This window comes from Oryctolagus cuniculus, chromosome 18 (genome assembly GCF_051225735.1).
Source record: "Oryctolagus cuniculus isolate XC-2025 breed Fujian yellow rabbit chromosome 18, ASM5122573v1, whole genome shotgun sequence".
Taxonomy (NCBI): Eukaryota; Metazoa; Chordata; class Mammalia; order Lagomorpha; family Leporidae; genus Oryctolagus; species Oryctolagus cuniculus.
In genome coordinates, this window is record NC_142884.1 from 31,034,471 (window position 1) to 31,106,559 (window position 72,089).

At 40.8% G+C, this 72,089-nt stretch overlaps 1 long non-coding RNA gene and 1 pseudogene across 2 annotated transcripts; one reads left to right on the forward strand and one right to left on the reverse strand.

Annotated features, from left to right (window-relative positions):
- Positions 1 to 14,256: 14,256 nt before the first annotated feature.
- Positions 14,257 to 14,324, forward strand: LOC138846840 (U6 spliceosomal RNA; annotated as a pseudogene).
- Positions 14,325 to 34,510: 20,186 nt separating this feature from the next.
- Positions 34,511 to 40,402, reverse strand: LOC149120904 (uncharacterized). 2 transcript variants are annotated; one of them, XR_016225467.1, is made up of 5 exons: positions 40,084 to 40,402; positions 39,606 to 39,738; positions 37,858 to 38,050; positions 34,895 to 35,128; positions 34,511 to 34,722 (listed from the first exon to the last, which is right to left on the reverse strand). It is a non-coding gene; the product is annotated as an uncharacterized LOC149120904 (long non-coding RNA). The 2 variants fall into 2 exon arrangements; XR_016225466.1 differs by lacking the exon at positions 37,858 to 38,050 and having other exon boundaries at positions 40,084 to 40,400.
- Between the last annotated feature and the right edge of the window lie 31,687 nt (positions 40,403 to 72,089).

The window sequence follows — 72,089 nt, forward strand, 5'->3', positions numbered from 1 at the left end:
TTTTCCAAAACACAAAAACTCACCGTGGTCTTGTTACCTGTAGATTTCTAAGCTTCAAACGCCTGTTTGTTGTGTTTTTTATTTCATAATGGCTAGTCTGCCCAAACTCTTGTTTGTATTGTGTCAGAATACAAAATTTGGGAAGGAAGAAGGCAAATTCAACTCAAACCCAGAATACATTAAGGAAATTGCCGCTCAAGAAACAAAAAGTCAGCTGAGGCACCGAAAACAATGACAGCCAGCCAGAATTTGAGCAAGCCAACAGCTGTGCCCTGTTTGAAAAAGACCATTCCTCCAGTGCCCTGAACTCCATATTGCAGCATGAAAACCAAAGCTCACATCAGACAATTCATTACAAACCATGATACATGAGAAAAAAGAGAAAAAAGCCAAAGAAATGCAAAAGTCCTTTGTGATATTTGGCTGGATTTACACACAAGGAAACTGGCTGTTTCCAGATTCATCCCCCCTTTCCATAGACTGACTTTGGAATTCTGATTGAATTCACCTCAAAATTGCACTCACACTCAATTTGGAGGGAATTAGAATCTGAACCCTCAGCAGATGGGTTCCATCTTATTTTCCAAAACACAGAAACTCATCTTGGTCGTGTTGCCTGTAGATTTCTAATCCTGAAAGGGCAATTTGCTGTGTTTTTTTTTTCTTTCATAATGGCTACTCTGTCCAAAATTATGCTTGTATTGCATCAGACTACAAAATTTGAATAAGAAGGCAAAACAGACTCAGACCCAGAAAACATTTAGGAAATTGCCGCTCTAGAAACCTAAAATCAGCTAAGGCACCCAAAACAATGACAGCAAGCCAGAATTGGAGAAATCCAAGAGCTGTGCCCTGTTTGAAAAAGAACCTTCCTCTTGGGCCCTGAACTCAATATGCCAGCCTCAAAACCAAAGCTCACATCAGAAAATTGATTACAACCATGATAAATAAGAAAAATGAGAAAAAAGCCAAAGCAATGCAAGAATCCATAATGATATTGGGCTTGATTTAGTCGCAAGGATGCCAGCTGTTCCCAAATTCATCCACCCCTCCAGCTGACTGCCGGTGGAATTCTGACTGAATTAACCTGAAAATCGCAGTGACACTCAGTTTGGAGGCAATTCATATCTGTCACCTCAGCCAAAGTGTTCCATTTGATTTTCCAAAACACAAAAACTCACCTTGGTCGTGTTACCTGTAGATTTACAAGCTTCAAATGCCCATTTGTTGTGTTTTTAATTTCATAATGTCTACTCTGTCCAAACTCTTGTTTGTATTGCGTCAGAATACAAAATTTGGGAAGGAAGAAGGCAAAACCAACTCCGACCCAGAAAACATTTAGGAAATTGCCGCTCAAGAAACCAAAAGTCAGCTGAGACACCCAAAAGAATGACAGCAAGCCAGAATTGCAGCAAGCCAACAGCTGTGCCCTATTTGAAAAAGACCATTCCTCCGGTGCCCTGAACTCCATATTGCAGCCTCAAAACCAAAGCTCACATTGAAAATTCATTACAAACCCTGATAAATATGAAAAATGAGAAAAAAGCCAAAGAAATGCAAGAATCCATAATGATATTGGGCTTGATTTAGTCTCAAGGAAACCGGCTGTTCCCAGATTCATCCACCCCTCCAGCTGACTGCCTGTGGAATTCTGACTGAATTAACCTGAAAATTGCAGTGAAACTCAGTTTGGAGGCAATTCATATCTGTCACCTCAGCCAACGTGTTCCATTTTATTTTCTGAAACACAAAAATTCACCTTGGTCATATTACCTGTAGATTTCTAAGCTTCAAACGCCTATTTGTTGTGTTTTTTATTTCATCACGGCTATTCTGCCCAAATTCTTGTTTGTATTGCATCAGAATATAAAATTTGGGAAGGAAGAAGGCAAAACCAACTCAGACCCAGAAAACATTTAGGAAATTATCGCTCAAGGAACCAAAAGTCAGCTGAGGCACCCAAACCAAGGACAGCAAGCCAGAATTGGAGCATGCCAAGAGCTGTGCCCTGATTGAAAAAGTACCTTCCTCTTGTGCCCTGAACTCAATATGCCATCCTCAAAACCAAAGCTCACATCAGATAATTCATTCCAAACCATGATAAATAAGAAAAATGAGAAAAAAGCCAAAGAAATACAAGAAACCATAATGATATTGGGCTTGATTTAGGCGCAAGGAAACCGGCTGTTCCGGATGCATCCACCCCTCCAGCTGACTGCCTGTGGAATTCTGACTGAATTAACCTAAAAATCGCAGTGAAACTCATTTTGGAGGCAATTAATATCTGTCACCTCAGCCAAAGTGTTCCATTTTATTTTCCAAAACACAAAAACTCACCTTGGTCGTGTTACCTGTAGATTTCTAAGGTTCAAACGCCTATTTCTTGTGTTGTTTATTTCATAATGGCTACTCAGCCCAAACTCTTGTTTGTATGGCGTCAGAATACAAAATTTCGGAAGGAAGAAGGCAAAACCAACTACACCCAGAAAACATTTAGGAAATTGCCGCTCAAGAAACCTAAAATCTGCTGAGGCACCCAAACCAATGACAGCAAGCCAGAATTGGAGCAGGCCAACAGCTTTGCCCTGATTCAAAAAGAACCATCCTCTTGTGCCCTGAACTCAATATGCCAGCCTCAAAACCAAAGCTCACATCAGAAAATTCATTACAAACCAGGATAAATAAGAAAAATGAGAAAAAAAGCCAAAGAAATGCAAGAGTCCTTTGTGATACTTCGCTGGATTTAGACACAAGGAAACTGGCTGTTTCCAGATTCATCCCCCCCTTCCACAGACTGACTTTGGAATTCTGATTGAATTCACCTCAAAATCGCACTCACACTCAATTGGGAGGGAATTAGAATCTATCCCCTCAGCAGAAGAGTTCCATGTCATTTTCCAAAACACAGAAACTCATCTTGGTTGTGTTGCTGGTAGATTTCTAATCCTGATAGTGCAATTTGCTGTGTTTTTTTCTTTCTTTCATAATGGCTACTCTGTCCAAAATCTTGCTTGTATTGCATCAGAATACAAAATTTGGGAATAAGAAGGCAAAACCAACTCAGACCCAGAAAACATTTAGCAAATTGCCAGACAAGAAACCACAAATCGGCTGAGGCACCCAAAACAATGACAGCAAGCCAGAATTGGAGCAGGCCAATAGCTGTGCCCTGATTGAAAAAGAACCTTCTTCTTGTGCCCTGAACTCAATATGCCAGCCTCAAAACCAAAGCTCACATCAGAAAATTCATTACAAACCATGATAAATAAGAAAAATGAGAAAAAAGCCAATGAAATGCAGGAGCTCTTAGTGATATTGGGCTTGATTTATTCCCTTGTTAATGGCTGTTTCAAGATTCATCCACACCTCCCAGCTGAGTGTCTGTGGTTTCTGACTGAATTAACATGAAAGAATGCAAGAATCCATAATGATATAGGGCTTGATTTAGTTGCAAGGAAACTGGCTGTTCCTGGATTCATCCACCCCTCCAGCTGACTGCCTGTCGAATTCTGACTGAAATAACCTGAACATCGTAGTGAAAATCAGTTTGGAGGCAATTAATATCTGTCACCTCAGCCAAAGTGTTCCATTTGATTTTCCAAAACACAAAAACTCACCTTGGTCGTGTTACCTGTAGATTTCTAAGCTTCAAACGCATATTTGTTGTGTTTTTTATTGCATAATGGCTACTCTGTCCAAACTCTTGGTTGTATTGGGGCAGAATACAAAATTTGGGAAGGAAGAAGGCAAAACCAACTCAGACCCAGAAAACATTTAGGAAATTGCCACTGAAGAAACCAATATCAGCTGAGGCACCCATAACAGTTACAGCAAGCCTGAATTGGAGCAAGCCATCAGCTGTGCCCTGATTGAGAAAGACCATTTCTCCGGTGCCCTGAACTCAATATGCCTGCCTCAAAACCAAAGCTCACATCAGAAAATTCATTGCAAACCATGATAAATAAGAAAAAAGAGAAAAAAGCCAAAGAAATGCAAGAATACATAATGATATTGGGCTTGATTTAGTCACAAGGAAACTGTCTGTTCACAGATTCAACCACCCCTCCAGCTGACTGTCTGTGGAGTTCTTACTGAATTTACCTGAAAATCGCAGTGAAACTCAAGAAAATAAAATTTAGCCGAGGCACCGAAAACAATGACAGAAAGCCAGAATTGGAGCAAGCCAACAGCTGTACCCTGTTTCAAAAAGACAATTCCTCCAGTGCCCTGAACTCCATATTGCAGCCTCAAAACCAAAGCTCACAGCAGAAAATTCATTACAAACCATGACAAATAAGGGAAATGTGAAAAAGCCAAAGAAATACAAGAGTCCTTTGTGATATTTCGCTGGATTTAGACACAAGGAAACTGGCTGTTTCCAGATACATACCCTGCTTCCACAGACTGACTTTGGAATTCTGATTGAATTCACCTCAACATCGCACTCACACTCAATTGGGAGGGAATTAGAATCTGTCCCCTCAGCAGAAGAGTTCCAAGTCATTTTCCAAAACACAGAAACTCATCTTGGTCGTGTTGCCTATAGATTTCTAATCCTGAAAGGTCAATTTGCTGTGCTTTTTTTTTTTTCTTTCATAATGTCTACTCTGTCCAAAATCTTGCTTGTATTGCATCAGAATACAAAATTTGGGAATAAGAAGGCAAAACCAACTCAGAACAAGAAAACATTTAGGAAATTGCCACACAAGAAACCACAAATTGGCTGAGGCACTCAAAACAATGACAGCAAGCCAGAATTGGAGCAAGCCAACAGCTGTGCCCTGATTGAAAAAGAACCTTCCTCTTGTGCCCTGAACTCAATATGCCAGCCTCAAAACCAAAGCTCACATGAGAAAATTCATTACAAACCATGATAAATAAGAAAAAAGAGAAAAAAGCCAAAGAAATGCAAGAATCCATAATGATATAGGGCTTGATTCAGTGGCAAGGAAATGGGCTGTTCCCGGATTCATCCACCCCTCCAGCTGATGCCTTTGGAATTCTGACTGAATTAACCTGAAAATTGTAGTGAATTCAGTTTGGAGGCAATTAATATCTGTCACGTCAGCCAAAGTGTTCCATTTTATTTTCCAAAACACAAAAACTCACCTTGGTCATGTTACCTGCAGATTTATAAGCTTCAAACGCTTATTTGTTGTGTTTTTTATTTCATAATGGCTACTCTGTCCAAAATCTTGCTTGTATTGCGTCAGAATACAAAATTTGGGAAGGAAGAAGGCAAAACCAACTCAGACCCAGAGAACATTTAGGAAATTTCCACTCAAGAAACCACAAATTGGCTGAGGCACCCAAAACAATGACAGCAAGCCAAAATTAGAGCAAGCCAACAGCTGTGCCCTGATTGAAAAGAACCTTCCTCTTGTGCCCTGAATTCAATATGCCAGCCTCAAAACCAAAGCTCACATCAGAAAATTCATTACAAACCATGATAAATAAGAAAAATCAGAAAAAGCTAAAGAAATGCAGGAGTTCTTAGTGATATTGGGCTTGATTTATTCCCTTGTTAATGGCTGTTTCCAGATTCATCCACACCTCCCAGGTGAGTGTCTGTGGTGTCTGACTGAATTAACCTGAAAATCGCAGTGAAACTCAAGAAACCAAATTTCAGCTGAGGCACCCAAAACTATGACAGCAAGCCAGAATTGGAGCAAGACAACAGCTGTGCCCTGTTTGAAAAAGACCCTCCTCCGGTGCCCTGAACTGCATATTGCAGCCACAAAACCAAACCTAACATCATAAAATTCATTACAAACCATGATAAATAAGGGAAATTTGAAAAAGCCAAAGAAATGCAAAAGTCCTTTGTGATATTTCGCTGGATTTAGACACAAGGAAACTGGCTGTTACCAGATTCATCCCCCCCTTCCACAGACTGACTTTGGAATTCTGTTTGAATTCACCTCAAAATCACACTCACACTCAATTTGGAGGGAATTAGAATCTGTCCCCTCAGCAGAAGAGTTCCATGTCATTTTCCAAAACACAGAAACTCATCTTGGTCGTGTTGCCTATAGATTTCTAATCCTGAAAGGGCAATTTGCTGTGTTTTTTTTTTTTTTTCTTTCATAATGTCTACTCTGTCCAAAATCTTGCTTGTATTTCATCAGAATACAAAATTTGGCAATAAGAAGGCAAAACCGACTCAGACCCAGAAAACATTTGGGAAATTGCCACTCAAGAAACCAAAAGTCAGCTGAGGCACCCAAAACAATGAAAGCAAGCCAGAATTGGAGCAAGCCAACAGCTGTGCTCTGATTGAAAAAGACCATTCTGTTGGTGCCCTGAACTCCATATTGCAGCCTCAAAACCAAAGCTCACATCAGAAAATTCATTAAAAACCATGATAAATAAGAAATATGAGAAAAAAGCCAAAGAAATGCAAGAATCCATAATGATATTGGGCTTGATTTAGTTGCAAGGAAACCGGCTGTTCCCAGATTCATCCACCCCTCCAGCTGACTGCCTGTGGAATTCTGACTGAATTAACCTGAAAATCATAGTGAAACTCGGTTTGGAGGCAATTAATATCTGTCACCTCAGCCATAGTGTTCCATTTTATTTTCCAAAACACAAAAACTCACCTTGGTCGTGTTACCTGTAGATTTCTAAGCTTCAAACACTTATGTGTTGTGTTTTTTATTTCATAATGGCTACTCTGTCCAAACTCTTCTTTGCATTGCATCAGAATACAAAATTTGGGAAGGAAGAAGGCAAAGCCAACTCAGACCCAGAAAACATTTGGGAAATTGCCACTCAAGAAACCACAAATCGGCTGAGGCACTCAAAACAATGACAGCAAGCCAGAATTGGAGCAAGCCAACAGCTGTGCCCTGATTGAAAAAGAACCTTCCTCTTGTGCCCTGAACTCAATGTTGCAGCCTCAAAACCAAAGCTCACATCAGATAATTCATTACAAACCATGATAAATAAGAAAAAAGAGAAAAAAGCCAAAGAAATGCAAGAATTCATAATGATATTGGGCTTGATTTAGTTGCAAGGAAACCGGCTGTTCCCAGATTCATTCACCCCTCCAGCTGACTGCCTGTGGAATTCTGACTGAATTAACCTGAAAATCGCAGTGAAACTCAAGAAACCAAATTTCAGCTGAGGCACCCAAAACTATGACAGCAATCCAGAATTGGAGCAAGACAACAGCTGTGCCCTGTTTGAAAAAGACCCTCCTCCGGTGCCCTGAACTGCATATTGCAGCCACAGAACCAAACCTAACATCATAAAATTCATTACAAACCATGATAAATAAGGGAAATTTGAAAAAGCCAAAGAAATGCAAGAGTCCTTTGTGATATTTCGCTGGATTTAGACACAAGGAAACTGGCTGTTACCAGATTCATCCCCCCCTTCCACAGACTGACTTTGGAATTCTGTTTGAATTCACCTCAAAATCACACTCACACTCAATTTGGAGGGAATTAGAATCTGTCCCCTCAGCAGAAGCGTTCCATGTCATTTTCCAAAAAACAGAAACTCATTTTGGTCTTGTTGCCTATAGATTTCTAATCCTGAAAGGGTAATTTGCTGTGTTTTTTTTTTTTTCTTTCATAATGGCTACTCTGTCCAAAATCTTGCTTGTATTTCATCAGAATACAAAATTTGGGAATAAGAAGGCAAAACTGACTCAGACCCAGAAAACATTTAGGAAATTGCCACTCAAGAAACCAAAAGTCAGCTGAGGCACCCAAAACAATGACAAAAGCCAGAATTGGAGCACGCCAACAGCTGTGCCGTGTTTGAAAAAGACTATTCCTCCGGTGCCCTGAACTCCATATTGCAGCCTCAAAACCAAAGCTCACATCAGAAAATTCATTACAAACCATGAAAAAAAGAAAAATGAGAAAAAAGCCAAAGAAATGCAAGAGTCCTTTGTGATATTTGGCTGGATTTAGACACAAGGAAACCAGCTGTTTCCGGATTCATCCACCCCTCCTAGCTGACTGGCTGTGGAATTCTGATTGAATTCACCTGAAAATCGCACTCACTCTGGATTTCGAGGAAATTAATATCTGCCCCTCTGTGGAAGGGTTCTATGTCATTTTCCAAAAACTCTTCTTGGTCATGTTGCCTATGATTTCTAAGCATCAAAGCCCAATATGTTTTGTTTTTCAATTTCATAATGGATCCTCGTTCTAAACCCTTGTTTGTATTGCATCAGAATACACAATTTGAAAAGGAAAAAGGCAAAACCAACTCAGACCAACAAAACATTTAGGAAATTGTCGCTCATAGCGAAAAATTGGCTGAGGCACCCAAAGCAATGACAGAAAGCCAGAATTGGAGAGAGCCAACAGCTGTGCCCTAATTGAAAAAGACCTTTCCTCTGGTTCCCTGAACTCCTTAAGCCAGCCTCAAAACCACAACCCACATCAGAAAATTTATTACACACCATGATAAATAAGAAAATGTGAAAAATGCAAAAAAGAAAAAGAAATGCAAGAGTCCTTTGTGATATGGCGCTTGTTTTAGTACAAGGAAACCAGCTGTTTCCGGATTCATCCACCCCTCCCAGCTGACTGACTGTGGAATTCTGATTGTATTCACCTGAAAAGAGAGAACATTTATAAGTATATTGTGACTGTGGAACCTGTCATTTACCAATCACATGTTAGACTGAATCATAGACCAAATATAGGGAAGAAATTCTATGCATGTAAACCTTGTGGGAAGTCATTCAGTATTAAATTCTGCCATACCCTCCATCACAGCACTCATATTGTGGAAAACCCTCATGTGTGTAATGATTGTGTGGAAACCACTCACCAGAAGTCAGATCTCATTAGACATCAGAGAATTCACACAGGGTTGAAATCTTACAAATCTAATGACTGTGGGAAGTTCTTTGGCCAGAAGAAACACCTCATAAATCATCAGAGAATTCACACAGGTGAGAAACCTTATGAATGTAATGACTGTGGAAAATCCTTTGGCCAGAAGGCAAACCTCATAAATCATCAGAGAATTCACACAGGTGAGAAACCTTATGAATGCAATGACTGTGGAAAATCCTTTGGCCAGAAGGCAAACCTCATAAATCATCAGAGAATTCACAGAGGGGAGAAACCTTATGAATGCAATCATTGTGGAAAAGCCTTTGCTGAGAAATCAAAGCTCACAAAGCATCAGACAATTTGTACTGGGGGAAACCTTATGATTGCAATGACTGTGGAAAAACCTTTGCTGAGAAGTCAAACCTCAGAAAGTATCAGAGCCTTCACACCATGGAGAAAGCTTATAAATGAAATGACTGTGGAAAAGCCTTTGGTCCCATCCTTGCATACCAAGGATAAATCCCACTTGGTCTGGGTGGATGATCTTTCTGATGCATTGTTGGATTCAATTGGCCAGAATTCTGTTGCAGATCTTTGCATGTATGTTCATCAGGGAAGTTGGTCTATAATTACTTTCTTTGTTGCACTTTTTTCAGGTTTAGGAATGAAGGTGATGTTGGCTTCATAGACAGAATTTGGGAGAATCGCCTCTCTCTCAATTGTTTTGAATAACTTGAGAAGAATTGCAGTTAGTGCTTTAAATGTCTGTTAGAATTCAGCAGTGAAGCCTTCCAGTTTTGGGGTTTTCTTGGTAGTGAGGGTCTTTATTACTGGTATCATTTCCATCTGGTTATGTGTGTGTTTAGGTTTTCTATATCTTTGTTGCTCAATTTAGGTAGGTTTTATGGATGGAAGGATGGTGGAAAGCCTCTTTGCTGTACTTCATAACTCATAAGATATCAGAGTATCCACACAGGGAATTTTCTACTTGACCTTTTTGTGCAAGTTATATCTCATGAAATATTAGAGAATTCACCAAGGGGAGAAATGCATGAATATAATACATGTGAATAGCCTTTGTGGTGCAAATCAGACCTCATCAAACATAAAAGAATTCTCATGGGGAGCAATTTTATGAATGTAATGACTCAGAGCCTTTTACCATAATTCAGCCCTCATTGTACATCATCAAATTCATATAGGGAAAAACTCCTTTGAAAGTAAAATCCCTTTAATTATAAGCCATACCTCATATGACAACAGGGAATTCACATGGGAGAGAAACCTTATGGGTGTAATGAGTGTTGGAAAGCTCTGCCCAAATCTCTCCTTATATCAGAATGCACAACATATATATCTAATGAATGAAATAAATGTGAGAAAGTCATTTCACATAGGTAATGCCTCATAATCCATCATGGAATTTGAACAAGGGAGAGACCTTAACAATATAATGAATGTGGAAGAGCTTTTCTCCAAAATTCATGTAAGTATTGTGACAAAACCTTTTGCTGGAAAGCACATCCTATCCAACAGAGACTCATGTAAAGGAGAAAGCTTATAAATATTATTAGAGTCAGAAGTCAATGGTACATCAGAGAATTGACACAGGTGGTTTCTTAGGCGTATACTGATTGTGCAAAAACATTTTCTTTATTTCAGGCTTGTATAGATACAGAATTCACAAAAGGTGATAGTCTTTGCATGCTGTAAATACGATAAAACCTTTAGCCAGAAATTAGACATCAACAGACTTCAGAGAATTCATAAGGAACAAAAGTCTATGCAATGAATTTGGAAAAAGTATTTCTGCTATAAATCAGTCTTCAATTCCCACGAATAGACTCACAAATGAGAAAACATGCATGCATAGAAAAGTTTTGTACCATAAATTATCTCTAGATGGTAAACTAATAACTCACACAAAAGAAAAATCATGAATGTAATGGAATTGGGAATCGCTTTGCTATAAGGCAGAGTTCCAGAAAGCTTAGCAAGATTACAGAAAAGTCTCTGAAAATGTAACATGTCTGAAAGATTTGTTGGCGTCACAAACTGGAGGATAGCTCAAGTGCATGTGTTTTTGTGCCTGGCATCCAAATTGATATCTCTTTTTCTTTGATTAATTCCTTGTTTATTTATTTAGCAGATTTAGAGACAAAGGATTCCTGTCCATTGATTTACTACTATATGCCCACAATTGCCATGGTAAGGTATATGGCAAAAACTGAGTGCTGGGGGCTGTGAATCTGATTCATCACTGATAACATTCAAGACATTGGTTCCTGGTTCTTATGCTGCTATGCATGGAAATGTTTCTCTAATTTCATTTTCAAATAGTTCATTGTTAATATAAAGAAATGCTTCTAATTTTTAAAATTTCATTGAAATAATTTGTGATTAATGTGTACTAGTCATGCATTATTAGAGGGTGTAGTGCAATATTTGCACACATTTATGCAGTAAAAACTGATCAAGCTAAGCAACTACAGTTTTATTAAGTTTTTAAAGATTTATTTATTTGAAAGACAGAGTTACAGAGAGAAGTAGCAGCAGAGAGAGAGAGAGGTCTTCCTCTGCTGGTTCACTCCCCAGATGGCCACAATGGCCGGAGCTCTGCCAATCTGATGCCAGGAACCAGGAGCTTCTTCCAGATCTCCCACTTGGGTGAAGGGACCCAAGGACTTGGGCCATCTTCTACTGCTTTCCCAGGCCATAGCAGAGAGTTGGATCAGAAGAGGAGCAGCCAGGACTAGAACTGGTACCCACAGGGGATGCTGGTGCTTCAGGCCAGGGCGTTAGCCCACTGTGCCACAATGCTGGCCCCCAAGCAACTACAGTTTCTAATTCTTCTCCATGATTTGAGACTACCAGCTCCTCTCCTTCAGTTCTTTACACAGAACCTAATATGGTTGAATGTAGTCATCTCATTATATTATGGAACACCAGAAGTTCTTTCTGCCTCTTAGATTTTTGATACCTATTATCCAATCCCCCTCTATCCCTAGCTGCTTCCCTTCTCAGCCTCTAGGAATCACAGTTCTGTGTTCAGATCCATTATTTTCTTTCACTTCCACATGTGACAAGGACCAGGTGTCATTTGTGTTCCTGCTTCTGGCAGGAACACAATTAATTTAATTTAATAATTCAATTAATTTAATAATATTTTGTTCTTTTTTTGTATATAAAAGAGGTTGCCCTGTCCATTTTTTTTCATTGATGGACAGCTAGATTGGTTGCAAATCCTGGCTGCAGTGAACTGTGTTATAGTGGCTGTGTTATGGGAAAATTGCTGTATCTTTGATATGCTCTCCTCCTTTCCTTCTAATAAAATTTCCTTATTCTATATAGCCAAGAGCAAGATAACTCTCAAATGGTAGGTCAATTTTTATCTTAGTTTAATTTTTGTTATTTATTTGAAAGAGTTACAATAGAGGTAGAGACACAGAGAGGTCCTCCATTAGCTGGTTCGCTCTACAGATGACTACAAAGGCCAGAGTTATGCCATTCTGAAACCTGGAGACAGGAGCTTCCTCTGGGTCTCCCACATGGGTGCATGGGCCCAAGGACTTGGGCCATCTTCTACTGCTATCCCAGGAGATAGCAGAGAGCTGGATTGGAAGAACAGCAGCTGGAACTAGAACTGGCACCCAAATGGGATGCTGGCCCTTCAGGCCAGGGCTTTAACTCACTGCACAACAGCGCCGGCCCCAATTTTTATCCTTTTTAAGGAATGACCATACTGTTCTGCATAACATCTGTACTAACTTGTGTTTTCACCCACCATATATGATGGTTTTCTTTTCCCATGTGCTCTCTAGCATTTGTTATTTTTTATCAGTTTGGCATAAAAATGATATAGTATTGTTCATGTTTTTGTGTATTTTGAAATCAGTTAATTTGTTTATTAAATCTTTATTATTTGAAAGGTGGATTTAGAGAGAGAGGGAAAGACATAGATAGCTTTCATCTGCTGGCTCACACCCCAGAGAGTTTCAACAGTTGAGCCTGGGGCATGCTGGAGTCAGGAGCTTCATCCAAGTCTCCCACATGATTGGCAAGGACCTGAGTCCTTCGTCCATCTTCTGCTGGTTTCCCAGGTGTTTAGCAGTGAGCTAAATTGGAAGTGGATATTCCTAAACTCAAAGTGGAACTCAGATGTTATGCTGGCCTCACAGATTGCAGCTTTCCCCACTTGGCCACAATGCCAGCCCCTCTATCAATTTAATTCCTCAAAAATAGCTCAGTAATGTTGGCATCTATCTCATTTTGTTTTTTCTCTGTTATTATTCAACTTATTGATGTCTTATTTTTGTTCACATTATTCCTCTCAATTGCTCTACCTGAGGTGAGTAGGGCTGCTGTGTTGCTTAAATGATGTGTATGCTTTAGATTACTCATTTAATGAGTGCATGTCATTCACATAGCACTTCACTGAAGTTCTACTATGTCCCAAATCCTCTTCTAGGCACAGAATTTAGACCACTTTTCTGTTAGGCCCAGATCTTGCCTTTAACATACTACGTGGAATTTAGTAGCTCATGAAATCTGCAGACTGCATAAATGAATGAATATTTTGAGGGCTGTGCTTTTGTGGAGGAACTTCATAGGAGACCGAAGGAATAAAATAAATCAAAAGTATCCACAGTATATAGAATGTATACTATTTTACAAGTCACAGAGAAGAGGAAGAAGAAGGAAAGTAGTAAGACTAGAAAGTCTGTGGCAAGACTAACAGGCGCTGGTCAAGAACTTAATAAGCACATTAGGAAAGCAGTAAGGTTTCTTTTTTTTTTTGAGGAAAAGTTTTTATTTCTAGTGATGAAATTGGCTACAGAACATTATGAAAGTTTAAAAATACAAAGAGAAATTGTCTATAATTAATAGATTCAAAATTTGACAATCAGTGAATATCATTATTAGTCATTACCAACAACAGTTATTGATTTGAAAGGCAGAGTGACAGGAAGAGGGAACCACTGTTTCACTCCCCAGACACTTGCAATAGCCAAAGCTTGACCAAGCCAAAACCAGGAACTGGGAATTCATTCTGGATGTCCCATTTGGGTGCAGGGACCCAAGCACTTCTGCCATCCTCCGTCTCCTCCCAGGGTGCACACTAGCAGAAACTTGCCTCAAAGCAGAGAAGCTACCACTCAAGCCAGGCATTTGTATATGGGATGTGGGTGTGTGGTGGTGATAGCAAGCCCTCATAGATAAAAAAAAAAAAAAAAAAAAACAAACAAAAAAAAAGTTATTTCTATGCCAAGGAAATTACTCTGTAGTCTTTCTCTTATAAACTACGTATTGCTGAACCTAGATAATTTTTCCTTTATTTAACAATGACATGAAAATGTCAGTTGAGTTGGCTTTCCTGAAGACCTTGTTTCTTGAATATTAGTGGCTAGCTGAGATAAATTCTTTTCATCTCTTTCTCGCTTCGGCAGCACATGTGCTCGCTTCGGCAGCACATATACTAAAATTCGAATGATACAGAGAAGATTAGCATGCCCCTGCGCAGTAAGGTTTCTTTACCTCCCTGTAGACTCTGCTCTCCAGAGGTGAACAGGGTCCTCTAAACCCACTTGCTGCACACACAAACACCTGAGTGTTGTATTCTCCCACAGGTGTTGGAGACTGATATGGTGTTCTGATTTATATTTACATAATGGCTAGTGACATCGGGCATATTCACATGTTTTGACCATGTACATTTCTTCTGAGAAATGTCTATTCAGATCCTTGCCTGTTTCTTCACTGTATTTTTTGGAGTTTTTCCAATTCATGTAAATGTTCTGGAAATCTGTAAACATTCAGAGTTTTAATTTTTCCTGCCATCTGTTCATTGTATCTACACTCTGATATTTACTTTGTTGTGAAGAAGTATCTTAGTTGGATATACTCAAATGTCTCTGTTTTTATTTTTGTGACTATTGCTATTGGAATCTTACCCAAAAGCTATTGTGTGTTGACAATATTTAGAGTTTCCCTATGTTTACTTGGGTTTGGGTCTTATGATTACATTTTAATTCACTGTGAGTTCACTTTCACATAGTGTAAGAGATGTTGGAGTCTCTTTTCAGGCTTCTACATATGGATAATCAAGTTCCTCTGCACCACTTGTGAAAGAGATTCTTCTTTCTCCAGTTCATTTTAGTTCCTTTGTTAAATATGAGTTGCTGGTAGAAATTTGGGTTTATTTCTATGATACCAAGTCTTTTCCATTGAACTATGTGTCTGTTATTATATCAGTGCTAACACTTCTTCTTCTTTTTTTTTTTTTGCAGTTTATTTATTTGAAAGGCAGAGTTACAGAGAGGTAGAGGCAGAGAGAGAGAGGTCTTCCATCCACTGGTTTACTCCCCAAATGGCCACAATGGCCGGAGCTGTCTTGATCTGAATCAAAGTGTCAGGAGCTTCTTCCAGGTCTCTATGCAGGTGCAGGGGCCCAAAGACTTTGGCCATTTTCTACTTTTTTCTCAGGCTATACCAGAGAGGGGTATAAGAAGTGGAGCAGCTGGGAAACATACTGGCACCCATATGAGATGCCGGCACTGCAGACGGTGACTTTATCTGCTTTGTCATAGTGCTGACCCCTGTAATATGTCTTAAAATATGGTGTGATGTCTCCAGCTTTTTTTTTGCTTTATAATATTGCTTTAGATGTTAAGCATCTCTCATGTTTCTATGTGAATTTTAGCATCATTTTTTCTAGCTCTGAGAACATCGTTGGTATGTTGATTGGGATTGCATTGAATTTGCAAATTGCTTTTGGTAGTATGGATATTTTGGTATTATTCTTCCCATTCACAAACATAAGTTTTCTGTGAGACTGTCAAAAAGCCTTGACAAAAATTGGACTTTATTACACAAAAATTCATCACTTTTTGGGATCATTTAAATCCATAATTTTGCACTAATATTTGATAAATAATTAAAGACTTTGAGCATTTTAGTAGGAGAAATTAAAATATTTATCAATTTCTTCAAATATTGTTTAGATGTGATATTCAAATATTGTTTAGAGCCATTGTCTGTATTCCCTCTAAATTAGGATCTTTTTGCTTTTTGCCTGTTAAACTTGTCCCTTGATTCAACAACCATTTTTAATGTAATGTAAACTGAAAATGTCATTTCATAAGCTAAAAAAAATGACAAAGAAGGAAAAAGAAGGGAGGGAGGTTGAGTATATAATTATGTTCTCCGAATTTTTTCTATAAAACATATTGAATCATTTAAAAGCTAATTAAAATTAAACTCAAAATTGGACCATTATGACCATTATTTAAAACAAGTGATTAAAAACTGTAGATGTCTTCAATTTTGATTATCATTCTTCTTTAGAATATCTGAAAGAAATCCGGTTTCTCACTTTAAAATATACCAGTGTGTTAGAATTCAGTATTAAATGACTTTGTTTAAAAGTGTTATTTAATCTATTGCTTTAAGTAGTAATACTATGGCCATTGTAAAACAAAATCCTTATCATTTTTCATAAAACAGAAAGGGCCTTTAAAACATCATCACTAAAAATATTAAGAGACCTAAAATATAACATTCTTAAAACCCAAGTGATACCATTCAAAATTTTCAAATATGCAGGGATAGTTCGTGTCAAGTAACTAAATAATTGTTAAGTGTATATGTGGAATAGCTTCTATAAATTCTTTTGGCAAGGGCTGGCACTGTGCCATAGTGGGTGAGGCTGCCACCTGCAGTGCTGGTATTCCATAGGGGCATCAGTTCAAGACCTGGCTGCTCCACTTCCTATCCAGCTCTCTGCTATGGCCTGGGAAAGCATTATAAAATGGTGCAAGTCCTTGGGCCCCTGCACCTGCATAGGAGACCAGGAAGAGGCTCCTGGCTCCTGCCTTCCAGTCAGCACAGCTCCAGCCATGGAGGCCAACTGTGGAGTGAACCAGTGAATGGAAGACCACTCTCTCTGCCTGTCCTTCTCTCTCTGTGTAATTCTGACTTTCAAATAATATAAATAAATCTTTAAAAAATTCTTTTGGCAAATAGATGAAGCTACTTGTTGTACATTTCAAATAAATAGCAAACATACTAGAAAAATATATTGAATAAAATTTAAGCAACTCATAGCTATACACAGAAATTTCTCACCATAACAACATAGCAACCACTAAATTTCCAAATTCAATTTTCCACAACTTAGAATCTTTAACTCCAGAAGGAGTACAAAATTGACAGAACAGTGGCCTATGTATCAGGATACCTAATGCTAATACAGAATTATCCCTGACACAACTTACCTATGTGACCTTGAACAGTTCACTTTACTTCTCTGGGCTTGGCATTTACCATCCTCATGTGATAAAGGAGGCTTGGATAAGATCAGTTGTACTCTATCTTGAGACTTCAATGATCTCTCAGTTTCCAAACAGGCACCTTAAGGGAAAGTAAACCTTTAGATCAAAGCTTACATTTTTAAATATAAATATATTTTAAACTGTTTCTACAACTAGTACAAAACAACACATTCAAATGTGTACCATGCCACTTTTCAATATTTGGGAATAATTAATGCGTCATTTTAGAGCATTGTCTTGAGGCCAGTGCTGTGGTGTAGCTAGTAAAGCCACTGCATGCAGTGGGGGCATCCCATATGGAGGCCGGTTCAAGTCCAGGCTGCTCCACTTTCCATTCAGCTGTCTGCTATAGCCTGGGAGAGCAGTAGGAAGTTGGCCCAAGTCCTTGGGCCCCTGAATCTGCATGGGAGACCCTGAAGAGGTCCTGGCTCCTGGTTTCAGATTGGCATATCTCTGACCTTTTAGGCCATCTGGGGAGTGAACCAGCAGATGGAGGACCTCTCTCTCTCTCTCTCTTCCTCTTGTTCAATATCTGTGTAACTCTGACTTCCAAATAAATAAATAAATAAATAAATAAATAAATAAATCTTTTAAAAAATCAAAAGAATATTGTCTGGCACACAGTGAACCACTAAGTACAAGATATTATTAGTAATATTAGATTGAAATATTGAAATAAACTAGGCAATAAGCCTTAAGATGCAAATTAATACCAAGAAATATAATCTCAAATTTCTGTGTTTAACAAGGTAGTCTTTTTTCACTACTAACTTTATACTGAATAAGATATTTTGATATTTTGTTAAGAGTAAATTTATCGGGGGCCAGCGCCGTGGCTCACTTGGTTAATTCTCCACCTGTGGTGCTGGTATCCCTTATGGGCAAAGTGTTCTAGTCCTGGTTGCTCCTCTTTCAGTCCAGCTTTCTGCTATGGCCCAGGAAGGCAGTGGAGGATGGCCCAAGTGCTTGGGCCCTGCACCCGGATGGGAGACCAGGAGAAAGCACCTGACTCCTGGCTTAGGATGGGCACAGCTCCAACTGTGGCGGCCATTTGGGGACTGAACCAATGGAAGGAAGACCTTTCTGATTTCTCACTGTATATAACTCTACCTGTCAAATAAAAAAATTATTAGTTTTTCATAAAAACTGCAGTATTGAAAAAGTTCTAAAATCCCTCTAATTCTAAATGTCTGTGACTGCTAACTCATTAGCACATATTGCATTCTTTACATCTGGGTAATCATGACAATTCACTTTTAAATGATTAACAGATCTGCTGTTATATATAAATACATGCTTTTCCGAAAATCATACAATAAGCAGGCTACATACTTTACTTCAAGTAAAACTGCCATATCCAGTCCTACAATTGTAAATAAGACAGTTTCAATTGTTCAGCATTATCAATTATAAATTCCAATCGTGTAGCAATACTCATAAGAATTTAGGGGGCCGATGCTGTGGAGTAGCAAGTAGAGCTGTTGCTTGCAGTGCTGACATTCCAATTGGGTGCCAGTTCAAGTCCTGGCTACTCAAATTACTATCCATCTTTTTAGGCAAGTAAGACTTACTCTCCAGCAGTAGAGGATGGCCCAGGCCCTTGGGCTCCTGCACCTGCATAGGAGACCAAAAAGAAGCTGCTGGCTCCTGGCTTTGGATTGGCAGAGCTCCAGCCATTGTGGCCAAATGGGGAGTGAACCAGCAGTTGGAAGACTGCTCTCTCTCTCTCTCTCCTTCTCTGTGTAACTCTGACTTTCAAGTAAAATAAATGAATCTTTTTTTTTAAAAAGGAAGAAATAAAAAGGAAGATGAAGATTACAAAATTGTTTAATTTATTTTATTTTATTTTATTTTATTTTTTTAAAAACTTTTGTTTAATGAATATAAATTTCCAAAGTACGACTTATGGATTACAATGGCTTCCCCCCATATTTTTTTCATAAATATAAATTTCCAAAGTACAGCTTTTGGATTACAGTGGCTTCCCCTCCCCCAAAACATCCCTCCCACCCATAATCCTCCTATTTCCTGCTTCCTCTCCCATCCCAGAAGATTACAAAATTGTATGAAGGACATTTGTACAGTAAACAAATATACTGATTTCCAATGCAATATTTGAATACTTGAAGCAGGAACGCTAAGTACTTCTTTGCCAAAATAACATGTTTTGTCCAGTGTAAAACCCATTTGCCATCCCAATACACAAAGGGATTTGGGGCAATAAGGAAAAAAGAAGTCCACACATGCAGAAATTTTAAGCAAAACAAAATAGAGAATGTATTTAGTTTCATGTAAATCACATGAGAATTAATAGTATTCTACCAATTTGCAACAAATATTTTTAACTTTAATGAATGAATGAACTTTCAGTTACATAGCAGAAAGCTTCTACCCTCTCCCATAAAACTGAAAAAGAAACTTTTTAAAAGTAAAAACTGATGAAAGAATTCTGCAATACATGTTAATGTTAAGTAGCCCAGCAGAGTTTATTTAGAAATACAAACACACACACAGAAAATAAATACATTAAAATATTACTGAATAGTCCAGTAATAGTTCAGGATCCAATATGTGTGCAAAAGATTCTGGATTTCCCAGTCACTTTGTATAGGAAATGGTGTGCTTTGCTATGTAGCATGTAACTTTAGATTCCTGAACACCTCCACTTTGCTTCTTACCCTGAGTCCCAGCAAATACAGGAACACAGCTGTTGAATCATTCATTTTCTGGATTTGGGAATATCAAAGAATTAATGAGTATAGAAAGTTGTACAGCAAAGACCAAGAATATCCAAGGGAGGTCAGGAAAATCAATTGAACAAGTCAAAATACTATGAATGTATACTGAATGCTCTGTTTTTAATATGTCTTACTTACCTAAAAAGACATGAGGGCTATTGCTCTCTCTCTTAATACAACTAAGGAGAAGATATCACCAATGCTCGAGAAAAATGAATACACAGCAGAGCTAATACAAAATCCCAAAAATCCAAAATAGAAAAACTGGATATGCACTCTTTACACACACCCTGAAGTGGCAATGAAGTAGAACAAATCTAAAATTAGAAAAAATTCTTTTTTTAAAGATTTATTTATTTATTTGAAAGTCAGAGTTGCACAGAGAGAGGCAGAGAAGAGAGAGGGGTCTTCCATCCACTGGTTCACTCCCCAGTTGGCTGCAATGGCCAGAGCTGTGCCGATCCAAAGCCAGGAGCAAGGAGCTTCTTCCAGGTCTCCCACATGGGTACAGGGGCCCAGGACTTGGGCCATCTTCTACTGCTTTCCCAGGCTATAGCAGAGATCTGGATCCATATGAGCTGCCAGCACTACAAGTGGTGGCTCTACCCACTATGCCACACCGCTGGCCCCAAAAATTCTTGTCAAATTAAGAACATTTAACCTTTGTTTTAGAATGAATTATTAAAATATCTAAACTGGGGGAATACATAATTTCTTTCTTTAGAAATCAGAAGAGAAAAAGAACACTTCAAGGCTACTGTGACACCACACAGAAGGAATGGAGATTCATGACCTCAATTAGCCTAGGGACAGAATAAAAGGGAGGGAAATAGGAACAACAGAATTAAGATGAATCAGCTTTGACAGCTGAGAGAATCTGAATGTAAAGAAAAGGCATCCAGTTAACTGAAACAATAGAGATAAGTCTGAGAGGAAAAAACATTGTTAAGTCATATTAATGGGGCCAGAGCTGTGACTTAGTAAAGTAAAAAAAAAAAATCTAAAATTTGTTTTTAAATTATATAATTAAAAAAGATAAAAAAAAGATGTTCAATCTTAAGTCTCTACAGCATAAGATATACATCAATTTTCCCAGGTTCTATTTGCATTAATTAACAAAGTTTCATGGGTATAATCACTAGAGTGGCTCCAATAAGTCTTTTTATAAAAATTATTTTTTATTTTGACAGGCAGAGTGGATAGTGAGAGAGACAGAGAGAAAGGTCTTCCTTTTTCTGTTGGTTTACCCCCTAGTGACCGCTGCAGCCAGTGTGCTGCGGCTGGCACATGGCGCTGATCCAAAGCAGGAGCCAAGTGCTTCCTCCTGGTCTCCCATGCAGGTACGGGGCCCAAGCACTTTGGCCATCCTCCATTGCACTCCTGGGCCATAGTAGAGAGCTGGACTGGAAGAGGAGCAACTGGGACAGAATCTGGCTCTCCCAGCAGGACTAGAACTTGGTGTGCATGCACCGCAGGTGGAGGATTAGCTTATTGAGCCATGGCACCTGTCTCCAATAAGTCTTAACCTGGGATGCAACTAAATTTAACAAGGATACTCAATAGGAATTTTAGAAGAATTCCAAAATATGTATCAGAATAAAAATAAATACTTTACTTGGTACATCTCATTTTAACTATACTATTGTCTAAATTTCCAATTGTTAGATGTATTAAAAAAAATCCCAGAAGCAACAGAGTTGGTCCGACATGATGAGGAATAAAATAATGATTTTCAGTTACAACTTGCCTAGAGAAAATGAGAATTCGCAGATCCCAGATTAAAATAACCAAGAAGGCCCAATAAAAGAAAACTCAATGTCTTCATACACTAACATTTATTACCTCAGATTTATTTAACAAAAAGGTGATTATTCCAGCTACATCCCATTAGGTAGCCCAATTTTACCTGCTAAATCCATTAAAAGAAAAAGCACCTCATGATATGTTACTAAAATCATATTGCTATATGCCATCCACCATGTCCACTGTACCTTATACCTAATGTTAACAGATCTGATGAAAATCAGTAGATAAATGATGTGTCTTAACCAAGTGTGGGAAATGTCTTTTGTTCAACGTTTTTCCAAAAACCCCTCAGTATCAGTTTGCCTTCACCTTGAAAAGACACTTCTGAGGTTTACTAATCAGTCCAGCTTCTTCGGGCCTCCCTCCAATGAAAGGGGCTAAAATCCATCAAAATAAACTCTAGGCACTGTCCTTGTGCTCCCAGTGACTTTTTTACTCTAGGGGCTCACAAACCTTCTAAATTCTTTAGATCACCTGTGCTGTCCATTAGTTCTCAAAGACTGATGCAAGTAATTTCCCCTCTTGGAACCTTGTTATTGACTGTGCTGTATGAGAAATGAAGTCTCCTACACACCTTGTGCTTACGATTCTCCAAACCATGTTGTCTGCTAGGACTTTGGCCATGAATATAGGACAGCAATACCTGAACATGATTACTGAGATCTCCTTAATAAAGGATAGACTGGGGCCAGCACTGTGGTGCAGTGGTGTAATCCTTTACCTGCAGTGCTGGTACCCCATATGAGCACCAGTTCTGGTCCCCATTTCTCCTTTTCCCATCCAGCTCTCTGCAATAGCCTGGGAAAGCAGTAGAAGCTGTTCCAAGTGCTTTGGTCCCTGCCAAAATGTGGGAAACCTGGAAGCTCCTAGCTCAGATTGGCCCAGCTGCAGACATTGCAGTCATTAGGGGAGTAAATGAGCATATGGAAGACCTTTCTCTCTGTCTCTTCCTCTCACTGTCTGTAAGTACACCTGTCAAATATGTAAATAAATTCTTTATATATATATTTACATTTATTTATATATATTTATGTATATAAATATATTCATATATAAATATATTATGCTTTATCATATAATATATTATATAATATATAATAATTATAAACAGATAATATTATATAATTTATTATAAGTATTATATATATATTATATATATATATATTATTGAGATGACTTCAATAGCCAGAGTGTGGCCAGGTTGAAGCCAGGAGCTTCTCCTCTGATGTGTGTGGCAGCAACCCAGGCACTTGGACCATCTTTCATTGCTTTTTCAATCCATTGGTATGGAGCTGGATCAGAAATAATTATATATTTATATATAAATAAATTCATATATAATATTTATATATAATTATATTTTATATATTTATGATAATTATATGTAATTCTATATTATGTATAGAAATATATAATATATATTATAATATATAAATATATATATGATGGATCAAAATGCGGCATTCTCCATTTGGCAGAAAGGACAGGCTCCAATATCTACTGTCTATGTCAGTATGTCAGTATAATGCAGGAGGTAACCCCTCTACCAAATAAGAAAAGCTATTTCAGTTCAGCTGGACATCATTCTGCTGACTGTTGACCTTATTACTGTTAGTCTGGATGCTTTCATTGGTTGCAATCCAGAGACCCAATTTTCCCATAGATATAAACATCAGCAAACATGAAAATTTGGTAAGAAAGGCTTAAACTGAGAGTTATGATTAATAACTATTTTAACAAAATTTCTCAGAACCCATCTAATCCAAACCTAGGACAATTGGGAGCTGTTGTACTTGGCCCACCCATAATTGAAATGGATTCTAAATCCTTCAACTGCAAGGAGAGTATCATAGACATTAATGCTCCAAACGGATCCAGTTCCCTGCTAATGTGTCTGGAAAAGCAGCACAGGGTGACTCAAATATTGGGGCTCCTGCACCCATGTGAGAGACCTGGAAGAAGCCCCTGGCTCCTGATATCAGTCTGTCCTAGCCACAGTCACTGCAGCCATTTGAGGAGTGAACATCTCTCCCACTCTCTCTTTCTAGTGCTGCCTTTCAAATTCATAAATAGACCTTTAAGAAAGTCGATCACTTCAATAAATTTGTCATTACTCAGTCATGATGACTTTTACTACCTTCAGTTCTTTTTCAAAAGATTTATTTATTGGAAAGGCAGAAAGAGGAGCTGGTGGTTGTGGTGCAGTGGACAAAGCTGCTGTCTGTTACATTGGCATCCTGTATGTGCACCAGTTCAAGTACCAGCTATTCCATTTCTGATCCAGCTCCTTACCAATGGACTGAAAAAGCAGGGAAAGTTGGCCCAAGTGCTGGGATGCTGCCATGCACATCGGAGGAAAAGCTCCTGGCTTCAACCTGGCCACACTCTGGCTATTAAAGTCATCTCAAAAATGAATTAGGTGGTGGAAGATTTCTGTCTCTCCCTCTCTCTGTAACTCTTTCAAATAAGTAATTAAATATTTTAATATGATAAAAAAAGGCAGAGAGACACAGAGACAAAGAAAGAAGGAAAGAGAAGCAGAGAGATATCCCATCTGCTGGTTCACTTTCTATATGGCTACAACTGTGCAAGACCATGTTTCAAGTCCCCATTGAGGTTACAGTTCTCCAAATTAGATGACAAGAAGGAAAGAATTGGAGCTATTATCCATTTCTTCCCAGGGATATTAACATGAAACTGATTTGGAAGTGTAGTACCCAAAACTCAGATTAGCACTGCAATATACGATGTGGGCATCTGTTGTGATGGTTAACAAATTGGAAAACCTAGAGTAAAAATCAACAGATTCCTGGACATACACAATATGCCAAAATTGAATCATGAAGACACATAGAAAAGCTAAACAAATCAAAAACCAAGACAGAGATTGGATGAGTAATAAAGACCCTCCCAAGAAAGAAAAGTCCAGGATCAGACAGCCTCACTATTGAATTCTACAAGTCTTTTAAAGAACTAATGCTTCTCAAATATTCAACACAATTGAAAGAGAGACAATCCTCTCAAACTCCTTCTATTAATCTGACAATGACTCATTCTGTCATTTATTTATACATAATGTTGAGAAAATCAGAAGTATTTGTTGAAACTTCTGCTAAAATGCACTAGATTTATAATTTTTAAATACATCTTTCCTAGATGTAATGCAGTCCTGTGCTACTTTAGAGTATCAGAAATTTAAAATGTTGGACTGGTGCTGTGGTGGAGCAGGTTAACACACTGGACTGAAGCGCCAGCATCCCATATGGGGGCCGGTTCAATACTCAGCTGCTCCACTTCTGATCCTGATCTCTGCTATGGCCTGGCAAAGTAGTAGAAGATGGCCCAAGTCCTTGGGCCCCTGTACCCATCTGGGAGACCTGTAACTAGCTCCTGGATCCTGGCTTCGGATCAGCAGAGCTCTGGCAGTTGCAATCAATTAGGGAGTGAACATCAGATGGAAGACCTCTCTCTTTCTCTCTGGCTCTCCTCTCTGTCTGTAACTCGACTTGCACATAAATAAATAAATAAATCTTTAAAACAATTAAGAAATTTAAAAAGGGAAAGGTTTTTAAAAAAATGTATTTCTTTATTGTGAGGCAGAGTGACAGATACAGAGAGGAAGAAAGAGAGGTCTTCTATCGACTGGTTCCCCCCTAAATGGCCAGAATGGCTGGAGCTGGGCCGTTTGGAAGCCAGGTGCCAGAAGCCAGGAGTCAGCAGCTTCCTCCAGGTCTCTCACATGGGTGCAGGGGCCCAAGCACTCAGGGCATATTCCACTATTTTCCTAGGCCATTAGTAAAGAGCTGGATTGGAAGTGCAGGAGCAGGGACTCAAACTGGTGCCTATGTGGGATGCTGGCGCTGCAGGTGGATGCTTAATCTACTATGCCACAGAGTGGGCCCAGGGAAAGGTTTTAGGAAGACATTTTTCATGTAGACTAGGCTGCAATATTGCAAGGTAAGGTTTAGCTTTTATTCCCACACATCAGTATTCATCTTTTAGCAACTATAAATACTGAATATCATACATATAGACATAAATATAGGTAACTGCAGATTTTGTTGTCATTCTTTCTAATTCTCTTTTAATGTCTGCTAATAGGCCATCTTATGGATTATTATATTGATGTTACCTGTACACAACCATTAGGCATTTCCACTGTTGAATGTGTTTATGTGTACAGGTAGTTTTGTTTGTGTGTGCATGAATGCACATACATTTGATGGAGATAGCACTGACAGTAATACTGTGAGAAATCCTAATGCTGATTCCAAACTTTCTGTCCTCCGCAGAGATGGCTGTCATTGAAGTAGACCATAGGGTCCCTTTGCTGTTGTGGACTGAAATGTGCCTCCCTAAAACTCAAACACTTAAGTGTTCATCACTAACATAACTCTACCTGAAGAAAGTGCTTTTAAGCAGATCAAATGATAGATGTGTCTGTCACATCAGAGAAGGGCTTCTGGAAAAATCAAGCCTATTAGGACCTTGATCTGATATTTTCAACCTCTACAACTCTGAGAAGTAAAATTCCATGATTTAAATCATATGTTCTGTGGTATTTTCTTAGCAAATTAATATATCCTCATTTCTGCCAGCATTTTCTGCTGTCATCTAGAAGTTCCTCGTGATTAGCAGAGAAATATAGAAACTAAAAACTATGATTTTAGATTACCAAGTATCTACTAACATAAAAAAGATATCCCAGAAGCAACCTACTACCATCCTCCAGGACCCAGAAAAAAAAAAAAAAACAGGAATGAGTCAAGTTGCAGGGCAGTGGAAAAAAGTGAATAATGAAAGATCACAGCAGAAGTAAATAAGGAAGGGTTTGATGCTGTGGTGTAGTGGGTTAATTCCTTGTCCTGCTGTGCATGCATCCCATATGTTGTTGCTAGAAGACCAGGTTCTCCACTTCCAATCCAGCTCCCTACTAATGCACCTGGGAAATTGGTGGAAGATGGACCATGTTCTTGAGTGCTGGCACCCACATGAGAGACTTGGAAGAAGCATCTGGCTTTTCCAATAAATAAATAAATCTTAAAAAAATAGAAGCAGTGTTAGCACTGTTGGAAAAACAGACACATAGTTCAATGGAAAAAAATAGGCAGCTGAAATAAACCAACTTTTCTACAGCCAACCCCTATTTAATAAAGGAAAGAAAACAAACAGGAGAAAGAAGAATCCCTTTAGCAAATGGTTTAAAGGAAAGTGATTATCCATACGTAGAAGCCTGAAAAGATACCCCAACACCTCATACACTATGTAAAAGCAACTCAAGGTGAATTAAAAGTCTAAATATAAAACCAAAACCTTGAGAGCTTGTTTGGAGGTTCTAGCAGGGGAGCGCAACTACTCGTATACCCTTGACCGAAGACCAGTCCTCCTCTAGCGGGGAAGGTCGTCCTCTTCGACTGAGCGCGCAGCTTTGGGAGGGACACACGTGGAGCGGTGAGGGAGGAAGTGGACACCCACCTAGCCAGCCAGATCAGCCGAATCAACCCTGGCGATCAATGGGGTGACAGATGTCGCAGCCAGATCGCCCTCACATCCTGAGTTCACGCCGGAGCTGAGGGAAGGAAGCGATGCCGTCGGATCCGGCCACTCTGCGGGAGTCTGAGGAACAACTCGCACCAGGTGTCCACCGTTCCGTCGTCATGGGTAAAGGAGACCCCAACAAGCCAAGGGGCAAAATGTCCTCCTATGCCTTCTTCATGCAGACGTGCCGGGAAGAGCACAAGAAGAAACACCCTGACTCTTCAGTCAATATCGCAGAATTCTCTAAGAAATGCTCGGAGAGATGGAAGACCATGTCTGCAAAGGAAAAGTCCAAGTTTGAAGATATGGCAAAAAGTGATAAGGCTCGTTATGACAGGGAGATGAAAAATTACGTTCCTCCCAAGGGTGATAAGAAGGGAAAGAAAAAGGATCCCAATGCTCCTAAAAGACCACCATCTGCCTTCTTTCTCTTTTGCTCTGAACATCGCCCAAAGATCAAAAGTGAACACCCTGGCCTGTCCATTGGGGACACTGCAAAAAAATTGGGTGAGATGTGGTCTGAACACTCAGTCAAAGATAAACAACCATATGAACAGAAAGCAGCTAAGCTAAAGGAGAAATATAAAAAGGATATTGCTGCATACCGTGCCAAGGGCAAAAGTGAAGCGGGAAAGAAGGGCCCTGGTAGGCCCACAGGCTCATAGAAGAAGAATGAACCTGAAGATGAGGAGGAAGAAGAGGAAGAGGAAGAAGATAAAGATGATGAGGAAGAGGATGAAGATGAAGAATAAAATGGCTATCCTGTAATGATGAGTGTGGAGTGTGCGTGTGTGCTCAGGCAGTTGTTTTGCTAAGAATGTGAATTCAAGTGCAGCTCAATATTAGCTTCAGTATAAAAAAACTGTACAGATTTTTGTATAGCTGATAAGATTCTTTGTAGAGAAAATACTTTTTTTAAAAAATGCAGGTTGTAGCTTTTTGAGGGGCTACTACATACAGTTAGATTTTAAAGCTTCTGATGTTGAATGTTCCTAAATATTTAATGGTTTCTTTAATTTCTTGACTTGTGTATGGTAGCACAGCAAAGTTGTAGGAATTAGTATCATTTGTAAATTTGGATTTTTTGTTAGGATGTTGCATTCTGTGTTTTTTTTTTTTAAATTTTGTAATAAAATTATGTATGTTAAAAAAAAACCCAAAACCTAAGTAAACATATGAGAAACTGTAAAACATTAGCATAGACAACAGTTTTGGGTCAGATTCCAAAAGCACAAGTAACAAAAATGAAATATACAAATTTGAGCATATCAAATTAAGATACATCTTCACAACAAAGTAATCAACAGAGTGAAGCTACAATGGACAGAATAGCAGGAAACACTGAAAACTCTGACTATGACAAAAGATTGATAGCCAGAACATACATATATAGAACTGGAAAATCTCCAAACAAGAAGCACAATGTACACTTAAGAAATGGGCAATGATCAGAATAGATGTTTCTCAGAAGAAGAAATCTCAATGGTCAAGACATATATGAACATGCCCAATATCACTAGCCATTAGGGAAATGTAAATCAAAACCAATAGCAGACTCCATCTGTGGGAGAAGACAATGCTTGGGTTTTCATTTGTGCAACAAGTGGGTTTAGAGGACTCTGTTCACCATTAGAGGGCAGAGTCTACATGGAAGTAAAGAATCCTTAATACTTTCCTAATGGGCTTGTTGAATTCTTGACCAGTGCCTATTACCTTTGCCACAAACTTTCCAGTCTCACTACTTTCCTTCTTCTTCCTCTTCTCTGTAGCTTGCAAAAACAGTATATCTTTTATATACGGAGGATACTTTTGTTTTGTTTTATTCATTTCTGTCTCATGATGTTCCTCTAAGAAATCACAACCCTCCAATTATTCATTAATTTATTCAGTCTGCAGTTTTCATGGGCTACTACATGGCAAAGTACTAGGTTAAAGGAAAGGTATAGGTCAGGAACTGAGCAAAGTTCACAATGATGAAGCCATTGGGGAAATGAACCTGATGGAAGACATCTCTCTCTCTCTCTCTCTCTGTCTCTGTCTCTGTCTCTCTGTGTAGCTCTGATTTTCAAATAAATAAATAAATCTTTAAAAACTAACTAAATAAATATACTAATAACCAGGTGGCAACACCTTTCTATCAGAACATGTGAAGCACTCAAACACAGTTTGTCCCAGAAAGTCAGCCATAGTTTTCAAGGGCACATCTTCTACTCCATTTGTGGACATCTCTGTGTGGGGTAAGGGGCACTTATTTCTTCCCCTCTTCTTTCTTACCACTCTCACAGTTATAACTTCTATTGATGCTTCCACAGACCAGTCTCTATGAAATTGTAGAACTAATATCCTCCCATATCAAAAATGTCATGGGTTTAAACACAAAACCCAAAATAAGACAAGTAACTGGCCTTCTTAATTACACAGTGTGGAATGTAAGATTCTCAGTGGATCACTGGGTAACTGTAAAGTACTGGGCAGAGAAAAAGATGTTACTTATCTGTATTTATGATGTTGTAATTCTCCACTTTATGCAAACTCAGATTAAAAGAGCTCCAGTTAGTGGGCAACACTGTTGCATAGTGGGTAAAGCTACTGCCTGCAGTATCAGCATCCTATATGGGTGCCGGTTGGGATCCTGGCTGCTGCACTTCCTATCCAGCTCTCTGCTGTGGCCTGGGAAAACAGTAGAAGATGGCCCAAATCCCTCATCTCCTGCACCCACCTATGAGACCTGAACAAAGCTCCTGGCTTCTGGTTGTGGATCCAAACAGCTCCAGCCATCCATCTCTGCTTCTACCACTCTGTAACTCTGCCTTTCAAATAAATAAATAATTATTTCAAAAAACAGCTTCATCCCAGAAGAAGCTCCTGGCTTCAGACTGGCACAGCTCTAGCTGTTGCTGCCAACTGGGGAGTGAACCATCGGACGGAAGACGTCTCTCTCTCTTTCTCTCTCTCTCTCTCTCCTCTCTCTGTGTAACTCTTTCAAATGAATAAATAAATCTTTAAAAAAGTAGCTCCAGTTATTGACAACACAGTAGACTTGCATTAATTTTAGTTCCCTTCTTATTTTGCAAAGGGATCAGTGGCAGGTCAAAACAGTTGAGAGCCTTGCTAACAGAAGAAGAAATAGCTGAAGACAGAAAATGAAGAGCAGCCAAATACATCATCAAAGAAAGAGAAGTGGACCCCATCCAACACAAACCTTTAAAAGTGGATGCTCACAATTAATGAGTTGTGGGGAGTAACTCGGACTAGACTAAGTTACTGGAATTAAGACTTATTCTATGCATCTGCTCTCCCACAATATGGCGCTGAGAAGGGAGAAACAGCTTCTACACAGCTGCCTCCAGTTCAACCAACAAACTGTAGGACCTGCTCCTGATTGGAGGAGAGCAGCGTACTCGGCGTGTGGGTAGCAGAGTTGGGATTGGTGGAAGAGGACTATAAAGGAGGAGAGAGACAACATGCATGAGGAACATCTATCTGAAGGAACACCTGTGCAGCCCCCAGGAGAGCCGGCCGGTGGTGTGCCGCTCCCCAGCGGAAGTGGGGAATGTGGCTAGGGGGAACCGCCCTTCCACGGAGGTGGAAGGGTCGGTAGCCAACCCGGGAAGAACCAGCAGCAAACGAAAGAACAGCGCAGGGTCCTGTGTCGTTCCTCCATGAAGAGGGGGAGCGACAACTAGTGAAACAGCTGCCCACTGAAATCTTATCTAGGGAGGGAAGATGTCCTAAGTTCTGCTTCTGTAAACTCCAGTCATAAATCTATCCTAATAAATCTGTCCCTGGCATCTCTTTTACAAACATACTGGACCCACTGACCATTGGAAATGAGGGCCTAAGTCATGTAGGCTGCCATTTAAACCCACCAATGCTGTAACAGCTAAGAAACTTGAATTTGATGCTCAGTTCTCAGGAAATCATTCCAGCTGAGCCTAGGGCCATTAATAGAAACTCCTTGGATCCTCCACTGTCTCTGTGCCTGTTTGAAAGAAGAGAGTTTTCCCACCCCAGGTTTCTGGAACAGCTTCAAATTCCACATTGGAAAAATTTGATAATTAATACTTGAGAGGGATCAATGCACGCTTCACACTGCTCCCCACCAGGAAGATGAGGTGCAGGATGAGAGCAGTGGGGCAGATCCTAGTCAGATCCTCCTGCCCACCCCTCTGCTGCCCCAGGCTCCCTGCTGAAGGCCACCCAGCCCCTCCCTGCAGGAACCAGCCCAGGAAACATCAAGAGGCCTGGCCAGACTGCATTCTGAGACCACCCACAGTGGGAACCCAGCTTATTTAACTGTGGAGAGCTGGAGTCTTTCTGCCTTCCTTCCCTGTGTGTGCATGTTCCCAGAATGCTGCCCCCTCTCTCCTGTAACCACTAAATAAAGTGCATTAGGGACAGTTTGGGTGAGGTTCTGCAGGAGAGATTCCAGGCACTGGGAGCCTAGGAAGTGGAGGTGGGAGACAGAACAGCCCGGGTCCCAGCCCTGACCTCGGGGGAAGCTGCCATGATCGATGGCACCCTGGCAACCACCCTTCTCCCACACATGTCCTGCCCCTTCCTGCATGCCAAACCTTCAGCAGAAAGTCCCTGGAGCAGGTACCCTTTCTTCTGGACACGTGGGGAGCGATTCGGGGAGTGGCAGGAAGAGACTCCCTGGTAAGTGGGACACACAGGTGGAGGATGAAGAGGGAAGAAGCAGCAGGAGGCAGGCTCGGGGTGAGCACTTGGAAACTCCCTGGGATCGCACGTGCAGAGCAGGAGATGCAGTAAATGCCAGAGAAGGAGCACCACAGCCCCCAGGGCTGACCCTGATCAGGGAATGAACTCCCTCTGGTCCAAATCAGGCCCCAGGGAATGGCAGCAGCACGCGCATGTGTACAGGCATTCAGAAGGCATAATACATCCGAGCTCCTGGGAACTCTGGGAAATGGAGTACAGGCCGCAGCATCCCTAGAGACACCAGCTGACCCTCCCAAAGGCTGTAGTCAGGGGTGGGTGCCCACAACCAGAGGGCCTTTGCTTTTATTCAGTCCCTCCTTCCTTTCCTTCCCCCCATCAAAATCTCAGGGATCAGTTGCTTTCTTCCTTTCCTGAATCAAATCTGAAAGAGTGACACTCACTGCTGCTAACTGACCCCAAATCCTGGCTCCCTCATAACCTCTGTCTCTTCCAGAAAAATCTTATTTACTACTTTGGCCCTAGAAATCATAAATGACTATGATAGAATGTAACTTTTAACAGAGGTGTAGAAGGCATGGTTTAATAACCAGTTTTGAGAATACAATTTTCATTTGTGTTTTATTGATGTTTATAGTTCTTTTAAGATTTATTGATTTATGTGGAAGTCAGAGTTACAGAGAAGGAGAGGCAGAGACAGAGAGAGAGAGAGAGAGAGAGAGGTTTACCATCTGCTGGTTCATTCCCCAATTGACAGCAGCACCACAGCGCCGACCCCTTATAGTTCTTTTCAAATCATTTTACACTGTCTTTTTATTCATCTAGTACAGAGACAGAAGAATGGACACAGAGCTAACATAGCTGCGTATTCAAAGAGACAGGTTAAGGGGTTAAATGCCTTATATCATATCACTTATACCTTAGATTAATTCTGGGGACAGTATTATCTGGAGTTTACAAAGTAGAAACTGAATGGAAAGAGCTTAGAAAAGCATGGTGTTTTTTTAATATCATAAAAAGTCTAAGTTAAAGGCCAATGAAGGGGCCAGCACTGTGGCATAGCAGGTAAAGCATTGACATTCCATATGGGTGGAGGTTGAGCCCGGCTAGTCTGCTTTCAATCCAACTCTCTGCTATGGCCAGGGACAGCGGTGGAAGATGGCCCAAGTCCTTGGGCAGCTGCATCTGTGTGGGAGACCCAGAAGAAGCTCCTGGCTGCTGGCATCGGATTAGTACGGCTCCAGTCATTGTGACCAATTGGTGGGTGAACCAAAAGATGGAAGATCTCTCTCTCTCTCTCTCTCCTTCTCCTCTGTGTAACTCTGACTTTCAAATAAATAAATAAATCTTTTTTAGAGAGCCAATCAATATATAACACTAGCTTAAAAATCTTTCTTTTGTCTTGGGTCTCAGTTTTTAAAATCTGATTTCTCAAAGGGAAAAAATGTGAGTGAGATGAAGAGTACCTACAAAAATAATTTACTGTAATTATTTACTGTAATAATTTACTGTAATGATGTACTGTAATTTACGGTAATAATTTACTGTAAAGAACCACATAGGATTATAACTTGTCTAGAAAACAAAGGAGATTCAAAGTTGCTATTATTTCATGGTTATTTTTTCTTATTTTTAATATCAAGATAGTATATAAATATTATGCACTCCTAGGTATTTGTGTGTTGTTTGATATGTTTTATTTTTTAATCAGAAATTCAAAGAGATAACTGGGTAACATGGAATTCTGTTTCTGATTACTTCTCTCAATTAGAGATCATGGGATTAGAGTTGGTGCTAGATTAAGAATGCTTCAATCTTTATCCACTGACTTCACACCAGCATTTACTATGTTAAACAATATTCTTTGGGTAGATGGTTCTTTCTTGCCAGACTGTAAACTTCATGGGGTCTAGAAACATATTTGCTTTGACACTAAAACTCAGCATCTTGACAGTCAGTCTTTTAGTTGAATAAATACATGATATACAAAATAAATATTTCTGCCCCTCAAGAACTGCCTAAGAGAGAAGAAAATAGAAATCAATTTGATGACTCTCAGTATTAGGTGAATACATAATATGTCATTCTGACATAAGCCTTGTCATAAAAAGGGCATATGAATAATCACACAGAGTTGAAGTGTATGAACACCTAGGGCCAAGTGGATTAAAAGTTCAGCCTAGCTATGTAAGGCATTCCATGTCAATAGGAGAGGAAGGAGGAAGAGGGGAGGGAGTGTAGGTGGGAAGGTGGTTACGGTGGGAAGAATCACCATGCTCATTACTTAGCAGCAAAGAGGGAATCTGTGATCATTTGTTGCTTAAGAAAGGGTGATAGGCATTATTTAATTATAATGCAGGCATCAGTGTTTTCCTGTCTCTGAAATAGGAAGTCTATAACTCAGAATTCCTTGCTGTTTCATCAAAAACAATTCAAAACAAAAACCTAATTAAGCATAAGTAGAAGTTGGCATTAGAAGTCTATTCTAATCTCTAGGAGGTTCAGGGGTTGGAAAATTCATCTAAAATCTTGCTGAAAAATGTCCCACACATTTTCCATGAACACTACCCTTAAGCATAAGCTTTTTTTTAAAAAAAAAGATTTATTTATTTGAAAGTCAGAATTACAGAGAGAGGAGAGGCAGAGAGAGAGAGAGAGAGAGAGAGAGAATCGTCCATCTGCTGGTTTACTCCCCAATTGGATGCAATGGCCAGAGCAGAGCTGATCCAAAGCCAGGAGCTAGGAGCTTCTTCCAGGTGTCCCATGTGGGTTCAGGGGTCCAAGGACATGGGCCATCTTCTACTGCTTTCTCAGGCCACAGCACAGCTGGATCAGAAATGGAGCAGTCAGGACTCGAACCGGTGACCATATGGGATGCTGGCACTGCAGGAGGCAGCCTTACCTGCTACACCACAGCACCAGCCCCCATAAGCCCTATCTTCTGCAGAACCAGCACCCCAGACACCAGCCACCACATGGCATCCCATGGCACACTCACCCCTGGCAATGTGCTGCAGCTCCTGCTCCTCTCCACTTTCACTGGAAGAATCTGCAACTCCTTGTTTTCATGCAAGAATTCTGATTCAGATGATGCCCCTGACACAATTGGCTGGCAAGTGCCATGGCATGTGTCCACGGCCTAGCTAAATGCAAAGCTGGAACATTTTAAACTTTTCACTGCCATGGTGAGACACGGACTCCATCTAATGAAGTAGGGGATTTTTCAGGGAGTCTAGAGAATCAAATATAACAAAATGACAAATCTTAACCAAAGAGTGCCGTGGTACAGATGAAGAGAACCCAAAATGTATTTTTCTATCTTTTCTTTTCTGAGTTAAGTGCCTAAAAACAAAGCCAATGAGGGTTAAACAGACCCATTCTGAAAATTCCTTAACATCTTCATTTTCATCCAAATTAATATATTACTTGAAGGAAATAAATTTTACATAAATGAAAATGCAGTACCACAGACAAGTGTACAGAACATAGGCCCTCAGTTAGCTTCAAACCATCTGGGTCCATTAATGTGTTCTTCCAGAACCAAAGCTGCAGTACAATAGAACCACAGCCTCTGACATTCCTCCTCCACCTCGATGGATCTTGGGTTTTCCTCCCACCTCCCCTCTCCTGTGAATACATCAGTAGCAGGACAAATGGAATCCAAAGATACGATGATGTTATTTAACATGGAATAAACATAGTGTTTTAGTCAGTACAATCCTCAATACTACAATAATAATTCCGAGTTCACTGATTATGAAAGTAAGTATATGAAATCTATTCCTAAGCAATCATACCATCGAGAGCTGAATGTAGACTTTCAGAGGGAAAGAAACAGAGAATTGTGTAGAGATGTGTATCTCTATAATAGAGATTTACCACTGTACTTTATAGACAGTACACCATGTTCGTATTTTCTTGTTTTTTTTTTTTTTTTTGCAGTCTGGAATAGTTTATTACATGCAGCTTGTCACTTTGGAAATTTTATGATTAGACACTTATATACAACAAATTTTGAATCCTTACAGACAATATAGAGCACCCTAGGCCCTCCCAAGGGCAGAAAACAGACCAAGAGCTCATAGACTGGCTGCAACTGCAAGAAGCAGATGAAGATATCGTCAGAAAGATACATATTCCTGCAGTGTGGCTGCTGAGCAGTTCTGCCCTTATGGATCTCATCTCTGTTTCAGATCATTAAAGAAAGTTACATGCTTTCTGACATTTCTAAAGATTTCACTAATGAGAATCTAAGATATGTTCACTATGCTAAGAGCTTCAGAACAGCCCAAAGACTTGGGCCATCTATTGCTTTCCCAGGCCATAGCAGAGAGCTGGATCAGAAGAGGAGCAGCCGGGATTAGAACCGGAGCCCATATGGGATGCTGGCACTTCAGGCCAGTTTTTTAACCCGCCGTGCCACAGCACTGGCCACAACGTAGTATTTCTAATAGAAGAGATGGTTAAGTCATTAACTCCTCTAAAATACAAGTTAAGTATTAGTTTTGAAACTCTGATTCATTCATGAGAAAAACAAAAGGTTAATTTTCTCTCTTTGCTTCTGGGTATGTAAATTTTCTTCTAAGAAATTAATCATGACTTTTACATCTCAGACCCTATTATGAGTAAGTAGAGAATATTGTGGGGTCATACGCTCATTCTATCAAAGGAACATTTCTCCAATTAAAGAAAACATTATGGGCATCCCATATGGGCACTGGTTTGAGGCCTTGCTGCACCACTTCTGATCTAGCTCCTGGCTATGGCCTGGGAAAGCAGTAGAAGATGGCCCAAGTGCTTGGGCCCATGCACATGCATGGGAGAACTTGAAGCTCTTATCTCCTGGCTTCCGATCAGCGCAGCTCCAGCCATTGCAACCAGCTGGGGAGTAAACCATCAGATGGAAGACCTTTCTCTCTCTCTCTCTCTCTCTCTGTGTGCGTGTGTGAGTGTGCGTGTGTGTGTGGGTGTTTGTACCTCTTTCAAATAAATAAACAAATCTTTAAAAAAAAAAGCCAGGGGTCAGGGAAATTTCATCCAGGTCTCTCACTTGGGTGCAAGACTCAAGGATTTCTACCATATTCTACTGCTCTCCCAGTATGTTTTCAGAGACCTGCATCAGAAGTAGAACATGCAATGGTGCCCATAGAGGATGCTAGTGCTGCAGGTGTTGGTATAACCCATTTTGCCACAGTGCTGGCCCCGTAACAATTTTTAATTCCTAGGAATTAACAGGGAAGAAAGAAGTATGGCAGGATACCATTTTTCAAAAAAATTATTTTATTTATTTGAAAAAGTTATATGGAGAGGTAGAGAGTGAGCTGATCGGAAGCCAGGAGCCAGGAGCTTTTTCTGGGTCTCCCACATGATCAAAAGGGCCCAAGGACTTGGACCATCCTCTACTGTTTTCCCACGTGCATTTGCAGGAGGCTGGACTGGAAGTGGAGCAGCTGGGACTCTACCAGCACTCATATGGGATGCCTGTATTTCAGGCCAGGGCTATAACCTGATGTGCCACAGTGCTGGCTACAACAGGTGACCTTTTACTCTCAATAATCTCTTCTTGGTATTGGCAGCAGTTTGTAATTTTTTGTTTCTTTGTCTTCTTCTTAATCTATATTTTTAAAAAATTACAAAAAGTTCCAGCACCCTGAGAACCTCCATCACAAGGGCATACAATCAGATGTTTGTCCAGAAAAGGGTGGTGTAGATGCAAGGTGGAAAATGCAAGGTGAGTTGATTCATCTTTCTCAGGCTGTGGTTTCCATGGGCAACTTTTACAACCAACTGCCTTATTTGTTCCTCTTTCACAGAGTGGAAAACACGTTAAGTCATCCTATTTAGCCAAAAGCCAGTGGCAGCACTTCAATATGTCATCAATCCAGGGCCAGCATTGTGGCACAAAGGAGTAAGTTGCCAACTGCAACAGCAGCATGCCTTATGGCACTGTTTGAGACTCACCTCCTTCACTTCTTGTCCAGCTCTTTGCTTGGGAAAGCAGCAAAGATTGCCCAAGAGTTTGGGTTCCTGCACCCCCATGGGGGACTGGGGCAGACTTCCAGGGTCCTGGCTTCAGCCTGGCTCACCCCAGCTATTGTGGCCATCTTTAAGTGAGCCAGCAGATGAAAGATAGATCTCTCTCTCTTCCTTTTACCTAAACATACATTACATACATAAATGAAAATGCATCAATGTAGCAACTTTTTGAGGAAAAGTCTTCTGATTATTGCAGGTATTGTCTCAATGCATAAAAATATTCAGACACAAAAATTATAAACTGGTTTATATTTATATTTCTCAACCACATACTTTTCAGAAAAAATTGTCTGCCACTCAGCATCAGGTATCAGTCTGAAAGCATTCATTAAAAAATCAAGTAATTTAACTAAACACAAAAACCTCTAGTATAGGCTGCAATAAACCAGTGGCTTCCATGGGTATACACAGATTGATTTTTGTTAATTTACGGGGATCACTGCACTTCCCTGGCATGGAGCTGTCTGAAGAGTTTAAACACGGATGGGTGTGGCATTATTTCTGATATTTTCTTATTATCCAGAGTGCATTTATTAAATATCTATCATGAACTCCACACTCTATAAATCTATTTCAAATATGTTGATATTTAATGGTACTTACACACTTACAAACTGAGCTAATCCTCCTAACTTCTCTCTGGAATAGCTATGCCTTTGACATTGCCTTTTTTCACACATATGGAAATGCATAATATGCTTCTGTATGGTACTTCAGAATTTATAAAAGGCTTTTCAGGTAAGATTTACATAACATCATGTGAAAGTGGCCAAAGGACACAGTCTTCTCATTACAGAGGGGAGAGGTATGAAGTGACTCTCCGAACAGTTACTCAGATTCTGTCAATCAGGTTCAGAACCTTATTAGGTATCAGATACACATCTAGATTTTTTTTCCCTACTGTCTCTTTGTCAGAATTCCCAGTTTATGGGTGAACTTCAGTCTGAATGAATGCTAATATTCAAGGTTCTAAGTGAAAATATTACTAGGTTTGTATTGGTGAGTAAAGCATGTGTCTAAATGTTACTTGTATTTAATAATAAGTATTGAATCATATGAAACTGAATATAAGATTATGCAAATTTTTAAGATGAAGAGCATATATTTAAAACCACATTCTTACATTTTGCAAACGTGTTGAAACAGCTTACTGGAGCATGTGTTTGGCATAGTGGTAAAGCCTTCCACATCCCAGTCAGAATGCCCAGGGCTCAAGCCCTAGCCCTGCTTCTGCTTCTGGCTTCCTGCTAACAGAACCCTGGGAGGCAGCAGCTGATGGCTCAAGTACTTGAGTCCCTGCCACCTGTGTGGGAGACCCACACTGAGTTCCTGCCTTCAGCCTGACCCAGCTCTGGTTGGTGCAGACATTTGAGGAATGAGCAATAAATGGAAGGGCTCTCTCTGCCTTGCAAATAAACAAAAATAAATATACAGACATTTACTTAAGGTGTCTTGCTTACTTTTAAATGATTTCCCTTTTCACAGTAAAATGCCTAACTGTCCTCTTTAGTAACAATGCATGTTTTGCTCTCCATGCCCACTCCTCAGCTCCAAGTACTGGCAGCTCACCCTAGCATGCTGACTGGTTCCAATGTTCAAGTACTCATCTCCCATTCTCTTTTGGTGGGTCTACCGGAAAGAAAGGAGAGTATCTACAGTAGTTAATATCTTACTGTGGCTCTTGCTGTCCACCTGCAGGCCTGAAGGATGACCAGCTGAATACACACTGTGAAGTTCTGGATGTAGTTTCCAAACTTCAGTCACTTTGCAGCGGAGGGACTCTGTCCTCGCCAATCACAAGAAAGCCTGCAGGAGTAGGGAGAAGCTGTGTTTGAAGAATTCACAAATACAGTGCATTGAAGCCAACCACTACCACCCCCACCATACCCCTACTTCAGGGTTCTGGCAAATCCCAAACCAGGAGTTTGGGACCAGCAGTGGTTCAGGAGGTGACCTCAACTCCTTACTCTGAACAGCTCCAAAGTGCCTGGTGCACCCAGCGGGAGCTCAGCGCCTTGACCTCCCGCCCTCCTGCCCTTGCCACCAGGACGCCCGGCTCCCAGAGCCTCCAGGAGGCCTGCAGCAGACCCGCAGGTCCAGGTGCACTGGGTAGTGCATCCAGAACTAACCCAAAATACAGGCCCAGCTTACGTGTCACCTCCCCACAAAGTCTCTGTATCCTACTCCCTCCCAGAAGTCTGCGGGCCAGCACTCGGCACTGGGATTCGCGGCATTTGTGGTTCACCTGCTCTCCCACGATGGAAGATGCCCCCGTGGGAACCCCGCTCCACCTGTGGGCAGGGCTGGGGAAGGAGGGCTGAGTCAGCCTCCACCCTAGGACTGAAGCCTGGGAAAGTCCAGGGCCCCAGTGCCCTTGCCGGGCATGGGGTCTCACTAAGTGTGCTCTGAGCCAGGGCCTCAGCCATCAGCAGCTCTCTTGCTTCCAGAATCTGCTGCAGGGCAGCTCAGGCTCCGCTACCTGGGAACCTCGGGCCAATCCTTCCTGCTTTGGGGCAGGGCCAGTGCTGCCAGACCCGCCCCATGCCAGGCTGGCTATAGAGGCGGTGGTCATTGGTGGGCAGCTGGTAGTTATGGTGTGTGCCGGTGACGTGGTTCATCACAGCTTCTTGGCTGTTTTGTACCTTGGGGCTAGAATGCAGGAGGTGGCCCCAGAGTCAGGAGGGTCAGGAGAAGAAGAGACAGACCTGGTGAGTGCGACTGCCCACCTCTCCCACCAGCCTTGCTGGCTGAGGCTTGCAGCACGTGCTGCACTTGGGGAAGTAATGAAGGCTGAGTCTCATCAGGAAAACCAAGTGCGCGGTGCTGATTTACTCACTGACACAGCATCTGTGTGGTCTGCATGGGCAGACAGGGAAGGGTTTGGTAGGAGGGTGCTGTTGGCACACTGGGCCCTCATGCAGCTGCCTGCTGTAGGCATCCAGGGCACCAGAGTCCTGCAGGGTCCCTAGAGATCCTGGCCATGCTGTGCCTTCCATCATCCACCCTCCTGCACTGATGCTGTGGGAAGTGCTTCTGCGGTTGATATCTAATTGGAGTCCATGGTCATTTTCTCATGATGGGCTGATCTCACACAGTGACAATCATAAGACAAATCACTTTTCTGCAGCATCTTCCTACCAGGAGCATTGCAGGTGGACAGGGGGACACAGGTGACCGATGGCACCTCCTGTGCGTGGTCTCTGGCCCATCCAGGACCGAAGGTGGAAAGGAAAGGAGAGGAGCTGGCTCAAGGCAGTCCCGCTGGGGGTTCCATCAGGTGCAAAATATCTCCCGATTGCGGTTAACCTTGCAGGGAAATTGTCTCCTTTTGTGGGCCAGAGACTGCATCTGATAATGCATTTGGTAAAAATGCATTCAGGCTCAGTAGTGTATTCAGGGATGACCACTTAGTGAATTGTCTTTTTTTTTTTAAGGTTAAGAGTATTGAAGACTGGGTTGAGCTACCTATGGCAAAACTCCACCATTCCTGGGAAGGCCACAATTGGCAAGAAAAGCAGGTAGCAAGCTTTCATCAAGTAAGTTGAGATTCCTGTGTTTGCAATCTGAAGAGCTCACTGCTGAGCTGGGAGGGGAAGTGCTCTGAGCACAACTCATTAGAGAACTGCTCTTGCAGACCTTCCCTGAAGGAAGCACTGTTGTGGTCAGAAGCATTCCAGGAGCTGCTGGCCAGCAATTGTGAATTAGGCTTGAATTGAATCCACTGCAAGTATCACAAGAGTGCAGAAAGGCTGTGTCCTCAAATGAGCAGCTCACCAAGGAGAATTCGACTTAACCTAGAAGGTCTGTTTATCTCCACTTATTTCTCAGCAAATTCACACCAGGTGGGGAAGATAAATCAGCCTTCAGCTCTGCAATGGCAGTGCTCTTGGTTGAGGCTGAGGATGCTTTTCATTGCATGCAGTGTTTGCAAGAGACTTAGTTCCCTGAGGATTTATGCCTCTCCTGTAAATACATTTTTGGCACTAAAACAAACTGAAGTATTTCTGTTTTAGTAGTATGGAACCAACTGAAGTATTTTGCCTACTGCCATCTTTGTCTTTAAAGAGCTAAATCCGCAGGGTTACAGGATTGAGTAAAGACTAGAGAATAGCTAATCCTAGTACTAGAAAAGTACAAGGGATTATTTGATCATTAGCTTCCTCATATTCCTCATGTTTCTTTTTATTTTTCTACCTTCGCTTCCCTACATACAGATGGTCTGGCTGTATTGGAGGCTTTTCTAAAAACTGAATTCTGTGAAAGAAATATAGGCTACTGGCTGGCTTGTGAAAACTTCCAAAAAAGATCCACCCACCCCAGAAGCCATCCTTATATGCAAGAAAAATATATACACTCTGCTTAGAAAAAGGCCCAAAAGAGGTAAGACACAATTCCTCATTTCAGCATAAAGAGTACACTCTTGACATCAAGATGCAACAAAAGAAGTAAAGACATAAGACTAAAGCAAGGGCCAGGGAATCTGAAAAGCTTCCTCTCCTGGTGTCCTGTCTTTCAAATAAGTATCCCCAGACCTGGCAGGTGGAGCTCATCACACATTACAGCTTCTGATTTTCACTTTCAAAGAGCAGAGCCCCCTTCTCTAACAAAGGATAATGAGTGATCTTTGTCTCAGATGAACATGCTTTCAAACCAAAACTCTTATTATCCAAAATATACAAGAAGCTATGACTCCCAGCTTTACAACTGCCTCGAAAAGGGTGTATTACGTGATGGAGAATAACTTTTTGAAGTTGTATTTATTTGCAAGGCATAGTTACAGAGAGAAAAAGAGAGGGAAAACAGAGGTCCATCTGCTGGCTCACTCTCTAAATTGCCACAATGGCCAGGGCTGGGCCAGGCTGAAGCCAGCAGCTTCCTCCAGGTCTCCCATGTGGGGGCAGAGGACCAAGTGCTTGGGCCATTCTCTGCTGCTTTACCCAGCAAGGAGCTTGGGAAGAAGTAGAGCAGCTGGGAGTCAAACTGGCATCCATGTGGGATGTTAGTGCTGCAGGCAGCAGTGTAACTTGCTATGCCACAACACCAGCCCCCAGAAAGAACTCTTATCCCTGGTCTTTCTTTTGAGTCAGAATGCTCCCAGAACTAGTGTTGAAAACCACAGATCACCACAGAACCCCATGAGAAGAAAAAGGAGCCCCAGAGTAGAGGACATGTTCTGTTTCCTAAGGCAGAAGTTTTTGACTGCCAGAGACGAACATTCAATTCAGCCTGGGTGTTTGGGAAACATCCCTCACAACTTTTGATTCCAGTTCAGGTAGTAAATCAGGAAGCTGGTGACTGTCCAGGAGATGCCTGTATCAGAACAGCTTCCACCACCGTGAAGACACAGGCAGGAAATACGTGGTCTGAGTGGGGTGGGTCTCACTGGAAAAGCAGGACTCTGAGATGGAAGATAATGCAATGGAATGCTGTTGTTCTAGACTCACTTAAAATCAATAGGTCTGGGATTCTGTGGCCTTAGCTACCTAGCTCTACATCTTTCCTTAAATCCATCCATGTTACCACATGGTTTTAATTCTAGGTTTTAAGTCCAAACTAATATAACATGTTTATTATGTAGAATCATCCATGCTATTGTTGTGTATTGCTGAAGCTGAAGTGATGTTTGAATTGTTAAATGGTATATAAAATAGTGAGTGCTCATGTGTAGAAAACCACAGTGGCTGTTCCAAGTGCCAAACACTCTTGAAGGCAGTTAAGCTTTGAAGTGGTCTTTGAATATTTGAATACATTTATTTTGATAACTAATGTCATTGAATACTCAGAGTCCAGGTGTGAGTTGATTTGATTTTTGTAACTGGAAATATGACCAACAAAAGATCTTTGTAGTAGAGAAGAAGCATGCATTACTGAATCTGTGCAGGGAGAACTGACAGCCCCCAGAGCTGAGATGGGGGTGGCAAGGAAGTTGCTCTTTTCTAAACCTAAGTCACAGCACATCTTTAGAATGACGCAGGGTTAAAATTACTAACAGAATCATTTATTTTTTTATCTTTTATTTAATGAATATAAATTTCCAAAGTACGACTCATGTGTTACAATGGCTTACCCCCCCATACCGTCCCTCCCACCCACAACCCTCCCCTTTCCCACTCCCTCTCCCCTTCCATTCACATCAAGATTCATTTTCAATTTTCTTAATATACAGAAGATCAGCTTAGTATACCTTAAGTAAGTATTTCAACAGTTTGCTCCCACACAGAAACATAAAGTGAAAAATAATAGATGATTTTTTTTAAATGATGATGAAATCAGATCAGACCTATTGTCATGTTTAATCCCAGTGAGAGTCAAGTTGGGAATTGATAATTTATTTTTTTTTCTTTTTTTTTTTTTTTTTACAGCTTATCAGTTTAGTGTACATTAAGTAAAGATTTCAATCGTTTGCACCCCCATAGAAACACAAAGTGAAATATACTGTGTGAGTACTCGTTATAGCATTAAGCCTCAGTGTACAGCACGTTAAGGACAGAGATCCTACATGAGGAGTAAGTGCACAGTGACTCCTGTTGTTGACTTTACAAATTGACACTCCTGTTTATGGCATCAGTAATCTCCCCATGCACCAGTTATGAGTTTCCAAGGCTATGGAAGCCCCTTGAGTTCTCCGACTCTTATCTTTAGACACGGTCATAGTCAAAGTGGAGGTTCTCTCCTCCCTTCAGAGAAAGGCACCTCCCTCTTTGAAGACCTGTTCTTTCCACTGGGATCTCACTCACAGAGATCTTTTTGCCAGAGTGTCTTGGCTTTCCATGCCTGAAATACTCTCATGGGCTTTTCAGCCAGATGCGAGTGCCTTTAGGGCTGATTCTGAGGCCAGAGTGCTATTTAGGACATCCGCCATTCTATGAGTCTGCTGAGTGTCTCACTTCCCATGTTGGATCACTCTCCCCTTTATTTATTCTATCGGTTGGTGTTAGCAGATACTAGACTTGTTTATGTGCTCCCTTTGACTCTTAGTCCTTTCATTATGATCAATTGTGAACTGAAATTGATCACTTGGAGTAGTGAGATGGCATTGGCACATGCCACCTTGATGGGATTGAATTGGAATCCCCTGGTATGTTTCCAACTCTACCAATTGGGGCAAGTCAGCCCGAGCATGCCCCAAATTATACATCTCTTCCCTCTCTTATTCCCACTTGTATGTTTAACAGGGATCACATTTCAGTTAATTTTCAACACTTAAGAATAACTGTGTGATAATTACAGAATTAAACCAGTCATATTAAGTAGAACAGACAAAAAAAATACTATGAGGGATAATGTATTAAGTTGTCCATTAGCAGTCAGGGCTATGCTGATCAAGTCACCATTTCTCATAGTGTCCATTTCACTTCAGGAGGTTTCCTTTTTGGTGTTCAGTCAGTTGTCACCGATCAGGGAGAACATATGGTATTTGTCCCTTTGGGACTGGCTTACTTCACTCAGCATGATGTGTTCCAGATTCCTCCATTTTGTTGCAAATGACTGGATTTCGTTGTTTCTTACTGCGGTATAGTACTCTAAAGAATACATATCCCATAATTTCTTTATCCAGTCTACCATTGATGGGCATTTAGGTTGGTTCCAGGTCTTGGCTATTGTGAATTGTGCTGCAATAAACATTAGGGTGCAGACCGCTTTTTTGTTTATCAATTTAAACTCCTTTGGGTAAATTCTAAGGAGTGGGATGGCTGGGTCGAACGGTAGGGTTATATTCAGGTTTCTGAGGAATCTCCAGACTGATTTCCATAGTGGCTTGACCAGTTTGCATTCCCACCAACAGTGGGTTAGTGTCCCTTTTTCCCCACATCCTCGCCAGCATCTGTTGTTGGTAGATTTCTGTATGTGAGCCATTCTAACCGGGGTGAGGTGAAACCTCATTGTGGTTTTGATTTGCATTTCCCTGATTGCTAGTGACCTTGAACATTTTTTCATGTGCCTGTTGGCCATTTGGATTTCCTCTTTTGAAAAATGTCTATTGAAGTCCTTGGCCCATCTCTTAAGTGGGTTGTTGGTTTTGTTTTTGTGGAGTTTCTTGATCTCTTTGTAGATTCTGGTTATTAACCCTTTATCTGTTGCATAGTTTGCAAATATTTTTTCCCATTCTGTCGGTTGTCTCTTCACTCTCCTGACTGTTTCTTTTGCAGTACAGAAACTTCTCAATTTGATGCAATCCCAATAGTTGATTTTGGCTTTGACTGTCTGTGCCTCCCGGGTCTTTTCCAGAAATTCTTTGCCTGTGCCAATATTTTTTTTTTTTTTATCTTTTATTTAATGAATATAAATTTCCAAAGTACGACTCATGGGTTACAATGGCTTCCCCTCCCATACCGTCCCTCCCACCAACAACCCTCCCCTTTCCCACTCCCTCTCCCCTTCCATTCACATCAAGATTCATTTTCGATTATCTTAATATACAGAAGATCAGCTTAGTATACCTTAAGTAAGTATTTCAACAGTTTGCTCCCACACAGAAACATAAAGTGAAAAATAATAGATGATTTTTTTTTAATGATGATGAAATCAGATCAGACCTATTGTCATGTTTAATCCCAGTGAGAGTCAAGTTGGGAATTGAAAATTTCTTTCTTTTTTTTTTTTTTTTTTTTTTTTTTTTTACAGAAGATCAGTTTAGTGTACATTAAGTAAAGATTTCAGTCGTTTGCACCCCCATAGAAACACAAAGTGAAATATACTGTTTGAGTACTCGTTATAGCATTAAGCCTCAGTGTACAGCATGTTAAGGACCGAGATCCTACATGAGGAGTAAGTGCACAGTGACTCCTGTTGTTGACTTTACCAATTGACACTCCTGCTTATGGCATCAGTAATCTCCCTATGCACCAGTTATGAGTTTCCAAGGCTATGGAAGCCCCTTGAGTTCTCCGACTCTTATCTTGTTTAGACAAGGTCATAGTCAAAGTGGAGGTTCTCTCCTCCCTTCAGAGAAAGGCACCTCCCTCTTTGAAGACCTGTTCTTTCCACTGGGATCTCACTCACAGAGATCTTTTTGCCAGAGTGTCTTGGCTTTCCATGCCTGAAATACTCTCATGGGCTTTTCAGCCAGATCCGAATGCCTTTAGGGCTGATTCTGAGGCCAGAGTGCTATTTAGGACATCCGCCATTCTATGAGTCTGCTGAGTATCTCACTTCCCATGTTGGATCACTCTCCCCTTTATTTATTCTATCGGTTGGTGTTAGCAGATACTAGACTTGTTTATGTGCTCCCTTTGACTCTTAGTCCTTTCATTATGATCAATTGTGAACTGAAATTGATCACTTGGAGTAGTGAGATGGCATTGGCACATGCCACCTTGATGGGATTGAATTGGAATCCCCTGGTATGTTTCCAACTCTACCAAATGGGGCAAGTCAGCCCGAGCATGTCCCAAATTATACATCTCTTCCCTCTCTTATTCCCACTCTTATGTTTAACAGGGATCACATTTCAGTTAATTTTCAACACTTAAGAATAACTGTGTGATAATTACAGAATTAAACCAGTCATATTAAGTAGAACAGACAAAAAAAAATACTATGAGGGATAATGTATTAAGTTGTCCATTAGCAGTCAGAGCTATGCTGATCAACTCACGATTTCTCATAGTGTCCATTTCACTTCAGGAGGTTTCCTTTTTGGTGTTGAGTCAGTTGTCACCGATCAGGGAGAACATATGGTATTTGTCCCTTTGGGACTGGCTTACTTCACTCAGCATGATGTGTTCCAGATTCCTCCATTTTGTTGCAAATGACTGGATTTCGTTGTTTCTTACTGCGGTATAGTACTCTAAAGAATACATATCCCATAATTTCTTTATCCAGTCTACTGTTGATGGGCATTTAGGTTGGTTCCAGGTCTTGGCTATTGTGAATTGTGCTGCAATAAACATTAGGGTGCAGACCGCTTTTTTGTTTATCAATTTAAACTCCTTTGGGTAAATTCTAAGGAGTGGGATGGCTGGGTCGAATGGTAGGGTTATATTCAGGTTTCTGAGGAATCTCCAGACTGATTTCCATAGTGGCTTGACCAGTTTGCATTCCCACCAACAGTGGGTTAGTGTCCCTTTTTCCCCACATCCTCGCCAGCATCTGTTGTTGGTAGATTTCTGTATGTGAGCCATTCTAACAGGGGTGAGGTGAAACCTCATTGTGGTTTTGATTTGCATTTCCCTGATTGCTAGTGACCTTGAACATTTTTTCATGTGCCTGTTGGCCATTTGGATTTCCTCTTTTGAAAAATGTCTATTGAGGTCCTTGGCCCATCTCTTAAGTGGGTTGTTTGTTTTGGTGTTGTGGAGTTCCTTGATCTCTTTGTAGATTCTGGTTATTAACCCTTTATCTGTTGCATAGTTTGCAAATATTTTTTCCCATTCTGTCGGTTGTCTCTTCACTCTCCTGACTGTTTCTTTTGCAGTACAGAAACTTCTCAATTTGATGCAATCCCAATAGTTGATTTTGGCTTTGACTGTCTGTGCCTCCCGGGTCTTTTCCAGAAATTCTTTGCCTGTGCCAATATCTTGAAGGGTTTCTCCAATGTTCTCTAGTAACTTAATGGTGTCAGGACGTAGATTTAGGTCTTTAATCCATGTTGAGTGGATTTTTGTGTAAGGTGTAAGGTAGGGGTCTTGCTTCATGCTTCTGCACATGGAAATCCAGTTTTCCCAGCACCATTTATTGAATAGACTGTCCTTGCTCCAGGAATTAGTTTTAGATCCTTGATCAAATATAAGTTGGCTGTAGATGTTTGGATTGATTTCTGGTGTTTCAATTCTGTTCCATTGGTCTATCCATCTGTTTCTGTACCAGTACCATGCTGTTTTGATTACAACTGCCCTGTAGTATGTCCTGAAGTCTGGTATTGTGATGCCTCCGGCTTTGTTTTTGTTGTACAAGATTGCTTTAGCTATTCGAGGTCTCTTGTGCCTCCATATGAATTTCAGCATCATTTTTTCTAGATCTGCGAAGAATGTCTTTGGTATCTTGATTGGGATTGCATTGAATCTATAAATTGCTTTTGGGAGAATGGACATTTTGATGATGTTGATTCTTCCAATCCATGAGCATGGAAGATTTTTCCATTTTTTGGTATCCTCTTCTATTTCTTTCTTTAAGGTTTTGTAATTTTCATCGTAGAGATCTTTAACGTCCTTGGTTAAGTTTATTCCAAGGTATTTGATTGTTTTTGTAGCTATTGTGAATGGGATTGATCTTAGCAGTTCTTTCTCAGTCATGGCATTGCTTGTGTATACAAAGGCTGTTGATTTTTGTGCATTGATTTTATATCCTGCCACTTTGCCAAACTCCTCTATGAGTTCCAATAGTCTCTTAGTAGAGTTCTTTGGATCCTCTAAGTACAGAATCATATCGTCTGCAAAGAGGGATAGTTTGACTTCTTCCTTCTTGATTTGTATTCCTTTGATTTCTTTTTCTTGTCTGATGGCTCTGGCTAAAACTTCCAGAACTATGTTAAATAGCAGTGGTGAGAGTGGGCATCCCTGCCTGGTGCCAGATTTCAGTGGAAATGCTTCCAACTTTTCCCCATTCAATAGGATGCTGGCTGTGGGTTTTTTATAAATTGCTTTGATTATATTGAGGAATGTTCCTTCTATACCCAATTTGCTTAGAGTTTTCATCATGAAAGGGTGTTGAATTTTATCAAATGCTTTCTCTGCATCAATTGAGATAACCGTATGGTTTTTCTTCTGCAGTCTGTTAATGTGGTGAATCACATTGATTGATTTGCGAATGTTGAACCATCCCTGCATACCAGGGATGAATCCCACTTGGTCTGGGTGGATGATTTTCCTGATGTGTTGTTGTATTCTATTGGCCAGAATTTTATTGAGGATTTTTGCGTCTATGTTCATCAGGGATATTGGTCTGTAATTTTCTTTCAGTGCTGCATCTTTCTCTGGCTTAGGGATTAAGGTGATGCTGGCTTCATAGAAAGAATTTGGGAGGATTCCCTCTTTTTCGATTGTTCTGAATAGTTTGAGAAGAAATGGGATTAGTTCTTCTTTAAATGTCTTGTAGAATTCAGCAGTGAATCCATCTGGTCCTGGGCTTTTCTTTGTTGGGAGGGCCTTTATTACTGTTTCAATTTCTGTTTCAGTTATGGGTCTATTTAGGTTTTCGATGTCTTCATGGTTCAATTTTGGTAGATTGCATGTGTCCAGGAATCTATCCATTTCTGATAGGTTTTCCTGTTTGCTGGCATACAGGTCCTTGTAGTAATTTCTGATGATTCTTTTTATTTCTGTGGTGTCTGTTGTTACGTTTCCTTTTTCATCTCTGATTTTATTGATTTGGGTCTTTTCTCTTCTTTTTTTCGTTAGTTGGGCCAATGGGGTGTCAATTTTGTTAATTTTTTCAAAAAACCAGCTTCTCGCTTGGCTGATTTTTTGTAGTGTTTTTTTGGATTCAATCCTGTTAATTTCTTCTCTGGTTTTAATTATTTCTCTTCTCCTACTAGATTTGGGTTTGGTTTGCTGCAGTTTTTCTAGGTCCTTGAGGTGCGCTGAAAGCTCATTTATTTGGTACCTTTCCAATTTCTTGGTATAGGCCCCTATTGCTATAAATTTGCCTCTCAATCCTGCTTTTGCTGTATCCCATAAGTTTTGATATGTTGTGTTGTTGTCTTCATTTACTTCCAGAAAGTTTTTGATTTCTCTTTTGATTTCTTGAATGACCCAGTGTTCATTCAGGAGCATGTTGTTCAGTCTCCATGTGTTTGCATACTTTCTGGGGTTTCCTGAGTTGCTAATTTCCAGCTTCATCCCGCTGTGGTCTGAGAAGCTGCATGGTATGATTCTAATTCTTTTAAATTTGCTGAGACTTGCTTTATGGCCTAGTATGTGATCAATCCTAGAGAAGGTTCCATGCGCTGCTGAGAAGAATGTGAAGTCTGTAGATGTAGGGTTGAAAGTTCTGTAGATATCTGTTAGATCCATTTGGGCAATAGTGTCAATTAAATCTGCTGTTTCCTTGTTGATCTTCTGTCCGGATGATCTGTCTATTTCTGAGAGTGGAGTATTGAAGTCCCCCAGTACTATTGTATTGGAATCTAAATCTCCCTTTAAGTCCCTTAACATCTCTTTTAAATAGACCGGTGCCCTGTAATTAGGTGCATATACATTTATAATAGTTACATCTTCCTGTTGAATTGAACCCTTAATCATTATATAGTGTCCCTCTTTGTCTCTCTTAACAGTTTTTGTATTAAAGTTTATTTTGTCTGATATTAATAGGGCTACACCTGCTTTTTTTTGGTTTCTGTTGGCATGGAATATCTTTTTCCAACCTTTCACTTTCAGTCTGCATGCCTCTTTGTTAGAGAGATGTGTTTCTTGTAGGCAACAAATAGTTGGGTTGTGTTCTGTGAGCCAGTCAGCCAAACGGTGTCTTTTAACTGAAGAATTCAGACCATTAATGTTCAATGTGACTATTGATATGTAGTGACTTTGCCCTGCCATTTTCCCGGAAATATTTTCTAGTATATGCTTTGAGCTTCCCATGCTCTTTTACTGGTAGGTGTTCTTCCTTTCCCTTCTTTCATATTGATGGCCGTGTTTCTGTGTTTCTGAGTGTAGCACATCTTTAAGTATCTTTTGCAGGGCCGGACGAGTGGCCACAAAGTCTTTCAATTTCTGTTTGCTATGAAAGGTCTTTATTTCACCTTCATTCACAAATGAGAGCTTGGCAGGATATAATATTCTGGGCTGGCAATTTTTCTCTCTTAGCACCTGTGCTATGTCTCGCCATTCCCTCCTAGCTTCTAGGGTTTCTGATGAGAAGTCAGCTGTGAGTCTGATTGGAGATCCTCTGAGAGTAATCTGACGTTTCTCTCTTGCACATTTTAGGATCTTTTCTTTATGTTTCACTGTGGTAAGTTTAATTACCACGTGTCGTGGTGAGGATCTCTTTTGGTCATGTTTATTGGGGGTTCTATGAGCTTCCTGTACTAGGATATCTCTGTCCTTCTCCAAACCTGGAAAGTTCTCTGCTAGTATCTCACTAAAAAGGCCTTCCAATCCTTTCTCTTTCTCCATGCCTTCAGGAACTCCTAGAACTCGAATGTTGTTTTTTTTAATAGTATCCTGTAGATTCCCAACAATATTTTTTAGGTTTCTAATTTCCTCTTCTTTTCTTTGGTTTGACTGTATGTTTTCCTGTGCTCTATCTTCTAAGTCCGATATTCTCTCTTCTGCTTCACCCATTCTGTTTTTAAGGCTTTCTAATGTGTTTGTCATTTGATCTATTGAGCTCTTCATTTCATTTTGATTTCTCTTCACTATCACACTTTCCTGTTCTACTAGTTTCTGAGTTTCATTTTGACTCTTCCTTAAAATTTCGTTTTCACGAGAGAGATTTTCAATCTTGTCCATTAAGGATTTCTGTAGTTCAAGGATTTGCTTTTGAAAACTTCTAAATGTTCTTATCATAAATTTTTTGAAATCCGTATCTTGCATTTCTTCTATCTCATCATCTTCATACTCTTGGCTTGGGGTGTTTTGCTTATTTGGAGGCATCATAGTGTCATCGTTGATCTTGCTCCCTCTGTTTCTGTGTTTGTTACTCGGCATAGTTAATTCTTCTTGCATCACTGTGAGTTTTTTTTTTCTTTTTTTTTTTTTTATACTGTGTCCCTGTTAAGTGGACTGCCTGCTGTTGGAGGAGCCTTGGAGGCTTGAGATGGGTGCGGCCTGAGTGCTCTGCCTGGTTCTTCCTGGTTAAGGGTGTGCAAAGGTGACACCCTCAGGTTATGCATGGTAAATTTCTCTCTTTTTATTTATTTATTTATTTTATTTATTCAGGGGGTAAGTAACACCGCAGGGCATGGCTGTGCAGAATTGATGGTATTTAGCTTCCAGTCTTTGGCTCCTCTGGACTCCCACTGGGTTGCCTAGGCTACTGAATTGTAGTGACTCAGTTCCTTAGCTCTCCCCCATTGATATGTAAATCCAGAGAGGAGGCCTGCTCTTTGTCTCTTGGGAATTCTTCAAGCCTTGCAGCCTTGTAACCTTTGCAAGGTTAGGGGGAAGAGAAACCCCGAAGCTTTTTTTTTTCCTTCTTTCCGGTAGTGAGTTTGCTGCACTTTCCGGCCCCCCTCTAGATTCTGACCCCCGTTTCCCCACCAATGTCTCGGGTTATTGAGCTCACCTCCCCTTCCAGCGCCGATGTGTGGACTCGGAGCCCTGAGCGTCCCAAGTCTCCCCGCTCCTTGGGTCTTGAAAAGGACTTGGATTAGGTAGTATCTGAGCTGAGATCTGAATGTTTAGAAGCAAAATTACTAACAGAATCATTTATTAAACATCAAGGTCTTAGATGAGAATAGAACATTGACCTAAATCTCTTTTTGAGGATTAAGAACCAGGTAAATAGGAGGCTGTGGTGGTGACCTCAAAGTGGTTGGGGCCCGGGGTCGGGGGTTGTGGGTTCCAATGCCTGGCCCAGAATGGCCATGGGCTCCCCAGGTCGTGGGCCGGAACCTCGGCTCAGGGCTCTGGAGGTCGGGGGAAGCCTGCTGGGCCGCTTCCTACTTCCTTCCTTGGGCAGAATTAGGGATCACAAAGTGACCTAAAGTGACCAGTTCGGGGCAGAAATCCCTGAGGCACCACTGGGGCCTGGAGAGGACCCACGGGTGGGGCTGAATCAGAGGGGAAATGCCCAGGACCTGAGGGCCAAGGCTGCAGGTGTTCCTGTTGGCCCCTGGGCACCTGCAGTGCCTAAACCCCTCTCATAACAGAACCATGTGTGCACCTCAGACTGTTTTTACCCCTAATTCCACTTTAAAGAAAGGTTTATCAAGGCCGGCGCCATGGCATGGGGGGTGCAACCACAGCCTGCGGGGCCTGCAACATGGCCACCAGTTCGAGTCCCTGCCACCCCAATTCCTGTCCCACTCCAGCCAAAGAGTACAGTGGTGATGGACAGGTACTTGGGCCCCAACCACGTCAGAGACCTAAGCAGGGGCTCCTGGGCCTTCAGCCTCGCCCAAACATTAGGGGATCATACCAGCAGATGGAAGACCCCTGTCTCTATGCCTTTCAAATAAATCTCTTAAAATAAATAAAAAGGAAATGCAAAAAAAAAAAGAACCAGCTAAATAGAAGTGAACTGTATGGAGACAAACACCAATGTTACATTACTCAACTCTCCGTTGCTCCAATGAACTAAGACAAATAAGAGGGATATAGGCCTCCCCCTTTTTGTTATCTTTCCCTTGGTTCCAACTAGCATGGGCTTCCAGAAAATGTACAGGGAATCCATTCTCTTCTGTGGTCAATACATGATCTCAGAATTTCCCTTATTCATTTGCCTAACAGATTTTGATTATGTTACTCTAGGTAAAGGGAAGGCAACAAAACTGCCCTTTCTTCCATTTTTAAAACTTATTATTTATTTGAAAGGCAGAGTTATAGAGAAGGGGTAGAGACAGATCTTCCATCTGCTGGTTCACTTCCCAAATTGGCCTCAGCTGAGCCAATCTAAAGCCAGGTGCTTGTGCCAGGCCTCCCACATGAATGCAGTGGTTCAAGCACTTGGGCCACCTTCTGATGCTTTCCCAGGCACATTAGCAGGGAGCTAGATTGGAAGTGGAGCAGCTGGGACTTGAATAAGCACCCATATGGGATGCTGGCACAGCAGGCCATGGCTTTACCCACTGTGTTGGTACCGTGTGTGTGTGTGTGTGTCTGTGTATGTATTTTTATTTCAAAGACTCATTTATTTATTTGAAAGGCAAGGTTAGAGAGGTATACACATAAGAAGAGAGATCTTTCAACCTCTGGTTCACTCCCCAAATATCCACAACAGCAAAGGCTGGGCCAAGCCAAAGCCTGGAGGCTGAACAGTGGATAATCTTTAGTTATTAATTTAAAATGAATAGGCTGTAGCTGGTGCTGTGGCATATAAGGTAAAGCCACCACCTGCAGTGCTGGCATCCCCTATGGGCACTGGTTCATGTCCCAGCTGCTCTGCTTCTAATCTAGCTCCCTGCTAATGTGCCTGGGAAAGCAGCAGGAGATGGCCCAAATACTTGGGCCCCTGAATCCATGTGGGAGACCTGGAAGAAGCACCTGGCTTTGGATTAGCCCAGCTCCAGCTGCTTGCAGCCACTTGGGGAGTAAAACAACAGTCAGAACATCTCTGTCTATTTATGTGTCTCTCTTATAAATTCTGTCTTTCAAATAAATAAATAAATCTTTAAAAAAAGGTTTATTAATGTATGCTATAATCCAATCCAGGAACAGTAAGAGAAGCATTAAATATTGCTACCTATATTTTATTTATTTTTTATTTTTAAATTTTTTAAGCTTTTATTTAGTAAATATAATTTTCCAAAGTACAGTTTATGGATTACAAAGGCTTCCCCCCCAACTTCCCTCCCACCCACACCCCTCCCATCTCCCACTCCCTCTCCCATTCCATTCACATCAAGATTCATTTTCAATTATCTTTATACACAGAAGATTGTATTAGTGTATATTAAGTAAAGATTTCATCAGTTTGCAGCACACAGAACATAAAGTGTAAAATACTGTTTGAGTACTAGTTATAGCATTACTTCACATTGGACAACACATTAAGGACAGAGATCCCACATAAGGAGTAAGCACACAGTGATTCCTGTTGTTGACTTAACAATTTGACACTCTTGTTTATGGCATCAGAAATCTCCCTGGGCTCTAGTCATGAGTTGCCAAGGCTATGGAAGCCTCTTGAGTTCACTGACTTCGATCTTATTTAGACAAGGTCATAGTCAAAGGGGAAATTCTCTCCTCCCTTCAGAGAAAGGTACCTTCTTCTTTGATGGCCCGTTCTTTCTACTGGGATCTCACTCACAGAGATTCCTGGAAATACACAATATACCAAAATTGAGTCATGAAAACACACAGACAAGCTAAACAAATCAAAAATCAAGACAGAAATTTGATGAGTAATAAAGACCCTCGCAAACAGGCCGGTGCTGTGCCTCACTAGGCTAATCCTCCGCCATGCGGCGCTGGCACACCAGGTTCTAGTCCTGGTCAGGGTGCCGGATTCTGTCCCAGTTCCCCCTCTTCCAGGCCACTCTCTGCTGTGGCCAGGGAGTGCAGTGGAGGATGGCCCAAGTATTTGGGCCCTGCACCCCATGGAAGACCAGGATAAGTACCTGGCTCCTGCCATCTGATCAGCGCAGTGTGCTGGCTGCAGCCACCATTGGAGGGTGAACCAACGTCAAAGGAAGACCTTTCTCTCTGTCTCTCTCTCTCACTGTCCACTCTGCCTGTCAAAAAAAAAAAAGACCCTCCCAACAAAGAAAAGTCTAGGGTCAGACAGCCTCACTATTGAATTCTACAGGACTTTTAAAGAACTAATTCTTCTCAAACTATTCAAAACAATTGAAAGAGAGACAATCCTCTCAAACTCATTTGATTAATCCTGCATCACCTTAATTCTTCAACTAGAAAAAGATACAGTGGAGAAAGAGAACTATAGAAAAATATCCCTGATGGGGGCCAGTGCCATAGCACACTGGAATGATCCTCCACCCGTGGAGCCGGCATCCCATATGGGTGCCACTTTTGGTCCCGGTTGCTCCTCTTCCAGTCCAGCTTTCTGCTCTGGACTGGGAGGGCAGTGGAGGAGGGCCCAAGTGCCTGGGTCCCTGCACCCACTTGGGTGACCAGGGAGATGCTCCTAACTCTGGCTTCCAATAGGACCAGCACCACTTGTTGGGCCATATGGAGAATAAAGAAGCAGATAAAATACTTATGTCTCTCTGACTCTGCCTCTGCCTCTCCCTCTCTGTAACTCCACCTTTCAAATAAATAATTCTTTTGAAAAAGTCAACAAACAATAAAGGCTGGTGGAGAGGGAGAGAAAAAGGTACCCTAACCCACTGTTGGTGGGAATGAAGCCATAATTGAGAATGAAATCCTATCTTTTGTAACTAAATGGATGAACTGGAAACAAGCATGCTTCATGAAAGAAGCCAGTCCCCAAAAGACAAATACCATATGTTTTCTCTGACTGGTGGTAATTAATATATAGACAACAAAAAGTAGCATATGATTTAAATTGACATTTTGAGATTTGAGTATTGTTCATAGCACTTTTCTGTACTCTTTGATAGAGTAAACAACATATACTCATTGATATTTCTGCTACTACTTGCTGAATTCTTTATTTTGTAGAGGGGTAAAGCTTGTGATTCTAAAATAAAATCAAAGCATGCAGCTGTCAGAATTAAAAGAAAATAAAACAAGAAGGAGAGAGTTGGAAATATGAGACAAAGGGAAGATAGGATAGGATGTTATCAGTTTGCTCTTCAATCTGTATATATAAATTACATGAAATTTGTTCACTTAATATGCATTTAAAAATATAAACTTAACACTGGAAGAAAAAGACCTGAGATCAGTGTTTTCTGGATCACCACTAATAAAATTTAGTCTTCATTTATGTCTGACCATATTTAATTTCTTATTTATTTATTTTATAAGAAAATTAACATCACCATTCCTAACAAATCCATCCTGCTTCATCCATATCTATTGGTTCCCACTGTGCTAATAATTTCTCATGAACTTAAATCCATATCACCTTAAAGAGATGCAATGTGGGGCTGGCACTGTGGCATAGTAGATAAAGTTGCTGCCTGCAGTGCTGGCAAGCCATATGGGTGCCAGTTCAAGTCGTGGCTACTGCACTTCCCATCCAGCTCTCTTCTGTGGCCTGGGAAAACAGTAGAAGATGGCCCAAATCCCTCATCTCCTGCACCCACCTATGAGACCTGGACAAAGCTCCTGGCTTCTGGTTTGGGATCCAAACAGCTCCAGCCATCCATCTCTGCTTCTACCACTCTGTAACTCTGCCTTTCAAATAAATAAATAATTATTTTAAAAAACAGCTTCATCCCAGAAGAAGCTCCTGTCTACAGGCTTCAGACTGGCACAGCTCCAGCTGTTGCTGCCAATTGGGGAGTGAACCATCGGATGGATGATGTCTCTCTCTTTCTCTCTCTCTGTGTCTCTCTCCTCTCTCTGTGTAACTCTTTCAAATGAATAAATAAACCTTTAAAAAACTAGCTCCAGCATAATGTTGTGAAATAAGCCAATTCCTAAGGGAGAAATACCACTTGTTCTCCTTGATAGGTGACAACTAACTGAGCACCAAAAAGGAAACCTGTTAAAGTGAAATGAACACTATGAGAAATGGTGACTTGATCAGCCCTCACCCTGACTGTTGATGAGCAACTTGATATGTTACACCTCTTAGTATTTTTTTTTTTGTTTGTTCTACTTAATACTTTTGGTTGAATACTGTAATCAATACACAATTCTTCTGAAGTGCTGAAAGTTAACTGAAAAGTGATCACTGTTAAATATAAGGGTGGGAATAAGAGAGGGAAGAGATGTGCAATTCGGGACATGCTCAAGCTGACTTACCTCAAACGGTAGAGTTAGATACATACCAGGGGATTCCAATTCAATCCCATCAAGGTGGCATGTACCAATGCCATCTCACTAGTCCCAGTGATCAATTTCTGTTCACAATTGATCATAATGATAGGACTAAGAACCAAAGGGATCACATAAACAAGAATAGTGTCTGCAAATACTAGCTGATAGAATAAAAAAGGCAGAGAATGATCCAACATGGGAAGTGAGATACACAGCAGACCCATAGAATGGTAGATGTCCTAAACAGCACTCTGGCCTCAGGCCTCAGAATCACCCCTTAAGGCATGTGGATCCGGCTGAAAAGACCATGAGAGTATTTCAGGCATGGAAAGCCAAGACATTCTGGCAAAAAAAAAACAAAAAAAAACAAAAAAAAACAAAAAAAAACAAACACCTAAATGAAAGATCTTCGCGAGTGAGATCCAGTGGAAAAAATGGGTCATCAAGAAGGAGGTACCTTTCTCTGAAGGGAGGAAAGAACTTGCACTTTGACCATGGCCTTGTCTAAAAATTATCAGAGTCAGTGAACTCAGGGGGCTTCCATAGCCTTGGCAGCTCATGACAAGAGCCTAGGGTGATTACTGATGCCATAAACAAGAGTGTCAATTTGTTAAGTCAACAACAGGAGTCACTGTGCACTTAGTCCTCATGTAGGATCTTTGTCCTTAGTATGCTGTACATTGAGATTTAATGCTATAATTAGTACTCAAACAGTATTTTTCACTTTATGTTTCTGTGTGGGAGCAAACTGTTGAAATCTTTAATGTATTCTAAACTGATCTTCTGTATATAAAGAGAAACAAAAATGAATCTGTGAATGGAAGGGGAGAGATAGTGGGAAAGGGGAGGAGGTACCCTTTCTTCTGGACACACAGGGAGGGAAGTGGGGAGTGTGGGGAAGAGATTCCCTGGCACGTGGGACCCACAGGATGATGATGAAGAGGGAAGAAGCAGCAGGAGGCAGGCTCGGGGTGAGCACTCGGAAACTGCCTGGGATCACACTTGCAGAGCAGGAGATGCAGTAAATGCCAGAGAAGGAGCAGCACAGCCCCCAGGGCTGACCCTGATCAGGGAACAAACTCCCTCTGGTCCAACTCAGAGCCCCAGGGACTGGCAATAGCATGCAGATGCGCACAGGCATTCCGAAGGCAGAATACCTCGGAGCTCCTGGGAACTCTGGGAAATGGAGTACAGGCCGCAGCATCCATAGAGACACCAGCTGGCCCTCCCCAAAGGCTGCAGTTGGGGGTGGGTGCCCACAACCAGAGGGCATTTGCTTTTGTTAAGTCCCTCCTTCCTTTCCTTCCCACCCCAAAATCTCGAGGATCAGTTGCTGTTCTTCCTTTCCTGAATCAAATCTGAAAGAATGACACTCATTGCTGCTAACTGACCCCAAATCCTGGCTCCCTCATAACCTCTGTCTCTTCCAGAAAAATCTTATTTACTACTTTGGTCCTAGAAATCATAAATGACTATGATAGAATGCAACTTTTAACAGAGGTGTAGAAGGCATGGTTTAATATCCAGTTTTGAGAATACAATTTTCATTTGTGTTTTATTGATGTTTATAGTTCTTTTAAGATTTATTGATTTATGTGGAAGTCAGAGTTACAGAGAAGGAGAGCCAGAGACAGAGAGAGAGAGAGAGAGAGAGAGAGGTGTTTTCCATCTGCTGGTTCACTCCCCAATTGGCAGCAGCACCACAGTGCAGCCCCCTTATAGTTCTTTTCAAATCATTTTACACTGTCTTTTTATTCATCTAGTACAGAGACAGAAGAATGAACACAGAGCTAACATAGCTGCGTATTCAAAGAGACAGGTTAAGGGGTTAAATGCCTTATATCATATCACTTATACCTTAGATTAATTCTGGGGACAGTATTATCTGGAGTTTACAAAGTAGAAACTGATTGGAAAGAGCTTAGAAAAACATGGTGTTTTTTAATATCATTAAAAGTCTAAGTTAAAGGCCAATGAAGGGGCCAGCACTGTGGCATAGCAAGTAAAGCTACTGCCAGCATTGACATTCCATATGGGTGGAGGTTGTGTCCCGGCTACTCTGCTTTCAATCCAACTCTCTGCTATGGCCAGGGAAAGCAGTGGAAGATGGCCCAAGTCCTTGGGCAGCTGCATCTGTGTGGGAGACCCATAAGAAACTCCTGGCTGCTAGCATCGGATCAGTACATCTCCAGCCATTGTGACCAACTGCTGAGTGAGCCAAAAGATGGAAGATGTCTCTCTTTCTCTCTCCCCTTCTACTCTGTGTAACTCTGACTTTCAAATAAATAAATAAATCTTTTTTAGAGAGCCAATCAACATATAACACTAGCTTAAAAATCTTTCTTTTGTCTTGGGTCTCAGTTTTTAAAATCTGATTTCTCAAAGGGAAAAAATGTGAGAGAGATGAGTACCTACAAAAATAATTATTTGTAATAATTTACTGTAATGATGTACTGTAATTTACGGTAATAATTTACTGTAAAGAACCACATAGGATTATAACTTGTCTAGAAAACAAAGGAGATTCAAAGTTGCTATTATTTCATGGTTATTTTTTCTTATTTTTAATATCAAGATAGTATATAAATATTATGCACTCCTGGGTATTTCTGTGTTGTTTGATATGTTTTATTTTTTAATCAGAAATTCAAAGAGATAACTGGGTAACATGGAGTTCTGTGTTTCTGATTACTTCTCTCAATTAGAGATCATGGGATTAGAGTTGGTGCTAGATTAAGAATGCTTCAATCTTTATCCACTGACTTCACACCAGCATTTACTATGTTAAACAATATTCTTTGGGTAGATGGCTCTTTCTTGCCAGACTGTAAACTTCATGGGGTCTAGAAACATATTTGCTTTGACACTAAAACTCAGCATCTTGACAGTCAGTCTTTTAGTTGAATAAATACATGATATACAAAATAAATATTTCTGCCCCTCAAGAACTGCCTAAGAGAGAAGAAAATAGAAATCAATTTGATGACTCTCAGTATTAGGTGAATATATAATTTGTTGTTCTGACATAAGCTTGGTCATAAAAAGGGCATATGAATAATTACACACAGTTGAAGTGTATGAACACCTAGGGCCAGCGGGTTAAATGTTCACCCTAGCAATGTAAGGCATTCCATGTCAATAGGAGAGGAAGGAGGAAGAGGGGAGGGAGTATAGGTGGGAAGGTGGTTATGGAGGGAAGAATCACCATGCTCATTACTTAGCAGCAAAGAGAGAATCTGTGATCATTTGTTGCTTAAGAAAGGGTGATAGGCATTATTTAATTATAATGCAGGCATCAGTGTTTTCCTGTCTCTGAAATAGGAAGTCTATAACTCAGAATTCCTTGCTGTTTCATCAAAAACAATTCAAAACAAAAACCTAATTAAGCATAAGAGGAAGTTATGCATTAGGAGTCTATTCTAATCTCTAGGAGGTTCAGGGGTTGGAAAATTCATCCAAAATCTTGCTGCCAAATGTCCCATACATTTTCCATGACCACTACCCTTAAGCATAAGCTCTTTAAAAAAAAAGTTTTATTTATTTGAAAGTCAGAATTACAGAGAGAGGAGAGGCAGAGAGAGAGAGAGAGAGAGAGAGAGAGAGAGAGAATCTTCCATCTGCTGGTTTACTCCCCAATTGGATGCAATGGCCTGAGCTGAGCTGATCCAAAGCCAGGAGCTAGGAGCTTCTTCCAGGTGTCCCATGTGGGTTCAGGGGTCCAAGGACATGGGCCATCTTCTACTGCTTTCTCAGGCCATAGCACAGCTGGATCAGAAATGGAGCAGTCAGGACTCGAACCGGTGACCATATGGGATGCTGGCACTGCAGGAGGCAGCCTTACCTGCTACACCACAGCACCAGCCCCCATAAGCCCTATCTTCTGCAGAACCAGCACCCCAGACACCAGCCACCACATGGCATCCCATGGCACACTCACCCCTGGCAATGTGCTGCAGCTCCTGCTCCTCTCCACTTTCACTGGAAGAATCTGCAACTCCTTTTTTTCATGCAAGTAATTCTGATTCAGATGATGCCTCTGACACAATTGGCTGGCAAGTGCCATGGCATGTGTCCACGGCCTAGCTAAATGCAAAGCTGGAACATTTTAAACTTTTCACTGCCATGGTGAGACACGGACTCCATCTAATGAAGTAGGGGATTTTTCAGGGAGTCTAGAGAATCAAATATGACAAAATGACAAATCTTATCCAAAGAGTGCCGTGGTACAGATGAAGAGAACCCAAAATGTATTTTTCTATCTTTTCTTTTCTGAGTTAAGTGCCTAAAAACAAAGCCAATGAGGGTTAAACAGACCCATTCTGAAAATTCCTTAACATCTTCATTTTCATCCAAATTAATATATTACTTGAAGGAAATAAATTTTACATAAATGAAAATGCAGTACCACAGACAAGTGTACAGAACATAGGCCCTCAGTTAGCTTCAAACCATCTGGGTCCATTAATGTGTTCTTCCAGAACCAAAGCTGCAGTACAATAGAACCACAGCCTCTGACATTCCTCCTCCACCTCGATGGATCTTGGGTTTTCCTCCCACCTCCCCTCTCCTGTGAATACATCAGTAGCAGGACAAATGGAATCCAAAGATACGATGATGTTATTTAACATGGAATAAACATAGTGTTTTAGTCAGTACAATCCTCAATACTACAATAATAATTCCGAGTTCACTGATTATGAAAGTAAGTATATGAAATCTATTCCTAAGTAATCATACCATCGAGAGCTGAATGTAGACTTTCAGAGGGAAAGAAACAGAGAATTGTGTAGAAATGTGTACCTTTATAATAGAGATTTCCTGCTGTACTTTATAGACAGTACATCATGTTTGCATTTTCTCTTTTTTTCTTTTTTTTTTTTTGTAGTCTGGAATAGTTTATTACATGCAGCTTGTCACTTTGGAAATCTTATGATTAGACACTTATATACAACAAATTTTGAATCCTTACAGACAATATAGAGCACCCTAGGCCCTCCCAAGGGCAGAAAACAGACCAAGAGCTCATAGACTGGCTGCAACTGCAAGAAGCAGATGAAGATACATATTCCTGCAGTGTGGCTGCTGAGCAGTTCTGCCCTTATGGATCTCATCTCTGTTTCAGATCGTTAAAGAAAGTTACATGCTTTCTGACATTTCTAAAGATTTCACTAATGAGAATCTAAGATATGTTCACTATGCTAAGAGCTTCAGAACAGCCCAAAGACTTGGGCCATCTATTGCTTTCCCAGGCCATAGCAGAGAGCTGGATCAGAAGAGGAGCAGCCGGGATTAGAACTGGAGCCCATATGGGATGCTGGCACTTCAGGCCAGTTTTTTAACCCACCGTGCCACAGCACTGGCCACAACGTAGTATTTCTAATAGAAGAGATGGTTAAGTCATTAACTCCTCTAAAATACAAGTTAAGTATAAGTTTTGAAACTCTGATTCATTCATGAGAAAAGCAAAAGGTTAATTTTCTCTCTTTGCTTCTGGGTATGTAAATTTTCTTCTAAGAAATTAATCATGACTTTTACATCTCAGACCCTATTATGAGTAAGTAGAGAATATTGTGGGGTCATACGCTCATTCTATCAAAGGAACATTTCTCCAATTAAAGAAAACATTATGGGCATCCCATATGGACACTGGTTTGAGGCCTTGCTGCTCCACTTCTGATCCAGCTCTTTGCTATGGCCTGGGAAAGCAGTAGAAGATGGCCCAAGTGCTTGGGCCCATGCACATGCATGGGAGACCTTGAAGCTCCTGGCTCCTGGCTTCGGATGAGCCCAGCCCCAGCTGTTGCAGCCAACTGGAAAGTGAGCAAGCAGATGGAAGACTTCTCTCTCTCTATGCAACTCTGCCTTTCAAATAAATAAATAAATCTTTGAAAAAAATAAAAAGATGTCCAAGTCTTACATCAGAGTATTGGGGTTCAGTGCCTAGCTCTGGTTCCTAATTCCAGCTTCCTGCAAATACTGATCCTATAAGGCAGCAGTGATGGCTCAAGTATTCAGGTTTCTGCCCACACATGTTAGATTAAGATTGAGTTCATGGGCTGGCGCCATGGCTCACTTGGTTAATCCTCTGCCTGCAGCACTGGCATCCCATTTGGGTGTCGGGTTGTAGTCCTGGTTATTCTTCTTCCAGTCCAGCTCTCTGCTGTGGCCTGGGAGGGCAGTGGAGGATGGCCCAAGTGCTTGGGCTCCTGCACCTTCATGGGAGACCAGGAAGAAGCATCTGGCTACGGGCTTTGAATTGGCATAGTGCCAGCTTTAGTGGCCATTTGGGGAATGATCCAGAAGACAGAAGACCTTTCTTTCTGTTTCTCTCACTATCTTTATCTCTACCTGTCAAATAAAGAAAAAAAAATTGAGTTCACACTCCTGGCTTCAGCTTGACCCAGTTCTGGCTGTTGCAGGCATTTTGGGGATTAAAGCAGAGAATCAGTGTGCATTTTCATTCTCTCTCCCTCTGCCTCCCAATTAAGTAAAAAAAAAATTAAAGAAACTCAAACTGGACTAAAGGTAATAATATAGGTAAGTGTCCCACTTCTTTCATATGACCAACCACTAGGTACTAAAAGTTTTCATTTTTTCCACACACCACATCCGTTGCCCATGGCATTTAATTTCCTAGGTTTTAATTTTTCTTTTCCCTAGGTAAAACATGACCACTTGGTGCCAGTGCTGTATTGTGAGGTAAGACGCTGCCCGCAATGCGGGTATCCCATATGGGTGCTAGCTGAGTCCCAGCAGCTCCCCTTCCAATCCAGCTTCCTGCTAATGGTCCCAGAAAAGCAACAGAAGATAACTGGGGCCCTACCACCCACATGGGACACCCAGATGAAGTTCCTGTCTTCAGTCTGGCCCAGCCCAAGCCACTGCAGCCACATGAGGAGTACACCAGCAGATAGATAATCTGTCTCTTCCACTCTGCTACATTTTCAAATACATGCATCAATATTCCTTTAAAAAATAAAAATAGAAACCACTTAAGCTGTCAAAGGTATACAAGAAAGAAGCTTACAGCACTGAAAAATTCAGGACCTAAAACATCTTCATGATTGAAAAAAGCAAAGCAAAGAGCAATATACAGAATGATACTGAGTGGGTTTTTAAAAGCATATAAAGCTGGTTTTTTGAAAAAATTAACAAAATTGACACCCCATTGGCCCAACTAACTAAAAAAAGAAGAGAAAAGACCCAAATCAATAAAATCAGAGATGAAAAAGGAAACGTAACAACAGACACCACAGAAATAAAAAGAATCATCAGAAATTACTACAAGGACCTGTATGCCAGCAAACAGGAAAACCTATCAGAAATGGATAGATTCCTGGACACATGCAACCTACCTAAATTGAACCAGGAAGACATCGAAAACCTAAATAGACCCATAACTGAAACAGAAATTGAAACAGTAATAAAAGCCCTCCCAACAAAGAAAAGCCCAGGACCAGATGGATTCACTGCTGAATTCTACCAGACATTTAAAGAAGAACTAATCCCATTTCTTCTCAAACTATTCAGAACAATCGAAAAAGAGGGAATCCTCCCAAATTCTTTCTATGAAGCCAGCATCACCTTAATCCCTAAGCCAGAGAAAGATGCAGCACTGAAAGAAAATTACAGACCAATATCCCTGATGAACATAGATGCAAAAATCCTCAATAAAATTCTGGCCAATAGAATACAACAACACATCAGGAAAATCATCCACCCAGACCAAGTGGGATTCATCCCTGGTATGCAGGGATGGTTCAACATTCGCAAATCAATCAATGTGATTCACCACATTAACAGACTGCAGAAGAAAAACCATATGGTTATCTCAATTGATGCAGAGAAAGCATTTGATAAAATTCAACACCCTTTCATGATGAAAACTCTAAGCAAATTGGGTATAGAAGGAACATTCCTCAATATAATCAAAGCAATTTATAAAAAACCCACAGCCAGCATCCTATTGAATGGGGAAAAGTTGGAAGCATTTCCACTGAAATCTGGCACCAGGCAGGGATGCCCACTCTCACCACTGCTATTTAACATAGTTCTGGAAGTTTTAGCCAGAGCCATCAGACAAGAAAAAGAAATCAAAGGAATACAAATCAAGAAGGAAGAAGTCAAACTATCCCTCTTTGCAGACGATATGATTCTGTACTTAGAGGATCCAAAGAACTCTACTAAGAGACTATTGGAACTCATAGAGGAGTTTGGCAAAGTGGCAGGATATAAAATCAATGCACAAAAATCAACAGCCTTTGTATACACAAGCAATGCCATGATGGAGAAAGAACTGCTAAGATCAATTCCATTCACAATAGCTACAAAAACAATCAAATACCTTGGAATAAACTTAACCAAGGACGTTAAAGATCTCTACGATGAAAATTACAAAACCTTAAAGAAAGAAATAGAAGAGGATACCAAAAAATGGAAAAATCTTCCATGCTCATGGATTGGAAGAATCAACATCATCAAAATGTCCATTCTCCCAAAAGCAATTTATAGATTCAATGCAATCCCAATCAAGATACCAAAGACATTCTTCGCAGATCTAGAAAAAATGATGCTGAAATTCATATGGAGGCACAAGAGACCTCGAATAGCTAAAGCAATCTTGTACAACAAAAACAAAGCCGGAGGCATCACAATACCAGACTTCAGGACATACTACAGGGCAGTTGTAATCAAAACAGCATGGTACTGGTACAGAAACAGATGGATAGACCAATGGAACAGAATTGAAACACCAGAAATCAATCCAAACATCTACAGCCAACTTATATTTGATCAAGGATCTAAAACTAATTCCTGGAGCAAGGACAGTCTATTCAATAAATGGTGCTGGGAAAACTGGATTTCCACGTGCAGAAGCATGAAGCAAGACCCCTACCTTACACCTTACACAAAAATCCACTCAACGTGGATTAAAGACCTAAATCTACGTCCTGACACCATTAAGTTATTAGAGAACATTGGAGAAACCCTTCAAGATATTGGCACAGGCAAAGAATTTCTGGAAAAGACCCGGGAGGCACAGGCAGTCAAAGCCAAAATCAACTATTGGGATTGCATCAAATTGAGAAGTTTCTGTACTGCAAAAGAAACAGTCAGGAGAGTGAAGAGACAACCAACAGAATGGGAAAAAATATTTGCAAACTATGAAACAGATAAAGGGTTAATAACCAGAATCTACAAAGAGATCAAGAAACTCCACAAAAACAAAACCAACAACCCAATTAAGAGATGGGCCAAGGACTTCAATAGACATTTTTCAAAAGAGGAAATCCAAATGGCCAACAGGCACATGAAAAAATGTTCAAGGTCACTAGCAATCAGGGAAATGCAAATCAAAACCACAATGAGGTTTCACCTCACCCCGGTTAGAATGGCTCACATACAGAAATCTACCAACAACAGATGCTGGCGAGGATGTGGGGAAAAAGGGACACTAACCCACTGTTGGTGGGAATGCAAACTGGTCAAGCCACTATGGAAATCAGTCTGGAGATTCCTCAGAAACCTGAATATAACCCTACCGTTTGACCCGGCCATCCCACTCCTTGGAATTTACCCAAAGGAGTTTAAATTGATAAAGAAAAAAGCGGTCTGCACCCTAATGTTTATTGCAGCACAATTCACAATAGCCAAGACCTGGAACCAACCTAAATGCCCATCAATGGTAGACTGGATAAAGAAATTATGGGATATGTATTCTTTAGAATACTATACCGCAGTAAGAAACAACGAAATCCGCTCATTTGCAACAGTATGGAGGAATCTGGAACACATCATGCTGAGTGAAGTAAGCCAGTCCCAAAGGGACAAATACCATATGTTCTCCCTGATCGGTGACAACTGACTGAACACCAAAAAGGAAACCTCCTGAAGTGAAATGGACACTATGGGAAATGGTGACTTGATCAGCATAGCCCTGACTGCTAATGGACAACTTAATATATTATCCCTCATAGTATTTTTTTTTGTCTGTTCTACTTAATATGACTGGTTTAATTCTGTAATTATCACACAGTTATTCTTAAGTGTTGAAAATTAACTGAAATGTGATCCCTGTTAAACATAAAAGTGGGAATAAGAGAGGGAAGAAATGTATAATTTGGGGCATGCTCGGGCTGACTTGCCCCAATTGGTAGAGTTGGAAACATACCAGGGTGTTCCAATTCAATCCCATCAAGGTGGCATGTGCCAATGCCATCTCACTATTCCAAGTGATCAATTTCAGTTCACAATTGATCATAATGAAAGGACTAAGAGTCAAAGGGAGCACATAAACAAGTCTAGTATCTGCTAACACTAACCGATAGAATAAATAAAGGGGAGAGTGATCCAACATGGGAAGTGAGATACTCAGCAGACTCATAGAATGGCGGATGTCCTAAATAGCACTCTGGCCTCAGAATCAGCCCTAAAGGCATTCGGATCTGGCTGAAAAGCCCATGAGAGTATTTCAGGCATGGAAAGCCAAGGCACTCTGGCAAAAAGATCTCTGTGAGTGAGATCCCAGTGGAAAGAACAGGTCTTCAAAGAGGGAGGTGCCTTTCTCTGAAGGGAGGAGAGAACCTCCACTTTGACTATGACCTTGTCTAAACAAGATAAGAGTCGGAGAACTCAAGGGGCTTCCATAGCCTTGGAAACTCATGACTGGTGCATAGGGAGATTATTGATGCCATAAACAGGAGTGTCAATTTGTAAAGTCAACAACAGGAGTCACTGTGCACTTACTCCTCATGTAGGATCTCTGTCCTTAATGTGCTGTACACTGAGGCTTAATGCTATAACGAGTACTCAAACAATATATTTCACTTTGTGTTTCTATGGGGGTGCAGACTGTTGAAATCTTTACTTAATGCATACTAAACTGATCCTCTGTAAAAAAAAAAAAAAAAAAAAAAAAAAAAAAGAAAGAAATTATCAATTCCCAACTTGACTCTCACTGGGATTAAACATGACAATGGGTCTGATCTGATTTCATCATCATTTAAAAAAAAATCATCTATTATTTTTCACTTTATGTTTCTGTGTGGGAACAAACTGTTGAAATCCTTACTTAAGGTATACTAAGCTGATCTTCTGTATATTAAGATAATCGAAAATGAATCTTGATGTGAATGGAAGGGGAGAGGGAGTGGGAAATCGGAGGGTTGTGGGTGGGAGGGACGGTATGGGGGGGAAAGCCATTGTAACCCATGAGTCGTACTTTGGAAATTTATATTCATTAAATAAAAGATTAAAAAAAAAATAAAAGCATATATTTTGGTCCCTAAATTTCTAAACCATGAACATGATTATTACATAAATATATTTATATATTTTTAAGATTTGTTTTATTTACTTGAGAAAGGTCTTCCATCTGTTGGTTCACTCTCCAAATTACTGAAAACCTGGGGCTGGGCCAGGGCAAAGCCAGGAGTAGGGGCCAGTGCTATGGCACAGCAGATTAACACCCTGGCCTGAAGCACTGGCATCCCATAGGGTGCTGGTTCAAGACCCAGATGCTCTACTTCTGATCACGCTTTCAGCTTATGGCCTGGGAAAGCAGTAGGAGATGGCCCAAGTCCTTGTGCCCCTGCACCTAAGTGGGAGACCTGGAAGAAGCTCCTGGTTCCTGGCTTCAGATCAGTGCATCTCCAGCCATTGCAACCAGTTAGGGAGTAAAAAATCAGATGGAAGCCCTCTCTCTCTCTCTCTCTCTCTCTCTCTCTCTGTGTGTGTGTGTGTGTGTAACTCTTTCAAAGAAATAAACAAATCTTTAAAAAAAAAGCCAGGAGTCAGGGAAATTTCATCCAGGTCTCGCTTGGGTGCAGGACCCAAGGATTTGTACCATATTCTGCTGCTTTACCAGTTATGGTAGCAGGGAGCTGTATCAGAAGTAGAACATGCAATCGGTGCCCATAGAGGATGCTAGTGCTGCAGGTGTTGGTATAACCCATTTTGCCACAGTGCTGGCCCCGTAACAATTTTTAATTCCTAGGAATTAACAGGGAAGAAAGAAGTATGGCAGGATACCATTTTTCAAAAAAAATTGTTTTATTTATTTGAAAAAGTTATATAGAGAGGTAAGGAGTGAGGGAGAGAGAGAGACAGAGAGAATCTTCTTTCTGCTGGTTCACTCCCCAAATGGCTACAATGGACAGAGCTGAGCTGATCTGAAGCCAGGAGTCAGGAGCTTTTTCTGGGTCTCCCACATGAGCAAAAGGGCCCAAGGACTTGGACCATCCTCTACTGTTTTCCCACGTGCATTTGCAGGAGGCTGGACTGGAAGTGGAGCAGCTGGGACTCTACCAGCACTCATATGGGATGCCTGTATTTCAGGCCAGGGCTTTAACCTGATGGCTCCAACAGGTGACCTTTTACTCTCAATAATCTCTTCTTGGTATTGGCAGCAGTTTGTAATTTTTTGTTTCTTTGTCTTCTTCTTGATCTATATTTTTAAAAAATTACAAAAAGTTCCAGCACCCTGAGAACCTCCATCACAAGGGCATACAATCAGATGTTTGTCCAGAAAAGGGTGGTGTAGATGCAAGGTGGAAAATGCAAGGTGAGTTGATTCATCTTTCTCAGGCTGTGGTTTCCATGGGCAACTTTTACAACCAACTGCCTTATTTGTTCCTCTTCCACAGAGTGGAACACATGTTAAGTCATCCTATTTAGCCAAAAGCCAGTGGCAGCACTTCAATATGTCATCAATCCAGGGCCAGCATTGTGGCACAAAGGAGTAAGTTGCCAACTGCAACAGCAGCATGCCTTATGGCACTACTTTGAGACTCACCACCTTCACTTCTCATTCAGCTCTTTGCTTGGGAAAGCAGCAAAGATTTCCCAAGAATTTGGGTTCCTGCACCCCCATGGGGGACTGGGACAGAGTTCCAGGGTCCTGGCTTCAGCCTGGCTCAGCCCCAGCTATTGTGGCCTTCTGGAAGTGAGCCAGCAGATGAAAGATAGATCTCTCTCTCTCTCTCTCTCTCTCTCTTCCTTTTACCTAAACATACATTACATAGATAAATGAAGATGCATCAATATAGCAACTTGTTGAGGAAAAGTCTTCTGATTATTGCAGGTTTTGTTTCAATGCAGAAAAATATTCAGACACAAAAATTATAAACTGATTTATATTTATATTTCTCAACCACATACTTTTCAGAAAAAATTGTCTGCCACTCAGCATCAGGTATCAGTCTGAAAGCATTCATTAAAAAATCAAGTAATTTTACTAAACACAAAAACCTCTAGTATAGGCTGCATATAAACCAGTGGCTTCCATGGGTATACACAGATTGATTTTTGTTAATTTAGGGATCACTGCACTTCCCTGGCACGGAGCTGTCTGAAGAGTTTAAACACGGATGGGTGTGGCATTATTTCTGATATTTTCTTATTATCCAGAGTGCATTTATTAAATATCTATCTTGAACTCCACACTCTATAAATCTATTTCAAATATGTAGATATTTAATGGTACTTACACATTTACAAACTGAGCTAATCCTCCTAACTTCTCTCTGGAATAGCTATGCCTTTGACATTGCCTTTTTTCACACATATGGAAATGCATAATATGCTTCTGTATGGTACTTCAGAATTTATAAAAGGCTTTTCAGGTAAGATTTACATAACATCATGTGAAAGTGGCCAAAGGACACAGTCTTCTCATTACAGAGGGGAGAGGTATGAAGTCACTCTCTG